This window comes from Cyphomyrmex costatus, unplaced genomic scaffold, assembly GCF_001594065.2.
Source record: "Cyphomyrmex costatus isolate MS0001 unplaced genomic scaffold, Ccosl1.0 scaffold567, whole genome shotgun sequence".
NCBI lineage: Eukaryota > Metazoa > Arthropoda > Insecta > Hymenoptera > Formicidae > Cyphomyrmex > Cyphomyrmex costatus.
In genome coordinates, this window is record NW_017279855.1 from 331,730 (window position 1) to 403,818 (window position 72,089).

At 32.9% G+C, this 72,089-nt stretch overlaps 3 protein-coding genes across 3 annotated transcripts; all 3 read left to right on the forward strand.

Moving 5' to 3' along the window:
- Positions 1–15,623: 15,623 nt before the first annotated feature.
- cyc (basic helix-loop-helix ARNT-like protein cyc) lies at positions 15,624–49,666 on the forward strand. The gene is made up of 15 exons (XM_018546612.1): positions 15,624–15,681; positions 25,988–26,561; positions 30,920–31,378; positions 33,963–34,034; positions 36,913–37,150; positions 43,042–43,134; positions 43,946–44,063; positions 45,238–45,420; positions 47,151–47,397; positions 47,819–47,957; positions 48,186–48,304; positions 48,377–48,453; positions 48,544–48,704; positions 48,991–49,144; positions 49,463–49,666. Exons 1-15 carry the CDS (start codon positions 15,624–15,626, stop codon positions 49,645–49,647), a joined length of 2,877 nt encoding a protein of 958 aa, XP_018402114.1. The 3' UTR covers positions 49,648–49,666.
- A 4,397-nt stretch (positions 49,667–54,063) lies between these two features.
- LOC108779243 (gastrulation defective protein 1 homolog) lies at positions 54,064–57,324 on the forward strand. The gene is made up of 3 exons (XM_018546616.1): positions 54,064–54,124; positions 54,382–54,836; positions 55,659–57,324. The coding sequence occupies exons 2-3, from the start codon at positions 54,402–54,404 to the stop codon at positions 57,219–57,221; spliced, it is 1,998 nt and encodes a 665-aa protein (XP_018402118.1). The 5' UTR covers positions 54,064–54,124; positions 54,382–54,401; the 3' UTR covers positions 57,222–57,324.
- Positions 57,325–59,704: 2,380 nt separating this feature from the next.
- On the forward strand, positions 59,705–65,741 carry LOC108779241 (rho GTPase-activating protein gacU). The gene is made up of 3 exons (XM_018546613.1): positions 59,705–59,816; positions 60,993–61,181; positions 61,612–65,741. The coding sequence occupies exons 1-3, from the start codon at positions 59,705–59,707 to the stop codon at positions 65,739–65,741; spliced, it is 4,431 nt and encodes a 1,476-aa protein (XP_018402115.1).
- The last annotated feature ends 6,348 nt before the right edge of the window (positions 65,742–72,089 follow it).

Sequence of the window (72,089 nt, forward strand, 5' to 3'; positions counted from 1 at the left end):
ACAGCCATTTTACATTCAATCGCATTTTAGTCACCGTATCTAGATTTTAACCATAACATACTGGTGGCGCCATCTTTTGTCAAACGGCGGAAACTTATTTATACTCCTAATATTATAAGTAACTCTACTCTCTTTTTGTCCGCGACATCATTTTTTATCAGCATGTTAATTATTTTGATATACGAGTATATGCTTAATTGCTTATAATGAAATTTTATTTTCTTATAAAAAATGTAATTGGCGACTGTGTGTGTTAAATTCATAATGTCAAAAATATTATATCCATTTTGAGCTAGTTTTAATCATGTGTCTACAGGTCGCCACTGTTTCTACTCAATATGTCGTTAATTTAACTAAAACAATAAAGTTGAAATTTAAAATGTATTAAATTTGATTTAAACTTAGGTTTTACTGTTTACTAAGTGCATACGTTAATATGGATGTTGTTTATTTTGAAATTAACATTTAATAACACTTAAATCGTTAAATGGATTGATTTACGCTTTGACACACACAGAGAGAAAAAAAAAATTTGCTACGAACACTAATCGTATGTCATAACGGCAAATATAGGGATCGCAAATTATTTGCAGTAAATATTTAATCTTTTTTGTATATACTCACTACAAAAATTATAATATGTGCAACGAATACAAAATATTTGTCAAATATGCAAATTTTGTTTGCTACAAATAAATAGCAAACACAAATTTGACAATCTCTTAAACTTTGCAATCCCTTTGCGTTTATAGCAAAATCATTTTTCTCAGTGCATGGTTGAAAGTAGTTGAAAGTAACAAATATTTAACTCAAGAGAGTGGGTTGCCATTTCTTCTTTAAAATATCTATCAATGTAGCTAACTTAAAGACGTATAGTAAACTTTCTGAGACATGCAAAAATGTTAAAATTAATATTTTTTGTACAAAAATGTTAATTTTAATTATGTATTTGCGTGTATATATATTTTTAAGTTAAAATTAACATTTTACTTTTAACAGTCTATAGGAAAAACGATTGTGTTGAAGTATTACAAAATTTAACTAAATCTGAAAATTATCTTGTTGGATCACATTAAAATAATTGTAGTAATGAGCAGTTCTGCAAAAAGTTTTGATAATTTAGTACTGTTAAAAGTTTGAGAACATTGCACATAATAATATTTTGATGTTCCAACAAAATTATTTTCAGATCTCTGTGTCTATAGCTAAGTTTTTAGGAACTTCAGTAAAATTCTTTTACCATTCTTTTTATACAGTATTCGGGGATGTCTCTGGGATGTACATCATAAGCTCGAGAAGCGCAATCCGGCCTCATCAAATCGTTTAATTCCGATGTGTTCGGTCGACATCGCGGAATATAGTAAGTGAGAAATTGTGCTGTGCGTATCAGACGGTCGTTGCATAATGGTTAAAAACGATGAGATATAGAGAGCCGAGAGCGGCGATACGATTATATAAGAAGACAAACCAGTTGTCGAGAGCTCGCGAAAATGTAATTTTCACGCGCAGAAAATTTTATAGTTATTACGTGGGCGTTCTTTTTTTTATTTCTAACAAGTTATTATCTTGTGGATCTGTTGCATTCGAGCGATATATACCTGTACCTCGGAGAAACCCTGGTTTCCCTGGTGATATTGTTTCTACCTTTTTCTTTAAAGGGCTGGTCGATACTCTCTCTTTGGCGCGGTGCATCTCAATCTCTCGTTTGTTTACTAACTTGACTCGGTCTCTTAAAAAGATAATTAGCGTTATATACATTTTCCGCATCTGTTACATCGACCGGTTGCGTAACGGAAATTCAAAGAACGGTTGGAGAATGATTCTTTACATTATAGCGATGATATGGGTGCTTGACCGCCGGTAAATTTCCGTACTTTTTTATGCACTCGTCATTCATCTTCCGTGATCCTTGTGGATTGGCTAATGAAGAGGCTAAATGACAAACTTTAAAGCAAATTTCTCGTAATTAACCTATCTCTATTATGTAACTTTAATCAAAACCTCACGTGATTTGCCTATACTAAAAGAACGATTTTATTGAAGTGCTAGCTGAATAAAATTGAAAATAATTTTGTTGGATAATCGAAATAATTATATAGAACCTTCAAATCGATTAAAATGTTAAAATTTTTTGCAACATTGTCATCAACGCTTAAACGTTTTATTAAAAGATTATTAAACATTGTAAATTTTAATTATTATTAATTAAATACTTTTGCTCCAATAAATTATTTTTATGTATTAAAAATTTTTTTGAATAAATTTTGATTTACCAAATTATGAAAGAAAAATTTACATATGCAAAAAGCTTACGTAAATTAAGCAAAACATAGTACAAGATACGGAGAGGTAGAAGGATCCATTCATATTACATATATCTGAAACTTTATCTTCAAAGAAAAATAAAACGGACATCTTATGGATATTTGACGAATGTTAAAAGAATGCCTAATATTTGCCAGGAATATATAAATGCGGAAAAATTATAATAATATCGTTAAAAATGGTTTAAAAAAAGCCGAAACGATACGATTCTCTGATAACTGTGGGTAAATATACATTTTTAAAAGAAAATTTTTCCGCGCTAATTATCGCACCATTTTATTCTTATTCGTTTTTTAATTTACTTTCTTGTTTCAGTATTTAGATTTTTTTTTTACAATTCTTTTACAAATGTATTTTAAATATCTTGCACTATTCTGGAACTACAGTTTCTCTATCTTTCCAAAAAGATAAAATTTACTTTATTGTCAGATTTATCGACGACCGCGTGTGAAGGTTCACGCTGCAATGGCGAAGCATACTTTTACACATATATTGGTGTACAAACCACAATATGCACTTTCACCGTGAAAGACCGATAGCCCCGACGTATATCCGCGTGCACAGAGATCCGGATGATTTTTTTCCGGGCGATCGGCGCATTAACTCGAGAAGCAGATTACTTATTCAAGGTTGGCCGAGGAAGCCATCGCCCACGCTGACAAAGCCTCGCAAGTGTAATCGATGATTCAGTTTTTCCCGGTCGTCTTGCCGCTCGCTCTCGCGATTTCGCGCTCTTTCAGCCGATAGCGTTACGTAAAGATCTGCGAGTCGCGACCCGAGTGGACGGTGATCACTTCAATCGTGACCGATTGACAGAGAAATCGTATTATCAAAGGCGCGGTTATTATATGTCGCGAGTACACACGCGAAGTGTGATAAACCTAATCCGTCGACTTGTATAAAATGTGATCGTGATCTTGCAGCGCTTCGTACAACCGTAGATTCGCGAAATAAGGAAACGCATTTAAGGCACATTGTTGCATGGAAAGAACGATTTTACTGAAGTATCTAAAACATTTAATAGGGATCTGAAAATAATTTTGTTGGATCATCAAAATAATTATGTACATTGGAAAAAAGTCTACTTTTATCGAGAGGTATATTGGAAAAATTCTGGTTGAAAATGGATAATTCCGAATTTTCTGGTTGAATCTATTATATTATGATTGAGATAACTAGAATTCTGATTGATATGATTAGATTCGTTCATTTTCAACCTAAGAAACTCGTGCATAATGAACAATACTGCAAAAGGTTTGAACCTTTTAGCAATTTGAATTTTTTTACAAACAAAATTTCATTTTCTGACACCTTTTTTTGCTCTAATTTTAATTTTGTTTAAATAAAGATTTTAACATTTAAGTTAAAAACCTATTTATTAATATAATAGAGATGATGAAAAATAAATTTGAAATTTTTTTAGAAACCTAGAGCGAAAAGTACAAAATAAAAAAGATCCAGATTACAAACGGAGAGTTAAATGTTCTACTTATAATTATTTTGATAATCTAAAGAATTACATAATAAAAAAAACCGCATATACTAATGAAACGATCAGCATCGCAGTATAAAATATAATTAAGTAGGATATTTCATTTTCCGTCTGCAATCTGGAATTTTTGTCTAACCTAAGCTTTTTACTGTTCTAAAAAAAAAAAAATAAAGTCTGCTTCTTGACATTTTTTACTACATTACTAAAACGTTTTTAACTTAAATGCTAAAACCATTATTTACTAAAAATTAAAATTTGCACAAAAATAAAAGTAAAAGTTTTATTTGAGAATAAAATATTAATTTGGCTTGTCAGAAGACTTAGATTGCAGAGAATCAATTTCAACTTACTAGAAACTGCATGAGTATTCCACAATATGTGATAGTTTCTGATAAGTTGAAATTCTAATTCTCTTTCTCCTGTTCTCAATTCCCTTTATTCCGCGCAGCTCCTTACAAAACTATTTTCAAATCTGTATTTTTAATTACTATTTCAGCAAAATCGTTCTTTCCGCGTCGTCGGCTTTTGCGTATCAATCGATCGAACGCGGAAGATTTCGGCGGGAATCGACCGACATCGCGCGATTGCCGAGCCGGAATGCGATCGCTCTTAAATCCGCGAGCGATCGGGGTTACTTTACTCGAGCGCACATACGAGTCGCGGGAGGGGCTGCCTCGGTGGGAAAATGACCGCCGCACCGTGCTCGAGAATTGCTTTGATATGAGGTAATGCGCGCCGCAAAACACGCAAGAAGCATTACGTAACGTTTAAACGTGTGTGTATACGTGGCAGCGACCGGCTCGTTGGTATATTTATTAACGAGCGATCGTAGCTACGGTTTCCGTCATGAAGAAACAGCCGGCCCGATCACTGATTTCCAAACGACCGCAACAGTGAATTCCGATCGGTGGCGAAGTTTACAGGGGCAATTAAGCTTGATTGCTATTGAACATGATTTAATATGATATGACAAGGATTCGCGACTGAAAGAAAATACCGGCATAAATCAGCGATTCCGCGTCAGCGGTACAAATCGAGGCGCGATGACGCTCAATTATTGTAAACGCTGGATCAGAGCACTGTCTTTTAAAACGTTCGCAGTGTGCTCCCTTTAAATTCTGATTCTAAATATTTTTAAAAACTATGCTTCTGCACTGAAAGAAAAATTTGACATTTTTGACTTACGTATATAATTACACGGTAAAATATAATTATAGTTTTAAAAGATCTATTTTTATAGTTATTACACTAAAATATAGATATCTATATTATGGTTAACACTAAAAAAAACTATAATTATAATTTCGGTATCTACTGTATATTTATTTGATACATCAAACTATAAATATAATTATAGTCAGTAAGGACTATAAAAGTTGGAACTCTTATAATCATAAGTATTTTACCATGCAATTATAATCGAATATCAAATATTTAGAAAGAACGGTTTTGCTGAAATATCTTAAAAATTTTGCTAAATAAAGATCTAAAAATAACTTTGGGTCATTATAAAATAATTACGTACGACAAATTAGTTTTTAGAACGTCAAAATTTTTTGCAGTATTGCTCTTCATGCTTGAAGTGTCTACATAACTGTTTCGCTAGTCTGATAAAATTAATTTCAGATCTGTATATTTAGCTAAATTTTTGAATATTTTATTAGCTAACTGCTAAATTGTCCTTTCCTTTTTCCTGGGTAAGAATCTATTTTGAAAAAATTCATATAGACTTATTAATTTTATATATATATATAATATATATATAGGATGTCCAAACTGATATATTTTAAACAATATTTTAAACACAGATTCTTTGAAACATTTTTTACAAAATTGCATTATTTGGAAACGGTCATTGTGCATCCTTAAACTTTATGCTTCCAACAGTAATAAAATTTAGCATCTCCCTGATCATCACTGATCATCCTGCCATTCCAGAGCGCACAAAATTCTAACTTTATCGTTCGTAATTTTTAAACTTATTTGAAAATTATCATAGCCTCAGTATTTTTATATTAGGCTTTTTGTATTAATATGTAAAGAATATGTCTTTAAAATATTGTAGTATCGTCAATTTTGGAACATCCTGCATAGTATATGCAATATTTTTATTATATTATTTAATAACGTTTATTTAATTACATATTTATTTTACTTCAAATTTGAGTTTAACGTTGATCGTCAAATTACCGATGATCAATTACCTCCGTCATTCATATGCAACCTTAGAACCGGTATTCACAGTCCGTTCTTATCTTAAGATCATTTTAAGTAATGTTCTAAAGTATATTAATATGGCTATCTGATTCATAACATCCTGTACTTAAGACGGTCTTAAATACTAGAATCGAATATGAATACCGACCTAAGCGTTCATAGGGAATGAGTACTGGCTCGAATTGCGAATTGCACATAGCTCTGAAAAGGTCAAAGTATGTATTTCAAATGCAAATCACATTAGGCCCGTAAGGGTACCGGCTAGTAAATGCGGGACGCGATTCCTGCAGCCACAGGCAGCCAGCCGACCGGCCAGCCGGTGTAGTCCGTTGACGTTCTCTCGCGTGTGGTAATTATTTTCACGTAGTGACGAGGAACGCGCACGGAACGTAAAATGCAATTTTGGTTTCCGCATTTTCGTCGTGATGACGCGCGGACAACTGCACATGCAGTCGCTGACGTCAGCGTAACGCACGTTTGTTTCATTCGGATTTCCTTTCCAAGTTAATTACGTGAGAACGATCCGAAATCACTTATTCACTGCAATATACAATCTTGGCTATAAGTATACTCGTAAATCAGTCTCACAAATTAACGTAAACATTCTAATCGAACGAAAGATAAATTAGAAACAGTTTGCTAGAAAAATAATATACTTTTATAACAATTTTTTAGTATTTGTTAGGCACTCTTTGGCTTTTATTATCGTCTTTTTAACAAAAATGTAATAAATTGAGGATGCTTTAAGTATACTCTTAATGTCAGGCTATATTACATTCATATATTTAATAACAGTGTTCAGCAGTAAAAAAGCTTTGTAACTTTTGTAAGATTCTTTAATGTGATTGATATATTTCATAGACTTCAGTGAAGATGCAAATGAAGAGCAAAATCAATCATATTAAAATTCACCCTCATAACCTCATATAGGTATCACATTATTGTTATCACTTATATAGCATTGAGGGTAAAAATATAAATTCTTGTCGCAAAATATTAGGAAGTATTCTTCTAAACAGAAATTAACTGCCTCCAAAATGTTCACTATTTTTGCATAAGTCACACTTCCTACAAAAAAATTTCAAGTGATAACAATAATGTTTCTAAAGTATGCAGTGCATTAAATATTCAAGATCTTGAAAATACAAACAAACCACTTTTTTAGTTATACATACTGTACACACACACACACACACACACACACACACACACACACACACACACACACACACACACACACACACACACACACACACACACATATATATATATTATTTCGCAATACGTAAATTAATTTTTTAATTTTACTGTATATTATAATATCTTCTTATTTGTATAGTTTTAAAGGATTGGAAAAAAACCGAATTTTTCCAATTTTTTCACGAATTTTTTTCGGTTTCTTTTCCCAAAGGTGGAAAAATTAATTGAAAAACTTCACGCGTGTTCGTAAAATATCTGTGCCACAGGGTATAGCCGACAGTGGGGTAATTTGGATAAGTTAACAGAAATTATTTTGAAATGATATTAAAAGTTGAGGTCGCATAATGTATTCTGTTAAACATGTAAAACACGCAAAACATAGGTTGTGTTCAGCAGAAAAAGCAGCTTTACAATTGTTGTAAAATTCTTAAATGATTGGTTTATACATTTAGGTCTAATAAGGGAAAAAATTATAATTGGGATGCTATTCTATTCAAGACAATGAAACATAAGACCTATTTTTTATTCCTGCACAAGGCTGCCAGAGGCTTCATCACCATAATAACTATTTGCACAGTACGATGCGCAGTCATCTATTTAAACATTGTTATGCATTAGATGAAGATTAGATTAAGTTTACTATAAAGATAGAAAGAAAACTAAAAATTTTATAATAAAAATATGATTACATAATTTTCTGAATCACATTAATTTGATGAAGAACACTAAAAATAAAATAGTGTATCATTTAGATAGCAATTTTTCCAAAAACATTTTTCTAGCACACACAATTTGAAAAAAGTGATATTTTTTTAACTATACTTATTTACTTGAATTTCGTCTTTTCTTTTTTCATTTCAATTAAAGTAGACGTTTCAATAGTAATTGGACTATTTACACAAAACTCTACGTATATAGATAAACTAATGAATACCGATGAGAACATGCCGTAACGGTTAAGCTGGATCTCGGATGCTTCTATATAACTGCGTGTGAATTTATATACTATGTTTGTAAATTTTTTATTGCGTTCCAAATTTTTCAGACTTGAAACGCAACACTGCTAAACTATCGCAGTAATATCACGAGTTAAATTGACTAACAATTTAACAATGTTTGATGCTCTTTGCGCATCTTTCGATCGATCTTAATAATGTTGAAACAAATATAATAATGGACTCTCAATATTTCCAAACACTAAGAATTTAACAAAGGACAAGTGAGAGTAAATAATAATAATAACTGCGCGGTTAGAGATGCGCTATCAAAAATTAATTTAATATTAAAGACAGAATTATTTTTTAACGAGTTTCCGGATGTTTTGACTGACTTCCAGTCGTCTTCAGCGATTCAATACAATAACATTTCATAAAATAAGATAAAATAAAATGACGGATACATAGCAAACGCATGGTTTACGAACGTTTTGTTATTCTTGAAGCTTCCTCAGCCGACCGTAATCATGTTACGCCACTCTTCTCAACACATGTTGGAGGAGTGCAACCTTTGTCATAGTCCAAAATAACAATAATCAGACAACAGAATTCATTCAGTCATCTGTTGTGATGATACGTCACGTTGTCATGTTATCAAAAATGTTTTAAATTTACTTGATTATTACTTCATTTTGTTGGGGTGCTTCCTTGTTCGATTGCACCTGATTATTGTCATTTTGAACTATGATAAAGGTTGCACTCCTCCAATATGTATTGAGAAGAGTGCCCACAGAAAGAATTTCTAATACTGAGGAAAAAAATGTTCTCGACATACTTTATCTTAACTCAACCCTAAACTACATACATATATAATACATTATAAAATTAAGATTATTTTAAAATGAAATCGATAATTTGATTCTACACCCTCGAATAAAATAAGATCGACATCTAATCTTGAAACAAGTATAACACGTATAAATTTAGAAATTTATATATTCTTACATTTAGAATAAGTTTATCCAGTTATGTACGCGACGCTACAACATCAAAGCAGCGAAACTCTCGTGGTATAAGCTCTCGCAAGAGAGACACGCGGAACGAGAAGATCCCTGTAGTTCAAATCTCGGCTGGGTTCAGTTTTACGTTGCCGAAAAATATAAATAAAATTTCAGAAATAGAATAAGAACGTTTAAATGAAGAATATTGTGTCGAACTTAAATTTTTCTATTAAGAAAATTAACGTGAACTAATATCAAGAACTTTATTCTACATTTTAGAATTTTTCATTTAGGATTAAAATATTCTACTTTAGAATATTTTAATCCAAAATTTAAAAATAAATATGATTGGCTCTATGTCGATCTTATTTTATTGTAAATCTTGGAGTATTAGCATTGAATATAGAAATCTTTTCTGTAAGTGTGGCGTCACATGATTGCGGTTGGTGAAGCGTCAAGAATAATAAAACGTTCGTAAACTTGCGTTTGCTACGTATCCATCGTTGTTTTATTTTATTTTATTTTATGTTATGAATTTTTATTGTATTGAATTGCTGAAGATGACTGGAAGTCAGTCGAAAAGTCCGGAAAAACTTGTTAAAAAGATAATTCTGTCTTTAATATTCAATTAATTTTTGATAGCGCACCTCTAACCGAGCAGTTATAATTATTATTTACTCTTACTCTCTCTCTCTCTCTCTCTCTCTCTCTCTCTCACCCTTTGTTAAATTCTTAGTTAATAATGTTGAATGACATATTAAAATCTATAAATCGATATATTAACCTTTTGGTTGGCATCGTGGGATACTAGACGCCCCAGTGTATGTCAACTCTAAATTAAGGACTCTTATTATGAAAAAATGGGACTTGTAGTGTTTGTTAAAATTAAATTTCACTAAAATAACCTTTGGCACTTGTTAAAGTAACATTTCAAGAATATCCTGAATTTTTATAAAGTCAAAAAGGTCTATTCGTGGCAAGCGATTTTATGGATGGTTGGGGTACCAGACCCATTGTGCCAGCTATGCGATTCTAGAGAAGTGTGTCAACTAAGAGTTAAAATCTGTAAATCATTAAATTTTTATTATGAAAAATATTATTTCAGCTGGGAGTCTAGTAGTAGGCCAGTAGTTTAGTATAGTGTTACGTTCCAAGTCTGAAAAATTTGGCGCGCAATTAAAAATCTACAAACATAGTATACAAATTCACACACAATTATATAGAAGCACCCAAGATCCAGCTTGACAGTTACGGCATGTTCTCTTCGGTATCCGTTGGTTTAAATTCTCACGGTTCAATAAGGTTTGATATTCTATATGTATACCGGGTGGGGCAATAACTTTGTCCACTTTGAATATCTCCGCTATTTTTAGAGATATGAAAATATTGTTATTACAAAAATTGTAGGGCATCAAGAGAACTATAACATATGCTAGTCATAATTTTTTTAGGTGGAGGCACTTCGGAGATTTCAAGGTGGACAAAGTTATTACCCCACCCGGTATATGTATATTTGATATTATATGTATATACTCGTATTTGTTTATATTATATAATTAATATCACAAATGCTTTTTTAAATATGAAATTATAATTTAATTGTAATCTTTAAATATAATTAAATAAGAAAACATTTAAGATTAATAATAATAAATTTTGTGTTTCTGGCTACACACTCACAGAAAAGATTTCTATATTCAATGCTATGACTCCAAGATCTAGAATAAAATAAGATCGACGTATAGAGCCAATCATATTTATTTTTCAGAGTAGAATATTTTAATCTTAAATAAAAAATTCTAAAGTTTCGAATAAAGTATTCTTAATGTTAGCTCATTAATTTTCTTAATAGAAAAAATTAAATTCGACACAATATTCGTCATTTAAATATTCTTATTCTATCCCTGCGGAAGGAATTTTATTTATATTTTTCGACAACGAAAAACTGAGCGGGACTCGAACTAGGGATTTTCTACAGGGACGTTCCACGTGTCTCTCTGTCTCTTACCTCTGTCTCTTTGCTAATGTTGTAGCATCACGTATATAACTGGATAGACTTATTCTTATATTATAATATATAAATTTCTATACTTGTTTCAAGATAAGATGTCGATCTTATTTTATTCGAGAGTGTAGAATACAAATTGTTGATTTTATTTTAAAATAATCTTAGTTTTATAATGTATAGGGTTGAGCTAAGATAAAGTACGTCAAGAACTTTTTTCTCCTCAGTATTAGAAATCCTTTCTGTGAAGGCAGATACATAGTACAGTTATACATGTCCAGTTATTTAATTGTACAAGAAATTTTGAATACTTGCGATAAGAGCGATGATACTTTTGCAATTGGATAAATTTAACTGTAAACGCATCAAATGCGCGACAATGTTAGAAGTCATATTATAATTTATTTATTTCTCAAATATAGCGTCAGAGGTCGCGGCTGTTTGAGTTTGTGTATTAATATGGTTTAAGCGGGGAGCACAGACTTTTGCATAACGCATAAACCATATACATAAAGAATTTGATTGGTTCATTGACTCATGCATAAGAAAATGGACCAATGAAATTCCTTATGCACATGCTTTATGTGTTATGCAAAAGTCTGTGCTCCCCGCTTTAGAGTTTAACTTTATTTGAAGTTATCAGTATTATGCAAATAGTACTAATTTTATAATTAAATTCCAAATTTAAATTATGTGACATTAGGTCTTTGTCTCTCTCTCTCTCTCTCTTTCTCTTTGGGGATTGTTACTTTTTTTTAAAAAATTCGACAGTTTCAGGCTACATTTAAACTCATTATCAGTGACTTTAAAAGAATCTGTTAAAACTGTGAGTTTTACAATAGCCTGATTAGGTTTTTGAAATTTTAATTTTTAAATTTTGAGACCAAAACTGAATTCAGCGATCTACTAAACCCTTAGAAAATAAATTCTTCTTGAAGTTTTTTTGTTGAAAAGCTTCCGTGAAGAATTAAAGAATTTTACAATTTAAAAAAAACATTACAGCAGTTGCAAAGTTGCTTTTTCTGCTGAACGCAATCAATGTTAACAGATATCTTTCACGGAATGCGTCATCTTACACACGGATCTCGCGAGCTTTCCTTTCTTTCCGTTCTCCAAATCGCGTTCTCCTATCTTTGCAAACGAGACGCGAAACGCGTCGGACCGGTTAACGACAGTAGCGTTAATCTAGAAAGCGCGCGATTTAAATTTACATAACGGAATCATTGCGAATGTTACGTTACGGCCTTGATTGCGTGTATGTGTGTGTGCGTGCGTGCGTGTTTTGCGTCACAGGTCAAGCGCATAGTGAACATCGAAGGCAACGAGTCTGGGTATCGGTGCACCGCACTTCGGGGCCGGATTACGTAACTGCGCATTGATAAGAGAATAAGCAAGTCGCCTTGACATTGCCGACTTACAAGCGCGATCCGACTGTTTTGTCCCCCCTCCCCCCCGCCCCGCTCCTTTCAATGCTGGCAAATGCGTTTAATTCAACAGACAGTTTATTAAACGAATATTACCCACAACATTAATACCGACATTATCATTTTTAACGTTGCATTTTTAGTCAGTTTTTGTGCAATAATTTTTCGCTTTAAACTTTTGAATTGATGTTAAAAAAAAGAAGAATAAACTTTATTTATTTTAGCATATACAATATAAACGAAGAAAGGATTTGATTAATAAATTTACTACTTTACATATATATATATATATATATATTCTTTTGTCTGTATTATTAATCTGTAAACTTTGAATTTATTTTAAGTATTCTTCCCTAAATTTTAAATATTTTTCCCTAAATTTTGAATTTATTTTAAGTAATTTTCCCTAAATATATTCTGAAAAATATGAGTGTAAATGTAACACCATTAAATACATGAAATTATTTCACTTAACATTTGATAACTATTACTACAGTCTCTCTCTCTCTCTCTCTCTCTCTCTCTCTCTCTCTCTCTCTCTCTCACTCTCTCTCTCTCTCTCTCTCTCTCTCTTCAATGTTAAATATAATTCTCATCGCATTGGTGTTGCGATATAAATACTAACATATGGATTTAACATCATAGATTTTGCGAATTCCTTAGGTATTTATATCAACATAAACATGATGAGAATTATATTTAACATTCATAGTGTTAAATCTATATCAATATTTTTTTTAATGTAGAAACATATCGAAATCTTCTTCCATAATTTCTCTCTCCTTTTTAAACTCAGAGAAGCATAAATTTCATTCGATTGACTCCTGAACACAGGTGTACGATCTCCGCATGATTTCTCTATGAAAAAGATACTAATGATGTGTTGTCCAATTTTAAATGTCTTTTTTCTTCGCTGCTGTCATATTTATCAAGGCTATCTCATGCTGTAATGTGATGATATAATATAACAATTATATTAGATTACTATGCAATATTTTTTCATACATGGTTTTGTACAGTTACAGATTATGCAAAATAATAATTGCTCACGATGAAAATAATATTTTTCAAAAGAAAATGTTCTTGTTTAATTTCTCTATGATGGCCTTTTCCGGCGTTAATAATATTTTAAAACCCCATCGTCCCCGGGACAGGCACACAGGTGGGCGACGGGGCTTTTTGTGATTCGTCGATGCGACGACGATAGGGGATGTCGTCGGCAAGGCATAATCTGTCAAGCACAGGCGCTGATGATGTTTATATAATCACGTGGTTAAATTGTTGTACACTGCGTTGTCCGTGCGATTACATAACTGGAATTCAATCGCATTCTCATGAGAAACGGGCAAATCGCTATAATATGTTCATCGCGCATTGCGCTTGAGTTTTCGAAGCTTTTTCGTTTTCTCGTGGAAATTCGAGAAAAGTTCCATATTAATCAAAGTCGCCGTTTTACAAGAATTCCATAATTAACTTGTCGAATAAATATATGGTATGTGTTTATTCTCTCTCTTTTACAGATACCGGTACTATGAGGCCGAACGAATGGATGCGTGAGACATCCCGAAGCAGATTCGAAGGTATCGTCTTGATATTTGCAATCCTCATTTTATATTAATAATATTTGAATAAATTAATATTTTATAAAAAAAATATATGAAAAATAAAAAGTCCTATAAAAAAAGATATATTATAATAAATATAAAAACAAAAAATGTGTTTAATTTTTTATTGACTCGATCGGTTAAAAGTCAGTCGTCAGGTATTTGTGTATTATTTTCCATTCCGTACATAAAAAGTTTGAGAAATCCTCTTATGATTATAAGTAGAACGTCGATTTTTGTGCTCAAGGGCGCAGGTGCTCGTTACGATGCGACAATGTCGGATATAATATTCTAACAAGCGCTTAGTGCACCTGATATAACTCTTATACCTCGTTATTGCGCCGGCATTGTGCAGCGGGTTGATATTATTCCAAGAAGCGCAATATTTATTTCTTATGGCGTAATTTCCATATCGCGACTGGCAAATAATGCTGAATTCATGAATAAATGCTGTCCACTTAATTATGCATACATCTATACGTCGATTGATTTGATTCGATTTTTCCGATAGTCCCCTGCAAATTATGCACGTGTTGCAGCGAACAACCGGATCTTACACCGGTACTTTTCTTTTTACACAAAAAGAACGGTTTCGTTGGAGTATCTAAAAATATCTCGAGTATATAAAAATTTAGCTAAATCCGAAAATAATTTTGTTGCATTACATAAAAAAGAATTTCTAGTTGAAAATGGACGATTAGAAGATTCTGATCATATCAATCAAAAAATTCTGATTTGTTCATTTTTAACAAGAATTCTATAATTAATGCAATTATAGACTCTTTTTCCAGAATATCAAAATAATTATGTAGGATTGGTTACTAGAATATCAAAATCTTCTGCAGCATTTTGCTGGAGTTTTCTACATAATTGTTTAGATAATCCAACAAAATCATTTTCAGATCTAGCTTTTAGATATTTCAGCGAAATCGTTCTTTCGGTGTATCTTATGAAATATTGCCAGCCTCTTTCTGTTGCGTTATTACTAAATATTAATTTACTTCTTAATTCGTTATCCTGTCCGTTTGAGCGTAAAGTTTATTCGCCCTGCTTATTTCGCGTCTTGATACACAAACGTCACAGAAGACAGGCGTCCAATTATAAAAATTTGCGCGACGGGCGAATCAATTAAGATTTAATAATTCGATGCTCTCTGACGATGGTTTGCTTACAGGCACTGGTACGTTTCAGCCAAATGAATGGACGCGTGGAAGGGCTCGATACGAATCTAAAGGTAAGTTACTATACATTGTCATTCCGTTGATTGTTTTTAACGACTCAATTTTCAAACAAATCCAAATAAAATACAGGTCATTATGATATCAAAATGACGTTAAAATTGAAAATGATTACTTTCAATCAGTTACAATTTACTTTCATTTTTGGTATTATTGACTTATTATTCTGCTTGAAAACCGACATGCTTTTGCTGATCGACAGCGCGATGAAGGATGATTGTCAAGGGAAAGATAATAAGAGTAAGATGACGGCGCTGCCGGCTGGATGTTACAGCGGCAAGATGACACAATAATTATAGTTGTTTCTGCGAAAGTATTATGTTACGGGAGGAGGGTCAGTGTCAGTTTACCAATCAATGTTAAAAAACGAATTCCAGAATTGCTGGTCAGTTCGGAATTCGAGGATATAACCGACATTCTCCGCGGCAATAATCAACGAGTAAATTGATACTCGATATACTCGAGAGGAGTGCGAAGACATGCCTGAGTCCGCGATCCCAGTTCTGTCTGACGCGTAAATGTTAATAACGTTACATCGATCAATTACGCCTATCCCCACGATTTCTTAATCGTAGCTTGATTAATGGTTGCGAAGTACATAATAAGATGATTCAGTTGCGATGGACATTATTGTAATTGTATTAATTTTATTCGAGATGTCAAGAGTTTAATGAATAAGTAATGAAGCAATTATATATCTAATAATAAACACGATTAGAAATTGTGCATTGAATGAAGGATTTTGCCGAAATATTTTAAACATTTAACTAGATATGCACTGCTGTTAAATTTATTATGTCAAATTATATACAATTTGTGTTATTTTTATGTTATAAATCATTTTCATGAATTGCCATTGCTCAACATATAATATTAATTTAACTTAAACAATGGAATTTAACTTAAAATAATTTAATTCAAGAAATTGTGTTAAATTTGATTAAAATTTAGTTTTTTATTTATATATATACTAATCGCTGTTTTCAAATGAATAGTGTTTATATTAATGTAGACGCTGTTTATTTTGATTTAATCAAATTGATTTAAACCACATGAAAGTTAAAAATAACAAATGTTATTGGATCAAGAGAGATTGGATTGCTGTTTCTCTTTTAATACTCAAGTTAATTGTCAAAATGTCAAAACTGTTCGCAGCATTGCTCATGTTTGCTACATTAATTCTGATTCTTAATAATCTAATACAATTAAGTATCAGCGCACCCCTGACGAAGTGAACGGTACGGTTCACGAAACGTTGGCATTAACAATGAAGAAAGACACGGCGATAACTCGCAAACCTTCTGGTATAATCTAATACAATATTTCCAAATCTGTATGCCATTTCTAGATATTTCAGCACAATCGTTCTTTCTGCGTGAGATTCGTCCCTTTTCCCTAAGAAAAATGAAAACATACTAGAAATATCGTAGTTATAATGTTTAAAAAACACAACTCAAAGTTTTATGTACAGCATGCACAACTCTGATACGAATATTGTACCTTCAGACGTATTTACGATCTATATCGGTGTTTCACCGAACGACGCATATGTCGAAAGTGCGTCATGCATATAGGTGAAAGAAGAATATCGCTTGTTTTATTTTCAGATTTTGTCAACAGAGCACCGTTAACGTGCGGCAAGCGTTTACAAAGGTCAAAGATCGTTATTGAAAACGCGAATAATTGGATAAACGCGCACAAGGGGAAGGAGTGCTATGAAATCACTGTAAATTAATCGACAGGGAGCCGGATCCCCAGTTATCGAAAAATCACGCTAATGAGTGGACGAGAGAGATTTAGCAGAGGGGAGCGGTAGGGAAGGATCGAAAGCGAGCTGTGGTCACTTCAAACGTCAATGCGGATCGTAAACCGGGCCTGTATCACACAAAAGCGTATTGACGATAATAATTAACGCTCCGTTACAAACGGCCTCGGATGTACAGATGCGCGCGCGGTCGAGGTAGGCTTAGCTCGTGTAATTAGCGCTAATTAATACAGTGCAATCGGCTCGGTCGCGGAATCTCGGCGACACGGATTTAAGGGGCGAAAAACGCGATTAAGTAGAACATTGGGGTCCGCAAACGTGCGTGTCTGCGTTTTTCATCGATCGCCAATTTGAGCCGGTGGTCTTTTCTACTTTCAAACGCAGCGTGGCTATCAAATCAGTTCGGTGATCATTCGATAGTTATCATAGTCTGAAGGTTTACGAATGAATAATCGCGTGTAGCTTTACAACTTGTTAGTTGCATTCAGCAGGAAAAGCAGCTTTGCAAATAAGGTTATTTAAATAATAATAAGAGGAAATAGAGCTACGAGCCTAAAATTTCGTTAAATTATAAAATCGTTGGTAAATAAATTATGTCATTACGTTAAAAATATAAAGTTTAATAAACACATAAAAATATATAAAGCTCGATATAAAGTTAAACATACGTAATCAAAGGTTATTTAATATGATTTTTATATTTAAATCTTGCAGTAAAAAATTAAGAACTAATTATATGGTATACAGAAAGAATGATTTTATTGAAGTTGATAAAAATTTAGTTACTTGATGATTCATCAAAATTATTTTCAAGTAGCTGCCTAGCTAAATTTTTTTAGATACTTTAGTAAAATCACATTCTTTCCTATTATATTTTCTGACATTAAATGCTCTTGATCGTGTGTGATGTAAATCGTTTTTTAGATTTGAAGAAAAAACATCGGATTAAATAATGACGATTGATAGAACTGCGATCATCGACGATGGCATAGTAGACAATTAATAGCTCACGGAATGAAATTGATATTAAAAATTTCTTACAGCCACCTTACAGTGACAGCTATTATTACTGCGATACTAAGCAAATTGCGCGCAAAGGTAAACCGGTTAGCCAAAGGCTAACAGTTCGAGTGTCTATATAAAGTAAGGAATTAACATGAAAATGCGTTATAAGGAATAATTGCGCGGGAAGAAATTCACTAGCCGTTCGTTTCGTGCCTTTTCCAGAATGTGTGATATTAAAATGTTAGCGCCATGTGATTACGTTATATATTAATAAAGTTATGTAAGGTGTATGAGGATAGAGCATTAATTAGTTGACTTTAAATGCGCGCATATATTGTTACGTATTAAATGATGAAACGTGCGTTAATTAATTCTACGATGACGCGAAGCGAACGATTCATCGATTAAAGTTAAATAACTCATACATTTTTAAATGTTTTCTATGCATAAAATTTACAATATATTACACTTGCATTTATTTTATTTGAAAGAGATTTTTCTTCGAGTCTTGTCTTCTTCTTGCTGAGACACTACAAAATCATAGAAATACAAGACAAACCTAAAACTGTTTAAAATGTTTTTTTTTAATGGAAAGCATATGCATTTATAAATTACGTGAAAGTCACGTGCAGCGGCTAATTGCTATCATCATATCCATGATTTCTCAATACAGGCATAAGATAGCAGGATTACACGATATAGTTTTCAGACTTGCATGCGCAAATTTGCAACGAGGTTGTAATGACATGTTTTTTCTATGACCGATTATTATTTTTTATTATTTAATTACTTTAACAAGTTTGATAATTCAATTTTTTATAAGTTGTGATTTATAATTTACGTTGACAATAATGGCATATCGTTGCTTTTAATAGAGCCTCGCAAGGCTTAATCGATCTTTTTCTTCTTGACGTCACGTTTTCATGAATCCGAGAATCTTGTTTACGTATTGTATAAATAATCGTATAAATCTTAAGTTTGTTAGCGACGATTTATTATAAGTTAGCTTCAGAAAACAAAAGCTGTGCGCAAAATTCAATCTGAGAGTGAAATATAAAACTTTAATTTCACGAATGGTGAGCAACCTTCGTTTTCATATATATATTTTATTATCGTATGAATTTACTTTGTTACATTGAAAAAAGTGCTTGTACTTGTATTTTTTTCTATAATTGCATGGTAAAATAATTATAGTTAACAGCTCTGTCTTTATAGTTATTACTACTATATTAGTAATCATTGTATTTATATAGTTCTATAGATATATATACAAAACACTATATAATCATTTTCAATGTCAACTGTATAATACTTGTTGCAATAAAATAAAATAGTAATATTAATCTATTATATAGAATCAATTGAATGCATTTTTTCTTAGTGTATAAATATAATTATTATTAACTAATTATAACAGTGATACAGTTATAAAAATAAAGCTTTTAATCATAATTATTTTACTATGAAATTAGTCACAAAAATATCAAATTATACTTTTTCCACACACAAACAATATATAAACATTCAATTAGATACTTTTTTATTTTACGATTTATTCAGCAATGAAGAAAGGAATCGTGATTAAAAGCATTCTCGCAACGCATCCTCCTTATCGCGATGGGGAGGGAAGGGGTGGTTCGGGTACACGACTTGACGTCGCGGAGGCGATTCCGCGGCGCAGGGCGGTTTTAGTCACTCCCACCTGTGACGGACCACGTGGTATCCACCGTAGCACCCCAGTGCACTCAACAGCATCGCTACCGACGACGAGTATACGTCCTCTCTACCACCGTCGTCGGCGGTGGTGCCTCCTCCACTACCACCACCGCCACTACCACCGCCACCGTCGCCAGCACCACCGTCATCATCACCCACCCGCGTTCTCAGTGTCAAGCGGACGACGCGTCTGTCGACGAGTGCGTTGTCTACCGCGCGAATTCGAGAGAGGAGAACGCGCCTTCTCCTGCGATCACAGCCTCGCTACCGATCGACATCGCGCGCCTCTTGAGAGATCACCGTATCCTCGTGATCTCTCCATGTCGACTAACGGGGGAAGCTAGGACCACGACAGTTTCTCCTTTTTTTCTTCCTTCGTCAGTTAGCAGTCCGCTTGGCATCACGTGTCGGCCACCGTCTCGCGGGAGCTCGCGACACGCGACTCGTGTAGACGGTGGTACTGAACGGCCGGCACGACCTCGTCGTCGCCGTCGAGGAGGCCCGACCCTCGAAGCACGAGGGCATTGCCCGCCAAGAGGGAAGGCGACAGGCCTTCTGGTCTCTTCGCGAGGATGTCGCCGCCTCCTCGTCGTCGGCGACGACGTGGATGTACGCGCTTCTCGGTAAGAGGCTTCTCGCGGTGACGCGCGAACGCTCGTGATGTGCGAGATATCGTCGTGATCCCCTTTTCATGGAGATGTCGGAAAAAATGATGTTCATCTGCGTGTGCTTTATTGTAGTATGTACGGAAAGAAGGGTCTGATAACTACCAAATGTTGAGTGAAATAATTCCAATTAATTGTTCGGTTAACATATTATTTACTAAATATTTAGACAAATAATATAATAAACAGTCAAGCAATGTGAAAAGGTGGCTCAATGATAAACAAACATAAATAGAAATGAGCCTACAGCCACAACGCAAGATGTCATTTGCAAAAGTCATATATTTTAATAAAAGAGAAAAGTAAACGTTTCGGTCAAGTTTTGACCATCCTCAGTACATAAAAATCAATTATATAAAGAATGTACAATATAAAACAATGATAATCGCTGGATGTTAACAATAAAAACGTCAAGATTTACAGTGTAGATATACGTCAGAAAATACGAACAGTAAAAACGCAAAAATTTGAAGTGCATGTGTTTAAGTCCAAAAATAATATTGTTTTTCACGCGTATTCTTATTGTACAATTATAGATTAGTTGTGTTCTTTCAAATTGTTTGGAAATTGGAAATTCTTATGTTTGCTCAACGTACGGTAATTTATATTCCGTACTTTAGATGAGATCAATTACAGAATTCCAATTAACAAATCGAGTACTGCCGGTATTAGGAATCGATGTAGAAAAATATTAATAATAAGAATACGTTAAATTTTTGAAAGATGAAATAAAATAATTACCCCGAAAAATGGACTTCGATGACTCGGGATAAGAGACTTGTAGTGTCTTTCAATTTTTGAACATGGCCGGAGACACTACCGCGTTTCCTGATATAATACATAGTTATACAATATAATCGAACGTTTGATTGGAATTATTTCACTCAATATTTGATAGCTATTACCAGATTCTTTTTTCAATATACAGGTATTTAGGATTATTCGTGAGATTCGTCTCCATGATTTTTGCAAAAGCAGAAATCAATCTAATATAGAATATCGTCGCGCGATTTATAATTATTCTATACATTTGTCTCATTAAATTACACATGAGATTTATGTCTATTTCTATTAATGTAGACTGACTTTAATATTGGTTTATTTCTTTTTAATTTTTAGGATTATATATAGAAAGACAAAAAATAAGTTAAGCTAAGATTAAAGTTAATCTACATTGATATAAATGGACATTAATCGAACACAACATCTTCTTCATCAACATCTTTTTAGACAGTACTTGTATTGCTCTTCGTATTTTTAAATCACTCTCAATAGGTAATTCAATAAGCTATAATTTGTCTACAAAAGTAATAAATTACAAACTGTGATCAATAGTGATTTTTAAACAGAGTCGGTTGAAGTGTTCTCTCATTGATTTCTTTTAATTAAAAAAGTGTTTTCTTATTGGTTTCATTCAATTAAAGAACTTGTATCAGTGCATATCTATTGTGCTGTTGTCATCCATCACATATGTTTTCCATCAATGCATTATTTTAATAACGATATTACTGGGATATTCTCGTCACCTCAGGTACTGTTTTTTTTTTCCATTGTCACATTGAAGTAAAATTCGTATTCGTACTAGTTTTATCGTGTCTATTCCTTTATTCGGATTATAAAGGATATCTTCCAATAAAGCTCTATCTTCTCAGTTTCTGATCTTCACTTAATAATCAGTACAATGAATTCCTTACCTATTCAAATAACTCATTGATTTAACGATATTATTTTACTGACGGTGAGATATTAAACTTTCCAAAAATCGCAACAGGTGCCATCATCATGTCCATCATGTATCGATCATTATGCTAGTGAGACATCATTATTGCTATTCCATTGATAAAGGCTTGGAGCATCGTTATCGAAGGTCGCGCGCGCGCGACATTGTTGCAGCTCCTGGTAATGTCATTGTCACTATTATCTCAATCGTCAGCGTCACGCGATTACATTCTGAGTAATTTTTTACGCGTCATCGAATGCACCGAGGTCTCCTCCAAAGAGTATTCGTTGTTTACACGGCGATAAAATGTACATAGATCTTTATCGTACACAAAAAGAATAATTTTACGGAAGTATATCTAAAACTTTAGTTATCCAACCAAATCACAAAGTCATCATGACATCAAAATGACTACAAAATAATTGTTAAAAGTCAGTAACGATTCATTTTAACGCCATTTTGACTTATTGTGACTTGTTGTTCTATATACTTGAATAGATATAGAATTGAAAATAATTTTGTTGGATTATATCAAAATAATTATATAAGAAACTCAAGGATAACGCTGAAAAAAGTTCTAACAATCAACAAACTTGACTGTCTTACCAAATTATTTCGGTATAATCCAATAAAATTATTTTCAAATTTGTATCTAGTTAAATTTTTGGATACTTTAACGAAATTCTTTCCGTCTACTTTTATGTAATACTATCACTTAGATCCGTTTTCACAATATATTTCACAATATATGATTAAAGATTAAAGGTTAACAGGAAATTCATGAATGAATTTCATTGATAAATCTCTTTTTAACCTTTAGATTAAACGAAATTCCATTAACTACCGTAAGTGCAATGTACATTTTGCTCGTTGACAGAATAAAAAATTTCAACTTATACTGACACTTTCATAAAACGGAAAAATTATTTTAATTATAGAAAAGGTATATTCATAAGAGTTCACTTGTCTGCGAAAATTATTATTAAATCGTAATAGGAATTGCTAGATGCAATACATTGCATGTTTATCGAAGCTTGATGAAGAAGTCACATGTATGTTTATCCATAATTATATTTAAAATAAATATGCGCGGTTATTATGATTTTATTACCATAATTTTGCCGGTATTCATAAAAGCAACATGGGAAAGTTGCGTGAAAGGATTCGTATTTAGTAATACCGCGCGGAATACCGCGGAGATACTGTCTGAACAGAGATATGAACGTTTGAAATATTACCCCATAGAAAAGCATCTTTTTCTACGGATAGCTCATGCATTCGGCCCTCCGGAATTTGGTTCTGAAATTCAAACCTCCAAGACGAGGCCTTCTCCGGAGAACGTTCTTTCTGTTTACAAGTGCTGTCGTCGCTGTCTATATCGCGAACGTGCGTTAATACATCGTAAAGCAAAATGTCATAAAAATGCGGAATTGCCTGGCAGGCAGCGGCACGAGGTAGCAATTAATGCGCGTTGAAGGCGGATGATTCGCTATGGGTTTGTGTTTGATTGATTGCTGATTTCGTCGTCCGCCCGTATATTCTTGCCGATCTAGAGCCAATCTTGCGCAAACATCCTTTGTGAGCCTTCTACAATGTTAGATGAGCGATCAGTATAGACTGACACACAGTACGTGCAAAATTTCTTCAACGGAGAAGATATACACGGAAAGAACGATTTTGCTGGAGTATTAAAAAATTTACCCAGATACAGCGCTGAAAAAAGTATATTGGACCATCAAAAGAGTTATGTAAGCAATTTAAACGTGATGGACAATGTGAGCGAAAAGAACAGTTTTACCAGAATATATCTAAAAATTTAGTTAGGTACAGATTGAAAAATTAATTTGTTGGGCTATTAAAATAATTATGTAGAACGCTCAAATATGATGAGGAATGTTGTAAAATATCTTGACATTTTAGCAACTTCTTGAACATCTTACGTAATTATTTTGATACAAAATTATTTTCAGATCTGTATTTAGCTAAATTTTTTATTTTAGGCCCCTCTCTTTGGGCCTAATAAAAAATTAATCTTTTTACTAATATTTTGTTTAAGAACCTCTTTTGTATTGGATGATTTCGTCTGTTAATGTAAGATCTTTTTCTCTGAAATTTTTTTATTTTTAAAGCTTTTTAATCGTCATATTGACCCAAACTTATAGTAAAATTGAAGGACTAGCAGGATTAGCTATTTCAACAAAACCATTTTTTCCATATATGTAGCAGTGCCGGAGGAGAATCAAACTCTTACATTTTGTTTGCCGATTTAATTTAGGCTTTTGATATGATGTGAAAAATTCGCGATAAGGATCGCTAACTGCTCTTCCTCATTCTAGGAGAGGGTATATGCCTTTCTCCCACTTTCTTCTCGGTATATTGCGTAATTATTAGTATACTGTATGTGTATCAGCAGTAGTTAGCGCGCATTCCTGAGTCGCGCGATGTTCGATGATACGTGTTCAATCACACTCACAATCACGTCGTAATATTGGCATGCTGTCATCACTCAAGGTCGGAGATTGCGTTATGCACGTGCGACAAATTTGTTCCGTCTACTTATCTATTGTGCGACGTTACGACACGGCACGTTGCACTTTGCGAGTTCACGGAATTGAATTATGAAATTGATCATCATTACGTGATATTAGTAAGAGAAAGAAAATCACAATCCGATTGATCGGTATTTATACATATATTTATCTCAACGCCTTTTGCGATTACGATTGTTCGTATGCGATGCCCTCCGTCTTTGACGAGGGAACTGCATACGAAAGAACGATTTTGCCGAAGTATCTAAAAATTTAACTATAGAAATACATCTGAAAATAATTTTGTTGAAGTATTTAAATAATTATGTAGAATGCTCAAGCTGATTGCTATTATAGAATATCAAATTTTTTTGTAGCATTGCTCATCTTGCCTAAGTTTTTCCTACATAATTATTTGGATGGTTTAAAATTATTTTGAGATCAGTATGTACTGAAATTTTTAAATAATATGTTAGCAAAATCGTTTTTTCCCGATGTTCTTTCCCAGTCATAGCCGATAAAACGAGAGACTGCCGGTTTGAAAAATCGTACTTCACGTGGGTTCACACAAGTAGATAATTATGTCTTGGCTTCCGGATAATTGCCCGTCAATAGTGCCTTATTTTACATTACGCAAAGTCATCACAAATTATCACACACCCAGCTGTCAACATATTCGTACACGCAAAACGTCCCGCAATTCTACAAGACTTACGACATAATTAAGTTATTATGATACCAAAATGGCGTTAAATTGACAACAAAATGATTACTAAAAATCACTTTTCGATCAATTACGATTTATTTTTGCGTTATTTTGATGACGTAATTTAATATTTGACGTTACTTATAAAGACGTCACTTTGATGGCATTTGATGTTATCGTAACTTGTTGTTCTGTTTGGAGCGCGCCGAAGATTTGTTTTGCAAGAATATTGCGCCGAGAAATCGTTTATTAATAAATTCTCTCTTGCTGAAAATTTATTTCGATCACGAAGCTCATTTCTCAATTCGAAACTGGTTCCGAAACTTATAGCTTTATCGTCGCGTGACAATAATAAGGGAAGCTTTCGCACATCACGAGCGTTCTCGCGTGCGTCCTAATGATGGGAATCCTCCAGTGGTGAATCGCTCTGTCGTTCTCCAGACGAGGGTGGTCTACTGCCGGACACCAGCAGCAACGGCGTCATCGAGAATGATGGCGCGGTGGTTGCCGCAGGCGATGGCGCCTGCGTGAATGATCGCATGCTGCACTATCATCAACATCAGCATCAGCAGCATCCCCATCAACAGCAGCAGCAGCCACAACGTCATCATCATCAACTGCAGCAACAACAGCAGCATCCGTCGGCGGAGTCCGAACTGGACGATCTTCTGCGATTCCGCGGTACCGGGACCACGACCGGACAAAGACAGGAGGAGATGGTGGCGCAGGAAATGGCACAGGGCTACACCCAGCTCCTGCATTCGGCGGCGGCGGTGCCGGTCCAGGAGACGCAGGAATACATCTCGCTGGAGGAGCTACAGCCGCGCATTCACCATCAAGAGCATCACCGCACAGTGCACGACACCTGCACGCAACTGGCCACATCCGCCTCGCAACTGTATCATCAGCATCATCAGCATCAACAGCAGCAGCAAAGCGGTGGACAGCAGCAACAGCAACAACAACAACAGCAACAACATCAACGAGATTATTATAATCTCTCGTCCGTGCAGGAGTAAGTTTCGTTGTCCCACTAGTTGTGCTCGTCGTCACAAAATGATAAGATAAGTAGAGGATTTTAATTAATTAATATCGATGTACTCTCTGCAAACATTTTAAAGATAAAATGAAGAGATAAAATGAGAACTAAATAAAAAAAAGCGAGTAAAAGATGAATTAAAAATGCAAAAATTATTTAAATTAATTGAATTAAAAATTAAGTTTTCCAGTAAAAGGGAAACACTTTTAACTTATTATAACAGAACATTGTTGACTAATCAAATAATATTACAAGAAAAATACTTCCAAATGATTTTTTATATACTTTTTAACTTGTTTAGATTTTTCAAAATTTAATATTTTGTAAATATGCTATCATTAATTTTGAGAGATTGTTTTACTTCTTATAATACTTATCTGAAAATAGGTCGATATAAACAAATACATATGTAGTTCTTAGATTTTTGTACTGCACAACGTATTTCAATGAAGATCGAATCAGTTTCTCACTGCGTGACAAATTTCTTGTATGGTAAGTCATTTTCAGCCGTAAATATAATATTAATACTGCATAAAAAAACAAGTAATAGGAAAAATAATAGACAAAATTATAAATTAAAACGTAGAAATAAACATTGAATAAATATTGTAAGTAAGAAGAACAACTAGACATTATATTAGGCACATTACAAATTCACATTAATAATATTAAGTCTGGTAGATAAAAAAAGAAGATATTCTCCTCAAGATGAATCATTCCAAAAGAAGTGATATTCAGACTTTTGTTTCTACGGTTTAATTTATGATTTCGTTTATTACTTTTTTTATTATTTATTTTTATGTAGTGATTAGTATTATATGGTATTTACGGATAAGGATGACTTATTAATTGAGAAACGTTGCTTCATGCGAATGTCACTGCGATATTGGATTAATAAATGTGCGCACACGCGTTTGGATAATCGAATTATATTATTATTTAACCTTAAAAACGAAACTACGTCGCTACGTTGTTTTACATGATACAACGTTATTTATATCGCATTGTGTGCAACAACAATCGATAAGTCTCTCGACATAATCTGCTGGAATCGGCTTTGGAATTATGACCGGTGTTGTCAACATAAACTGGTTATCCATGTATTTGAATGATATCTGGACCCCCGTTACTCGGGCAAATTAATTAGTAAAAAGAGAAAAACGCTTACATTCACGTAATTCTTAATAGACTAAATGGCGTGTCGCGTAATCGAATTCTTTTCGATGAAATTTGTTTTTTATATACAAATCTACAACGTATATGTAAGACAAGAGGCAAAACGGAGGTCAGTGTCATTCATCGCTAGATCAGCATTCACGCTCTGACGAATCTAAATAGCGTACGTCCATAACAATCCATTAACGGCAATGCGAATGAAACATACCGATGTCGTTTACACGAGATGTTTATTTCTACCAATGTGGATTAACTTTAATCTTGCTTTAATCTTTCTAATGAAAAGAACAGTTTTGCTGGAGTACCTAAAAATTCAGTCAAATACGAATCTGAAAGTATTTTTATTCAGCTATAAAAATAATGTAGAAACATGATGAGCAGTGTTGCAATAAATTTTCTAACAATCATCTTGAATGCTTTATAATTACTTTGATGATTCAACAAAATTATTTTCAGATCTGTATTTGGTTAAATTGTTTAGATACTTCAGCAAAACCGTCCCTTTCTTGCGGTTTAATTTGCTTTTTTATCTTGTACTAATTTTTAGAACTATACAATACAAGAACATAAAAAATTAATTAAATCGTGAGTAATGTATATTAATAGAAAGGGATCATAATAAGTAATCGATTGATAATCTCTTCTTTTTCTTTTCATATTGCTCTCGATATTCATTTCGATATTTCGATGTTTATATAGTTAGTATAACTAACGGGAATCAATAGAGGGCTTCGCGCTTTCTATTCTATCTCCCTTTTTTTCACCATTTTCCGTTCTCGCATTCCGCTCAATATTTTATACGAGTCGTGAGATGCATTGCGTAATGCATCTCTTTTATCATTGTCTCGCGGTACCGCAACGAATACGATTTTCATGCACTATGTTGACTACTCGCTCAGACGCACTCTCGCTCTCTCTTTCGCGTCCACGCCTTTAAAATTAATTTTTTAACGGATTCAAACGTTATGTGCAACTCGTGATTTATCTCAGCTAACTAATAACTATATCACAGGTAATCTGAAATTTGCCTCAAAAATTTATCTAATGAAAAGTAGATCGAGATGAAATAGGTAAAAAGAGATTTGTTTTGTTGCACTTGACTGCGCTTATAGAATTTTCTTTCTCTCTTTTGCCAAACACATACATGGAAAACATGGTTTTGTTAAAGTATTTACAAATTTAATTAGACACAGATCTGAAAATAATTTTATTAGACAATAAAAATAATTAGACGCTCAAACTTTACTAAAATGTCAAAACTTTTTGCAGCATTACTCATGTCTGAAATTCCTATGTAATTTATTTTGATGGTTCAACGACATTATTTTCATATCAATAGCTAAATTTTTTTAGATATTTTAACAAAATCAGTTTATTCGTCTACTTATTTTATTTTAAGCTTAAACAATATACTACTCTGAATTCTTTGAAGTGGAATCTCACTTTAAAATGTAAAAATTGAACTAATTTAGAAAAAAAATAGCTCAATGTTTAATTTTGGAGATTTCACTCTTCATAGTGACAATTTACTCTAAAAATTTTAGAGAGGAATTTAATTATAAAAACCACATTTAAAAACTTCGTCTCGTAAATAAGTCGCACGGTTGCGCTTTATATTTTAGACTTTAGAGAACTGAATTGAAGCACGCCGAGAGAATTAACTCGAATTCGTGGTTGCAGTCACTTGAGTATTAGATATGTCAGTTACAAGCGAGCTTCCACCTGTCGCATCATACGCGACATGACATCGCCGCCAGCGTCGTTGTATCTATATCTACGAATAAATAGAATTATACTAATCGTCCGCATTACATCATACTACACGGAACTGTCTGCCATTGTGGATGACGAAATAGTCAGCAGACCTTGACCTCCGTTTTGAAAACAAAAAACAAATACGTAATCACACATCTATCACAATTTGTTAATAATGTGTGTTAACCTGATATCAATTCGTTTTTATTTATTTATTTTAATTATATTTAAAAATTAAAACTCTAAAGAATCCTGGAAAAATTTTAAAGGTAATAAATATCAAAATACTTTTTTATTTTTATTTTTATTATTTTAATGTTATAGAAACGAAGGATAATCCTCAACTCTTTCTAGGATATTAATTGAAAATAACTTAAATTATGCTTGTTTGTTCAAAACATTATGCGATTAACTGCTCATACATTGGAGTCGCTGTATTCTTATATGCGCAAATGCGATTGACAACGCTGATAACGTGATCGAGATTTAATTGATTAGCAAAAAACTTTATATGCGTCCAAACAGGTAAGACAAATCGAGAGATTGGATCGATATCGCTCGATAGGAACTTATAGATCATAAGGTCGGTGACGATAGTTCAATACTCCCGGACGTGATGTTGGTGTAACTATACATTATTGCACGCCCCGCATATGATTAGCGTACTTATATACAAAAATGTTATACACTCTCATGCGATTACAACTTTCCCTATTCCTTCGAGTCTTGAAAATATATAAATCTTGATAACTAAATGGCTTGTTATTGCGAAGATAACGATTAGAAACTTTTAATGGTGATATAAAAGTAATTAAGTTTCTCCCTGAATAATTTCTTTGACAATAATTGCGCATAATTCTCCGTAATTTTTAAACACACGTAGAATGTTATCGTATTACATGATTTAATGCAGCTACTTTGTTTCATCAATTTATACAATTGACAGTCATACTACATTTACTCAGAAAAAAACAGTGGTAGCAACTATACAATTATAACTATACAATTATACAAGTTTTATATGTAGAATTAATGTAATATAATGGAATAAATTATTTTATGTGCACAATTATCAACTAAAAAGTTGCAATACTTTTTTTCCCGATGGGTTTCGGAATGCAGCTTGTTCACCAAACAATTGGTTTTTGCTTATGGATCTAATCATTTATGATAGGTTCAACCGTTCTACAAGCAAGACTGAGTTCCGAATCTATATAAAAAAAAATGTGTTGTAACCTTTTTGTTGATAAATGTACATAAATTCTACATATAAAATTTGATAGTCACTTCTATAGTTGCTATCACTATGTTTTTTTATTGCAATCTATGATTCTTTTGCAATTATGATTCTTAATTTGCAATTAGAATGCCGTCTGACTTTGGTGCTTAAAATTTGCTTACAGAAGTTCGTGCCCCACGGTTTATTTTGGCGAGATAGGCACGGGTACCGGGGTGGGAGAGCTAACCACCGCCTCGGCGGGGGGTGGTGGCGAAGGTCTCGCCCCGACTCCAACCCCCGCCAGCAGCAGCAGCGGCAGCACCGCCAGTACCACCACCACCCCCAGCAGCCCAAGCACGACTACTACAACTACCACCACCACCACCTCTAACAGCAACACCGCCACCATCCCGCAGATTGCAACGGGGGCTGAACCGCCCCAGCACATGGAGACACCCCCGACGATGGTCCCCGACCAGCAGGCACCCGCCTCCGGCCATCACTATCACCACCATCACCATCATCATCATCATCATCATCGACATCATCGTAGTGCATCATCCACCACGCCTAGCCATGGACCGGCGACCGACACTTCGGACGAGTTCGCACCGGTTTCCAGGAAACGGAAGCTTTCTTGCCAGTAAGTTTAATCCGTAATTTACCTAAGAACCTTGAGAATTCTTGCCTCTGAGGGATTAACGGTTGATTTCATCAGTTCCTCTTCAATCAGGTAATGCTAACTGAACTTGCGATGACTCGTTAAATACCGTTTCACCAAGGTTCGCCATTACCAACAATATGTGATATATTATTGATGTAAATTGACAATAAATTTAGGGCATTTAAATTAAAAAGTACTATATTCCATTCTTATCTTACCTAAGTATATGTATACATATATATATGCTTCTTTTCTATTGTCGTCACCCATTTGCTAAACCCTGACCTACTTCCTCCTTACTGTTTTTTAGATTTTCTTTCCTCAGAAATCCGAATTCTCTTTTTTTCTACTTCCGTCTATTTCTAATTTTTATTTATAAGAATTTATCCGTGAAGTATAGGTGTAAATAAGAATTGAAAGTTGAAGGAAAAGGATTCGAATTTACTTAGTAAAATTTTTTATTTTAAATAAAAATTTAAATAAAAAGTAATAATCCTTAAATAGAAAGGAATTCATATTTAAGTTAAATAAGTTATAGAAGTCTCCCAGAAGGTATCATCAATTTAACGTCACGACAGTAGAAACCAGAAATCAATTGCGAATGTTTTAGCGCATCTTAAGTGAACGAATGAGGAGAAGCGCTAGAAATGAGACTCTTATCGGAAATTTTTGCGCGGAATCTCACGCCACGTGGAACAACGTTCTTTTGTCTGTCGCGTAGTTGCTCGCAGGCGAACACACGGCACCTAAGAATTGGCTTGTGGCAACAACCGCCCCGCTTGCCACGGAGCACAAAGCTCCGTGTGGCACGTAGGTGGAAGTCGTATCGCGGAATATTACACATTAGCATGAAGCGCGAAACGAAGCCCGCCAAATGTGCTCCGCCAAGAGCTGGAGTCTCGCGAGCTGCGGCAAGCAACCCGCGATAACTAGCGACTCACTTTCCCGGTCCTGTTGCCGTTCCCTTCATCCGTGTTCTCGATACTCATCAATGCCGATGTTTCGAGATGTTTCGCGCCCGGTAGTTCGAAGTAATTACCCAATCAAGGTGTTGGATACGCGGTCAAAGGGTTTACTTAATCGTCGTCGGAACGGAAGATTTGCCTGCCTCTCTCTGGAGATTGCCTTCGACAATTACCTTCATTGCTTGTTCCGCAAGGGATGTTCGCGGGAGATAGCACACAGCTGATGCTAGATATTTTTAAATAAGAAATTGGATACCACATATGTTTGCATTGTTAAATTTATGATGTCAAATTTAACCTAATTTAAATCGCCTGCATCTATTGCTTCTCAATTATATCGTTATTTTATACTAAAACGATGAATTAAACAGATTAAAACAGTTTAAGTTAGGTTTGACATTGTATAATGATGACAAGTTATTTTTTTAAATCATAACAATGAGTAACGGTAACGAATTAGTTTTCAAGTAACTTTCTTAAGTCTTGTTGCGAATTTGTCATTATAAATTTGCGTCTCGTTTGCATCATCCGCGTGTCAGGGTCCGCTGAATTGATTTTTTTCCTCGTCTGGGGTTGAACCGGACGTAACACACGTGATTCGTAACGTTAACAATTCTGCAATATAAATCTAGGAATATACAATCGTTATACAATGATAATATTATAGTATGTGAGAACCTGATTGTTGATGGCCTTTAAGTAAAATTGAAATGCATGCGCGCATTTTTATTGTGATAAATATTTACTCGTGTCTCGTTTCCGAGGTGAGTCTTTCACGACGAAGGAATCGTATCGGCAAATATTTCCTCGCGAAGGAAACCCACGTGCGACTTTTCGAGCTCGAGACACAAAGGACGAGGGAGAGGAAGCTCTACGCGGGCGAAACTTGGTGAAATTTGCCGTCAAAGGGGTAACACCCTCTGCGAAGGTCGTAATATGCTGAAGAAATTGTTTTCCTGTGATGTTTCGACCGAATTTAGTCGCCACGAAGGGACTTCGCCAATTACGTACTTAGATTACCACATTGCGCGTTTAATCGGCAAAATTGTATCTTACAAGAGAGAACGGTGTCATTAAAGATTCTATAGATAGTTAATCGATCATTTCTTGCGTGGGGTATCTGTGACATTTTAATATTATATTTCAATTTTTATTATTCTCTCTCTTTGATGATTCTCAATTAAATAATGATTGATGATATTCCATACATCTTTTAAATAAAGATAAATGTGAAAAAATGTTTCTAATTGTGAAACAGTCCAATAAACGAGTTGATGTTATTTGTCGTTATTTTAACGTTAACATGACAAATAACGTCAGCATGTTTGCTGGAAATTTGTGCTAAATATAATATCTATACATATAGTATTCATATATTTAATGAATTTACACAAGGCTGGAGATTCCTAGACACTCGCGAGAGAGAGAATAAAAGATTAATATAAAAAAATTATATTATTTAAAAAATGATTTCTTATAATATTAATTTATTTAGTTATTTATGTATCATATATTGTTTTTTTATTTTTATACTTACAAGTATCTCTAAACTTGCTAAACATCTCTTTGAAGAAACGCTTCACTGTTGTCTGTTTCAGTGTTGGAAGCGATCTTTTGGACGACCTGGGAGACGACGCCAAATCAGTTCGCACAAACGACGACAGTAAAAAGTAAGTACATTGTAAAGTATAGGAAAAAATTTATTGCTCGGGAAAATCGGTATTATCGCACGTGATGCAATCGATTCAAACTTGTAACGTCGATTACGGTGATTATGTAGTATTATGTCAGATATTGCCAAGGTGAGTGTCACCTTGACCTACCTTCATTCTTTACTCCGGCTTCATCAGCGACGACACTAAATCCGATCATGTATTATCAGCCACTGTCCGATGTGAATTGTTCCGCAAAAGCAGTTCGATCGCAAAGCATCACGCTTGTATCATCCGTCTATTAACAATTAAATAATTTCTAAACCAAAGAATTTACAAATATCTAAAAGAAAAGCACTCTAAAGGATACTCTAAATCTTTGAATACTTTATCTAAATTGTCTCTCATCTTTTAGAAATAAAATGTTCATATAACTCGGAATATTTTATTTTGTACAATAAATATTGCATTGTATTATATCGCTCATCTGTTATAACAATGATGTAACTAAAAAATTGTTATTTGTTTAGTTGTTTGTAAAAAAGAATATAAAGCTAAAAGGAAAAAGTATTCTTTAAAAGAACATACTATTCTTCTACAATCAGTTATTATCAAAATTATATTTTAAAATTAATATTATAGAAAATGCTAATAATTCAAAATTCAATATTTAAATATATTTCTTAGAAAACTTTGATCTTTTGAGTTGTATCGTTGTATTGTAACAAATGAGTAACATATGATACATGTATATATTTGTAACACATATAGATTGGTATCCGCTGGAAACTCAACACGAAAAGAACTGTTTTGTTGAAATATCTAAAAATTTAACTAAATACAGATTCGAAAATAATTTTGTTAAATCTGCAAAATAATTATGCAGAACGATTGCTATAGAATGTGCTGCAAAACTTTTTGCAGTATTGCTAAAATGCTTGAAATGCTTAGAATGGAAAAAATCTTGTTATATTAATTGGAATTCAAGTAGATGTAACTATCTTGTTGTATTAATTCAAGTAAATTCAACTAAAGAGTTACAAATCACAGTCACTTATAGTTAAATCTATTAAATATTCCAATCGAGATTACCAGACATTCAGTTACGATAATTCAGAATTCTGATTCATACGATCAGAATTCGTTTTGTTTGTACTTTTTGTTCGCGCGTACTACAACTTTTTTTTTTCAGGGTATGTAGTTATTTTAATGATTCAATAAAATTAATTTCAGATCTATATCTAGCAAAATTGTTGGATACTTTATAAAACCGTTTCTTTCCGTGAAGGTATTTGTTTAATGTGCATTCTACAGACTCACTGAGGCTAGATATAAAAGTCTAACGGATATTACGATAACTATTACGATATGTCCACTTGAATCGGGACATAATTATGCGATATAATAGTCCGAGTCCGGCATAAAGTCGAGACCAGTTTTCTTCGCCGCACCGCAACGATTTCCGCTGTGCAATTTATTTCCCGCCAGGCGTGATATGAATGCAAATTCTTGAGAGACAAATCAGCATGCACTCTGAAAAGAGCGTCGTTTTATGAGTCGAATCGCCTCTTTTCCCTTATGTGTAATTGACACACTGCTTTGTTGATCACCGATCTCGTTGCAACATAATTCACGCGACTGCACCAGCATGCTGAGCTGTCTGAAGAAGTCAGTTTTAACTCTTTGGAGCATTAAAATCTGCAACATAGTTACTGACGCTGGGTCTGAGATCCATTTACCTAATTTGTATTGATTAAAAGATATTAATTGTTTTCAGGAGTCAAAATGACGTGACTTATGTAAAAAAGAATAAATGCAATGTTTAATTTAATAACATTAATTCAAATTTGCAGAGGTGACATATACAATTGGAAATATATGATTGAAAGAACATAATTGAAGAATATACAAAATTGAGTGAATTTAGTAAATCCACCATCAGTTCTAGAGAGTTAAAGACCAACGAACGTGGCCCCGGTCCACGTGGATGAAACCTTCGCAAAAAATCTGCTGTAGTCAGCAGAGTACCTTACAACAGCGCTACATATACTACATCGTTCCGTAACTCTGCACATTCCAATTTCTGTTTCCGTTTCTTGTTTACATGAAACGGACGATGGAATGGGATTCCACTCATGTGATTGACATAACAAGCATCCACGTGGATACTTAATCTCTTATTAAAAAAAAACAGAAAAATGTATGAAAAAAAATACGAGAGAAAATAATTTGAGATATGTCCGGATACTTGATCTAACTGTCTTTCAGAAAAATGTCGAATTTTTAACTGTCTATATACATATATATATAATTCGTGTTTATGTCACTGAGAAATGCACTATAATGAAATGTGCTGAATTCGCTATTTTATGTAATTACGAAAATTGTTACGTTGGACCATGTAATTAATCGATTATGTTAAGATCATTTAATTTCAACACTCGTCGTTGATTAGCTTATAAATAGCGCCATAAAATATAGGTACAATATCAGCTAATACATATTTCTTATATACAACCATATCTATAAAGATATGTACTAAATTATAAATATATTATAATTTTATGAAGTCTCGGGAACTTTAATTTTACTATTTATCCTTATTTGGATGCTTGTTGTGATACGAGACACATATGTATAATGCACTGTACTAAGAAAAATTTCGGGTTGAAAGTAAATGAACCAGAAAATTCTGATTATACATCAATCAGAATTCTGGTTATTTCAACTAGAAATACTGGAATAGATTTAATTATAAGTGTCTAATTTGCACTTTTCTAATCAATTCTATCAGGATTTCAATGCAACAATACTTTTTGTTTTTATGTAATGTAAAATTCTCATATTCTTATCTTCGTTATTAAAACCTGACGAATCGATATTTCTGTGTTCTTAGACAGAACCATAGTGAAATTGAGAAGCGCAGGAGGGACAAGATGAACACATACATCACTGAGCTATCGGCGATGGTACCGATGTGTCATGCGATGTCGCGGAAGCTGGATAAGTTGACCGTGTTGCGAATGGCAGTGCAGCACCTCAAGACTATCCTCGGCGCGGTTACCTCATACACGGAAGGTCACTATAAACCCGCGTTTCTCAGCGATCAGGAACTCAAGACGCTCATACTTCAAGTAAGTCTAACTCAAACGGTAGTTGCGTAATATCTATACATACTGTCAGATATTAAAAGAGCAATGGTACCTAATCCCTTGAGTTAAATAACACATTTTGTTATTTAAACTTCCATATATGTCAAAACGTTAATCAATCCATTTCTGGGGTTAGTTTCAAAATAACCAATGTCTATACATATATTATATTAAAGTACTTATTAAACAGGGCTGGGCATGTATTTAAAATACTTTTATTTAAAACACAGTTTTTGCAATAAAAGTAGATTTTATATTTTAGCTATGTACATGAAAGTATTACGTATTTTGTATTTAAAATTGAAAGATTGAAAGCTGTATATACTTCGTAATTTAAATAATAACAATCTTCAATATCTTAGTATTTAAAATACAAAATACAAAATACTTTCAATCTTTCATTATTAATACTGAAATACAAAATATAAAATACTTTTATATACTTCCATAAAATATAAAATGCAAAATATTTTCATGTATGCCGTTGAAATACAAAATACACGATACTATTGTCTTATGATTATCGTTTTAAAATAAAAGTATTTTAAATACATGCCCAGCCCTGTTATTAAATACTAAATTTGAGTATATATGAAACTTAATACATTTACTTGAATGAAATAATATAACTTCACTATTTTGAATTACATTAATGATATATTCAGTAGAAGCAGTGGCAACCTATAGAAATTGTTAAAAATAACTCAAATTTGATATAATTTGACATTATGAATTTAATAGTGTATAATATATACAAACAATTGCGAGAGAGTATATTCTAAATTTAATTTCTCAATTACGGATAATAACGAGGTGTTACCTTTCTCTTATTTTGCACTACGAATAATTATGAAAGGCTGACAAGTACTTTTACTTTATATATATTATCCTATATCTTATAAAAGGAATTTTGTTTTTATTTCTCTTTTGTAATAAATTAATAAATCATGTTTGTTCGTTTTGTTGCATCGTTATTTGCGTCTCGCTTAGTTTCAGAAGGGAAACTTCTGAATAAACGCGATGGTTACCCGCAAAGCGTGCTAACCACGATTGTGAGATCGGATAATTCGCTGAAACCACAATGCTTGTGGTATCGTTAACTTGAAATTTATTTATGATACGTATTTTTGCCGCGGCTCGTAAGAGACCGAGCTGGTATCTTTTGTAATCTTTTTGCACGAGATCGAGCCGAGCGAAACCAGCGGATAACTCCCTTTCTCCCGCATGCTACAGACTTTTATCCGGCTTGGTCTCGTGCCGGCTGTGGCGCGGCGCGGCGAAAGGAAAGGTCCGAAGCATGTAGATTTATAGTATCACGCTAATAGTACCTTAGGCCGAGGCGCTCTCAAATCACCTACGCCTTTAATTCCGGACCAATTAGCGGGAATGAGGTTCCAAGTAGTGTACCGTTAAATATCAAAGGAGTAGAATGGTAACCCAATCCTTTAAGTTAATAATATTTTGTCATTTTTAATTTTCAGGTATATCAAAATGTAAATCAATCCATTTCTATAATTCTTTCTAAATTCTTTGGAGTGGTATATTATTTATAATGAAAATTAAACCAATCTAAAAAAAAGATTGATTTAACTTCTAGTCTTTAAGAGTGAGATTCACTCTTCAAAGAGTGAAATTTACTCTAAAAGTTTTAGAGAGTATAATTTGTCATTATGAGAATTTAATAGTGTAGATTGTAGAGAATATATAAAGATTTTCTTCTATAATTCGTAAACATGCTCGAGCTTGTATGCATTTATTTATGTTTATGAGGAATTTGGCTTCTTGATGAACGTATTATTATACTTGCCTTCTTTTAAACGCAAAGAATCTTTCTTTGCGTTTAAAAAATCTTATGATATGTTGTGTGTATTATATGTACATAACAAATCTACTACAAATTAAATCTAAGCAGTCATTAAAGCAGTTTCGCATTCTAAAGTAAAAAAATAATGACACAGTTTAATTGTTTCTGTATATATGGTATTATTTGAATGTGTCAAAGTAAAAATTAACAACGTATATTTACATTAGTGCTGAAATATCTAAAAATTTAGTTTGATACAGACCTGAAAGCATATATATAAATTTTTGTTGAGCTATCTATGACTAGTAACTAGTTTAAGCGTTCTACATAATTATTTTGACTATCAATACGGATCTGAAAATAATTTTGTTAAACCATCAAAATAATTATGTAGAGAACTTGAGCATGATAAGCAATGTTGCAAAAAGTTTTGACATTCTAGTAATCATTTTGATACTCGAAATAATTATGTAGACCGGACTCAAACTGGTTACTAACAAAATTATATTGTTAGACCGGTCTAACAAAATTATTTTCAGATCCATATCTATTTCATTTTCAGATACATCAGTAAAATTGTTCCATATACATAATGTCTGTTCTAATTCTACGTTATAGCGAGCATCATATACATGTTATTATTAGATTATTACTTCCCTGAATATCTCCTTTGCGTTCAGAAGAAAATCTTTTACTATAATAATACATATCTGTAATGCTCTAATTCTACGTTATGGCAAACGTTACACATGTTATTACTAAAAAAAAAATTTTTTTTTTTTTTAATTAAATTTTACCGCGTGCCAATGTAGTTACGGTTATTTAGGTTTATGAAAAGCAGCAGCGTATAATTATTCGATAGAAGTGTATTGGTTATGAAGTGTACACTTTTTGCCACGTCCGCAGAAAACAAGGAATACTTCAACGACCGCGATAACTCCTATTCACCCTAGATTTCGTTTTAACGCATGAGCTGGTGCCTGATTCAGATATTTGTCATTGTCATGTGTACATATACACGTTTATCTTCTATCGAGGGGAGTTCTTTTCTTTCTTACTTGTTCACGCGCGTTTGCCGTAGGAAAATATCTGAGAGTGAATGACCACGCCCGACACATACCGAGTCATATTGGCTCTAAACGCACTCTAATCGCGATGTAGAGTTCCCTATTGCGAATCGATACGTTTATTATCATCGAGATCCGGCTCAGGGTGCTATAGCTGGGAATAAGTTAAGTTACCTATCGATTATACGGGACAAAAATTGGTACAAACGTCGCGGCACGCACTTAATCCGCATAAAACTTACCGTATACATATATATATATGTATGTGTAGTATACATATGTATAACACACACACACACACACACACACACATACACATATATATATATATGTATAATGTGTAAGCACACGTTTATAGCGTCTGCTTTGACAGAAAATATAATATACAGAAAAAACGATTTTTTACTGAATATATTTAAAACTTTAGATGCTAATCTGAAAATAATTTTGTTTGAATTTTGAAAATAATTATGTACAATATATTAGATATCAAAAGAAGTTGATACTTGTTTTGATATCTAAAATCTCAATCCCTTAAGTTAAATATGGTATACTGAAAAAAAAGATTGACTGCTGCAGCAAATTAGATGATAAAATATAGCATAGCTTTTTTAATTAATTGCAGCAGCAGCAGCCAATTTTTGGTTGCATCAGCCAATTTTTGGTTGTGTTAGTCCATCCGCAATGTCGATATAGGATTTCAATAAGCTAACACAACCAAAAATTGTTGCAATCAATTAGAAATACTATGCCATATTCAGCCAATTTTTTTCTTCAGCATTTTGTTATTTGTAACTTTAATGTGTGTCAAATACATTGATACATACATTCCTATGATTATAGTTTCAAAATAGTGTCCATTAAGATGAACATTGTTTATTTGTTTTTACTTTTTATTTAGTTTATTTGACTAAAATTTAATTTGTTATGTACTAACTGAAAATGCATACACTTACAATTAGTAAATAATAAATTAAATTTTAGTCAAATTTTAATATATTTTCTTGAGTTAAATTATTTAATGTTTTAGTTGAATTATTATTTAGTTAAATTATGAGTTAAATTATTTATTTTTAGTTACAAAATAAATATAGAAATGATTAATATTAATTCAAATGTGAAATAATAATTAGATATCAGTTTAATAATATACGATATACTCAAACTGCTTGTTAGAGCATTAAAACTTTATGCAATATTGTTTCAGGTTTCTACGTAATTACTTTAACGACCTAATAAAATTATTTTCAAATCTCTATTTAGAGCTAAATTTTTTAATATAATACATCAGTAAAACTATTCTTTATGTAAGTATGTGTGTATATCTTTGCGTCACGGTAAAAGCCATTCGGGATATTTCGATATTTCTATCCAAACTTTACGACCAAAGGAAACGTAAGTGCCGCGAGTAACAAAGCACGAGGAACTCGAGCAAGCCTTTGTTGGGTCGCGCGAATCGCGTTGAATCACATTGACATGATTAATTAATGAACGTTACATGCGATCGACGATACGTCGAACCTCGCGAACGATTACGTAACACGGACGCTAGCGTCTAACTAGTGCAACGATAAATGATACGCTCGTGCTGATATTGAAGCGATTGTGTTCACGACTCAGCGAAATGTCGTGGGCGATTTCGTGTGACTGCAGAATACACGTGTCAAAAACGGGAATTTGATCCGGCTTACTCCATCGAAGTCTCCCATATGACCGGTAAATTATGCTCAAATATCATAGCTTGCAGAAAATTATTGCGTGTGTAATGTAATCTTTAATCTTTAATGCAAAATGCGTTTTTGTCGACATTACGTTCGCTCGAGCGAGACCGCTGCGTTTTTTCACCCGCGGAAATAGTTTCTTTAGTTAGTATATAGACAGTTTTTTATTGCATAAATAATTGTCTAGGGTGATTTTTATATTTTAATTATTAATTATAGTATATTGTATATTATTGATTGTTTTATAATTTTTTGGTATTTGACAGAATTCACACTGAAAAAATGATATTACATTAACAGCATTATTTTAATTCGAAATAATTGTATCAATTAAATAACACTATTAATTATTTTTACTAACAATAGGTTTTTATTAACTTTACTGAAGACCAATTGTTCCATCTTTTGGTAAAATTTACTTGTTAGGTAAGTACCAAGATTACCCAATCATGTACGCGAATTGCCAGATTTATCTAACAGGTAAACTTTACCGAAAGATGGGACAATCGGCCCTAAGTTAGAATCAGAATAGCATACCATATATAAAAAAAGGACAGTATATATACTCTTTTTTTCACTCTTATTTTGTAAAAATTGTTCGAGACTCTGTTATAGGGGTATGTTAAGTTAGTACCCCAACTATAGTACTCAGGAGTTCTGATTAGAGTTCCCACTTCCTTTTGACGAGACGAAGAGTTCCCTATAGTTAATAACAAGAGTTCCGCTCAATAAACATTTTTTTTACATTTTTTAAAAATCGGGTGCTAACTTTTTATCGAATTTCGAGGTGGAATAGTTCTGAGCGGCTTAATAGCTTCAATTTGCGATTGCCTAGAGTTCCTGATATTTTTTTAATATTCGAAAATTTTTTTTGCATATCAGGAACTCTAGGCAATCGCAAATTGAAGCTATTAAGCCGCTCAGAACTATTCCACCTCGAAATTCGATAAAAAGTTAGCACCCGATTTTTAAAAAATGTAAAAAAAATGTTTATTGAGCGGAACTCTTGTTATTAACTATATAGGGAACTCTTCGTCTCGTCAAAAGGAAGTGGGAACTCTAATCAGAATTCCTGAGTACTATAGTTGGGGTGCTAACTTAACATACCCCTGTTATAGGATCTCTACTCTTATCTCTTTCTTTTTCTCCATTCTTTTTCCTTCTCTTCTTCCTTATTCCTTTATTCTTAAAAAATTAAGATTCGAAGAAGTGTGACCTCTTCGACTGTAATTAACGGTTTGTTCTCCACAGCGTAATGGAAAGCAGCTTGCTTTGTTCCAGGCTGCAGAGGGCTTCGTCTTTGTGGTGGGCTGCGATCGCGGGAGAATTCTCTACGTGTCCGAGTCCGTCTCTCAGACTCTTAATTATTCTCAGGTATCGAATTACGTTTCGCTATATCGAATTATTCTATCAAATTCCCGTCGCAAATCTATCTTCTTAGCTACTAGCTAGTGCACAACATCGCGCGTAAAAATCTCCATTCAGTGATTAATTAATCGTAATGTCCGTGCTACCATTAGCCTCTGTCTGAGTAACGTCTGTTGCGTATTTATCTCATTGACTATAAATTATATCTTGAAGTGGGTATTTATAAGCAGTCGTATATGTTTGATTGGCAGTGATCACTATTATATTACCGTGTTTATATTAAGATTGGTAATCCGTGAATTTTTATCAATTTTTCGTCAGTTTAGCATTTCTGCCACGATTTAGATATAATAATAAATATAATTAGATGCACTTATACTTATTAACATAATGCTTTTATTAACAACAAGCTCGTGTAAGATAGCTATTAATGAGATAAGCAATATTTTAAAGATTTTTCTTACAGAGCAAATTCGATTGAATACCTACATATTTAGTGCTCACTGGTGCATATTATTAACCGTTGTACCTTATATATAATATTTATATTCTTTTTTTTTGTCAAATTACACTTTAATAAAGTTATTAATATTGTCTCAAAGAAGAGCACTTCGTTCAGAGAGAGAAATCGGTACAAATATTTTTTTTTAATATTTAAAAAATTACTTAAAAGATCCGCTAAAAATTCGCTAAAACTCGAATAAATATATGAATATTATTTATATACATTATATTTATGGCCGACTAATATTGTTTTGAATTTTTACTGACAACTTTTGTGAGTTACGAACTTAAAGAATCTTTTGCCATCACACAGGGTGACTTGTTGGGTCAAAGCTGGTTCGACATCCTGCACCCTAAGGATGTTGCGAAGGTAAAGGAGCAACTCTCGTCCTCCGATCTCAGTCCGAGGGAACGATTGATCGATGCAAAAAGTAAATATCAACTGTTGCTGTATTAGGACCGTTATTCCACATTACTGTTGCATTTTTAGAGTGCGTTCTGTTTCCACGTATAATGCATGATGTATCATTTTATTCCTCTTTAATATGAATAACAAGGATAAAATGATAATATATCATGCGTGAAACCGAACGCACTCTAGATTTCGGCTTGGCGCGCGCCGATCCAGCCGTGTGCGGGGCATTAATTTCTCCGGCCGTGAAAAGGCTTTCCGGCTTCAAAGCTATTAATTATAGCACCTTTCGACGTTGCCTCACGCTCGATCATTGCGAACGCAAATTAGTTGCCGCGCGCATCTCTTCTACCACCTTTACCCGATAAATGTCAGTCGCTCGGCAGCATTTGCTCGCGTAAGCTTTGTCGATAAACATCTTAGAATTAGCGTGCCTACCAGATAAGAATATTGTGAAAGATCCACGTCGAATGAGGAAAGGAGACGAAGAGTTGCCGAACAAGTCTAATGCCAGGATTCCTCGGATGTTGCATCGTGACGCGATCTGCATGTAAAACGTTTTGATCGTCAAAGTACATATTTAAGACGCCAGTAAATGCGACATTAATACCATATAATGAATGTTTTTCGCGATAGAGATATGTGAGAGATATGAGAAATAAAGATATAAAAGAGAAATATCAGATATAATATATAGAAGTAAAAAAGAGGAAAAAGAAGGAGATAGAATGCAGCGAAAAAATACACGAAAAAAAATTTTGTTGAAATATCTAAAAGTTTAATAGATACAAATCTGAAAATGATTTTGTTTTGACCGCATTAGAATAATTATATATAGAACGCTCAAACTCATGGTTGCTAAAATGTTAACTCCGCAATAGAAAGTATAATAATTAAAGCCTTAAGTTTTAAGGAATTAACCAATCATAATTAATTATTATTTTCCTCGACTGTGATCGATCAATTTCTTAATGTTTAAGACTTATATACGTACCTATTGTGTTTGCGAAGTGAAACTTTTGACTGCATTGTCATCAACTTTTAAGCGTTTTTCATTTTTGATGATCTAACAAAATTATTTTCAGATCTGTATGTAGCTAAGTGTTTAAATACTTCAGCAAAATCGTTCTTTCCGGTATGAACAGAATTATTGATTATCAGATAAATCGTTGCTAATTTTTGTAATTTTTTAGCCATGTTACCAGTAAAAACTGACGTGCCCCAGGGTGTGTCACGACTTTGCCCTGGAGCGAGGAGATCCTTCTTCTGTCGGATGAAGCGTAAAGTTGACGGGGTTCGTTGCGGTGAGATGCAGGTGAAGGAGGAAGCCGACGCCACCGCTGGTTGCCACAGACGAAAGAAGCAACAAAACGTAGGTGAGTGCGGCTAATTACCTAAAAATCGTAATTCTTTTGGCAATTACGAAAAAATCATAAAGTTAAATCGATCATCCTGAAAGGAGCACGTATAAATAAATTTATTGAGGCATCACGAGTACAAAGTGTTTTTTTTTTAACTAGAAGATCTATCATTGCTGATTAATAAATACACAAAAAAAAAAAGGTTTTTAATAAAGCATCTAAAATTTTATTATAGATATTAAATACCAGATTTGAAAGTAAATTTGTTGTACATCAAATTAATTTTGTAGAAACTCAAAGTGAGTGCAAGAATGTTAAAATTTTTTGTAACATTATTGTTTTTTAGTTTGCAATATAATTATTTTGTTAACATTAACAAATTATTTAATATTAACATAACAAATTATTTTTTCATGTTACAAGTATCTACAAAAATATATTTATGTATTGGTGTTATTATATTATGCATTAATTTTATAAGATTCGCTTTTTAGCCGAAAATAGAGTTATATCTCTTAATAATTATTTTGTGACAAACAAAATTTTAGATTATTCAATAAAATCATTTTTTGTATATTTTATTTTTTTACAAAAATGATAACACAAATGTATCGTTCGAATATTGTGATCATCGCGTATTTTTTCAGATGAACACAATACTTTTTTCTTAAAAAAAGACGTAATCCTAAGTCGTGTCCTTTGTCCAATGACGGATTCAATTTTCTTTCAAGAAGCAAAGCTTCTTGCAGTGCGAAAAAATATGATCGTGACAATTCAGGGTGTTTGTATCGGAGATGCAAACGCGTCTTTTGGAGAGTCACACGCACGATCGGAGACACGGCACAAAAATTTGTCGCATGGTTCGTCAAAGGTGAAAAGCAGAAACCGTACAGTATCGCGCGCAGCAAAACGCCGGTGAAAGGATCGCTGATATATCCTCATCAAATATTTCACCGGCAGTTGTAAAGTCCCGATACTTTTCCCTCACATTCTTTGAAATTTCGTCTCATTCGTCCCATCGTCTCTTCATTTTCTATACGTGTAAAATATCACAATAATACATATAAATATAAAATACTTATAATGTAAAACTAATTGTATACAGTATTTTTTGTAATTGTATACAATGTATCAAATAAATATTAATATACTATACACTATTGTTTATAAATTTGAAAATGCTTGCAATTTTCTTGCATTTCGAAAAGTTATGTAAGTATTTTAGTGAAATAAATTGTAGAGAAATTTTCAAAAGTATATTTTAAAAAGGAAATGTAAAACTGTCAATTAATTTTTTTTATTTTTCAATATTTTGTTTCTAAATTACATGAAATTTAAAAAATTGTATTTTTTAAAATACTTTTATTTTAAAATTGATAAAATCAAACAAAATTTAACAAATTATTTTAAAATAATCTTTTAATCGATACGATGATTTTTTTTATATAAAAACTTTTTATAAAATATTTATTTATTATTGTCGAGCCTTCTCTTTCTGTTATAATATTTTATAAAATATTTTATAACTTTAAAATAAAAAATTTTTACAGAAAAAAGAGGACAAATATTTATTATGTTTTTGATTTGCATAAATCTTTCCATAAAATTTTGAAGATTTTTACTTTTCGTGAGAGATACAAGAGAATCACAAGTGTTTTTGAATTTATATGAGGTAGTGTAATTTATATAATTTATAAAATTTCAATCTCAATCGGCGAGTCTGCACAGAGACGCGTCTTTTTTAGATTGGAAGTATTGCGTGATTCAGTGCACCGGCTATCTGAAGTCCTGGGCGCCCGCAAAAATTGGCCTCGAGGAACAGGAAGGCGAAGCCGACGGCGAAGCTTGTAATTTGTCCTGCTTGGTAGCAGTCGGCCGGGTTCAAACGGCGATATCGACGGCCACGTTGCCATCGAGGAAGCCCCATTTGAAGCCCATACAATTTGTTTCGCGACACGCAATGGATGGCAAATTTTTATTCGTGGACCAAAGGTCGGTATATCAAGATTATTATTTGGCCGTTAAAAATGATTAGCGTTGTCTAAAGGCAGATAGAAGACGTTAGCGAAACATTTGGAGTGATTGTAATATATATATATGATCTAAATATAATACATAAATTGAAAAGAAATTTGTTATTCTTGGCTCTCTTTTTTAAAATGTACAGTAACGAACATGTTTCATACATTTTTAATTATTTACATGTATTATTATTTATTTCTAGTTATATTATAATTTATAAAAACAAAAAGCGTTGCTAAACCTGTAATTAAAAGCGATCAATTTATTGATAGTCCGTTATCCAGTCTTATATTTAAAAATAAAAAATTGTACATTATAAAAAAAAATGTTATCGATAAATGATATGGACGTTTTGTATATATTAGAAAAATTCTCTTTTTCCTCCATATAGAGCTACTCCAGTATTGGGCTTTCTACCTCAGGAACTACTGGGCACCAGTATGTATGAATATTATCACCACGACGACATTCCTCACCTAGCAGAATCTCACAAAGCCGTATTGCAAACTTCCGAACGAGTTACCACGCAGGTGATTAAGCGTTGTTCAACGTTATCATTTTGCGATTGTTTTTCGCGAAGATAATCGGATTAAAATAAATTGTAAGGTATTAAAATTGTTAATACCCGCACGATATGCCAAGTCCCTCATTGTCGAGAACGTAAAGTGTCTTGATTGCCGACTAACGCAAGGAAAGATTTATGTCTTATACAATAACGATTTCACGTTTTGATATCACGTGTGTTATCACTTTCACAGATCTACAGGTTCAGGAGTAAGGACGCGAACTTCGTGCGACTACAATCCGAGTGGAAGTCCTTCAGGAATCCATGGACCAAAGACATCGAGTATCTAATCGCTAAGAATTCTGCTATCTTGTAAGTAACGATCGACATTCCACGCGTCGCTCACGATGTTAGTGTATAAAGCTCTCTGTCTTTTTTTTTCAGTTACGACGCACGTTCAGGTGGAAATAACAGATCTGAGGACTCGAGCGTGCAGGGCAACTATGATTATTTCACACAAAGTAAGTGTGATTTGAAGCACGCGTTTATGCGACAATCGCGATTTGTCGAAGCGACTGATTAAAGAGTCGTGCTTAATTTCTCATAAACAGGTAACGGTGGATTAGAAAGACTGATCTCGAGCCACGTGGAAGTAAGTAAGATCGGTCGGCAAATAGCGGAAGAAGTACTGGATCTACAAAGACGCGGAGAAGACTCCTCCTCGGGTAGTAGTCCTGGCCCAGCGACAGAGACCGGTTTATTAAACACCGAGGTAAATATATTTGAATTCGAAAATAGAAAAAAAGAAAAAACTAAGGAAGGAAACAAATAAACAAGCAAAGAATAAAAAAAATTCATATATTATTAATAAAACTATTTTATATTAATAAATTATCTTTTTTCTTTGCTAGTTTATATGGCTCTTTCCTTTGCTTTTTATCATTCAAATTGTTTAAAATATAACGAATTTAAAATTGATTATGATTATTAATTTGTCTGAATTTGGTTTGAACCAACTAAATAATAAAAGTATTTAATAATTTTTTTTTGTCTTGAAGTCGCAAATAGTCACGACGACGGCATCACCAGAAAGGATACCTGATGTTTCTCAACCGAGTGGCATCGGCAGTGACAACAGTAGCAGCAATCCCACGTCGACATTCAACCACGTAGCGAACAACATGCAGCTCAACAACATCGCGAATGACCAAGGTCATAGCTATTACTGTCTCTAAGGAGTCATTTCTTGGTGTGTAGTGCGCTCGTCAAAATTATTAGAGAGAAAGAAAGTAGAGAGCGAAGCTCTATCTTTCTCTCTCTCTCTTTCTCTCTCTTTCTCTCATGAGGAAAAGTTTTATTAGCGCGAGTGTGAGAACAATTTGATTTACATAAGATTTTCCTTTGTGCAAGAGAGATTATGGAAGGCAAATTAATATACAGAGTATAGCGTTGATTCTGTTTATCAATATAGTCCAACCGCGTGTCAATATTAGCGATATCACGCACAACGTAACATCCACCTCCTTTCAGGAGCGTCACCAGATGACGACATGATGGACATGATTGGCAGCACCACGATTAATGAATCACCAAATCCGATCCCGTCCGATGGCAACGACGAGGCAGCGATGGCTGTCATCATGAGCCTACTGGAAGCGGATGCAGGTCTGGGCGGCCCCGTGGATTTTTCCGGATTGCCATGGCCGTTGCCATAATGCATGCGCACTTTAGTCTGCAATTTTAGAATGCGGAAGAATGTCTCTCTTGGTCGAAAACAAAACGCGCCTGGAGCGAATGAATGAGACTTGGTGCTGAAATGGTGCTTTTAAGATAGGATTTCGTTAAGTTAAGCGAACTGTATAACTTCCAAACAAAACTTCTATATTGCAATTAATTAACCATCGTTCTTCATCGATATCGTGGATTCGTAGTCCTATGTATAAATATGTTTATATACTATAATTCCTGCCAACAAATATCAACTAACTGTAACATAATATCAATGTCATGATTTCATACTCAACAATATAAATGTAATGTTATACATGTTATACATACCAGTTACATTGTTGACTGTAAAATTATAACATTATTATGTCACTACTAGTTGATGTTTTTGAGAAGCTGGGCTTTCTTTCTCTTGTTGATTTTTCAAAAAGCCACTTTCGTGCGGCAAAGTAATTTACGTCTATATCAGCGAAAAATAAGTGAAGGTTGATGAACGCCCTCAGAGATTACAGTGGTGTGACAATAGTGCAGACATTAATGTGCGAATGTTTTCTTTTTTTTTTAAAGGGCATCAATCCTTCAACGTCAATACGGCCTCTCTTCAAGGATGAGGACTTTCAGAAAATGAATCTTAAAATACACCAGCCTCTTAAAGAGGTATACATAGGGCGAGAGCTGAGATCCAACGATCTTGCAACGAGTGTAACTACTCGTCGCCTCAATAACCGTGCGAATAACTACGTTCTAATGTCAAATTGACGTTATACGTGTAAATACGTAGGCATACGATGCATTGCACGCATGATATGCCGTTTAAGTGTACCTAATTAAATTGTAGGAATATTTGTATGCAAGGAAAGTAAATTTAACACAGTGAACGTACGGGACAAGTAAAGTTTACTCGTTATGTGTACAAATATAAATTTTCGAATACATTATCTACTAGAATATATTGATAACTAAATTACACGATCTGATGCTGCAATTTAGCAATTCTATATATTTTATTTTGCCATAACGTCTCGAATTTATGTGAAAATATCATAATAATATTTCTTAAGAGACACACGACGAGTAGAATGTGGTAAAGTAAGAACTAATGTAAATAACATGACATACTGCTGTAATTTATTGTTCGATATTAAAAAAGAGATAGCAAATATTCACAAGATATCTTGGTATCTTACATTCGGTATAAATAAATAATGATAAATCTCCTATGTGCTCGCGTATGAATTTGAGTTAATGGTTGTGAGAACTTCTTTCCTATATCAGTGGCGTATCTAGCCTTGAGGGACGGAGAGGGCAAAAGTGGAAAGGGCACCAATTATTGTGGAAAATATTCAATAAATAGGGATTAAATTCATAAATTCTATTTATTTTTATTCTATCAAATCTAATAACACTATTCTATTCACTTTTTTCTATTTACACTATTTATATATTCGATTAAGTATATAAATAAAAAATGAGCAAATACACAGAAGAGAACATTTTGTTCTAATTAACCCCTTCACTGGCATTGACATTATATGGCGTAAAAACTTGCCATCCTTCATACAATATATATGTAACAGTTATGATTTTATTTTGTTAATTAAAAATTGTTGAATATTCAAATATGAGATCCCGAGTTGCCGACTTTTGTAAGAAGAATATTGTGATTTTTTTACTACGTCAATATATAGTATTAATAATATTCCTAACTAACACAACACTTGGTTTTGTAATATTTACGTAACAGAAACGTGATTTTTAGGTCAAAATATTCGCACGTTTAGAGAACAAACGAGTAACACGCGTGTTACGGATATGTTAATCTAACAATAACGTATCTGTTGTGTAAATGTTCCTTTATTGTGGGGGCGGCTATCTTGTATGTGAGTGAGGCGAAGGGGGCAACCACCCTCTCATGCCCTTCCTGTAGTTACGCCACTGTCCTATATAATCTCAAAGTACATGATATTTTGAAATAGAGGAATTCTGTTAATATTTCTCAAGGACTATAATTAATATTCCTATTAACAAATCTCTGTGAAGAGGAATGTAATTCGAAATAAAGCAGACTGAAACATGGTAACAAATTCGTATTTTAGGGACTAAATTCACAAATTAATTCTGTGTAAATTTTTTGAAACAACATAATTTTCTGTACATTTCTACATTCATTGCCATTAGTATGAGTTCAGGCAAGAAATTTTTTTGTATACAAAAACGTGAAAGAAATTGATTACTTACGTCAATGTATACTAATGAAAAATCATCAAGTATATATATCCTGTATCCGCATTCTGATATGATTTATCGATATCTCCTAAATACAAAAATCATTGTTAGGTGTTTAATAGAGAAAATTCCTCAACTGCAAATTATAATAGGTACCGCGATTTATAAATAACTGTTTTTTTAGATAGACGCTATCATCTATAAAGTATTTAAGAAAATATTAATTTGATACACAATATGCTTCTTATACATACGTAGCTCTTCTGCACATTTAATATTGAGAATAATACTCCCTGTATTTATATTAACTCTTTTCTACTTTTGTCTTATTTATTAATAGATTTTGAATCAGATTCTTTAGATTATGTCATATATTTCTTCTTCCTTTTCGTTTCTATTTCAATCCGCAAATGCTTCCAACACGTCTTCAACAAAATTTGAAAAGTACATATTTTCGAAATTAAATTTTCGAATCGTTTCTGTTAAAAGTTCGAAAAAAAACCCAGATTTCTTCCCAAACATTTTTGCCCACCAGATTTCCCCCGTAAGGTAAAAAATCCCTAGAACTAGGGGGAAACCCCCCCCCTCCAATCTGACAACATTGGGCGCGTTCAGCGGACTCAACAGTTGAGTGAGCGTTCGCTGTTATTGGTGTATTCTTTTGGATCATCCAATCAGAATTTTAGATCTGGAAGAATACACCACGGACTAGAGTTCCTGGTGGAGAAGGTAGGGAGCAGTTCACTTGCACACTGGCCTGGTTTACATCGCTTGATTCGCGTACTAACTAGTTACTTTTTATTAAATTATCTTAATTTCAGCAATGTATTTAAAGAATGATGTATAAAATTGATACAATACGCATCAAAATGTTTAACTAAATACGTTTATTGTGTATACATTTACATATATCGTTGAAATTAAGATAATTTAATAGAAAGTAACCAGTTAGTACGCGTATCAAGTGCACGATGTAAACCAGGCCACTTGTGTAGCTATTGCCCACTGCCTATCACAGCAATTTCTACGTCGGAAATTAAAAAAAAATTTTTTTTCTAGCATTGTGATTGGCTTGTGCGCAACTGACTCGTGTGCAATTGATATACACCCGAGAAGGTAAAGGCCATCACACGTACAAAAATTTTCGTAAGGTCTTAAGCAAATCGACCAATTACAATCAAGATTACCATCTCAGGGTGCAAACTCATGCAGCGGAATAGCGTAACGCGGAACGAGAGTAGAACCAATCACGAGATTCTTTAGAAACACGGAATGCTCGTTATTGGTTCTGCTCTCGTTCCGCGTTCTGCTATTCCGCTGCATAGGTTTGCACCCTCACATTTTAATACGCTAAACTGTGATTGGCCGATTTGCTTAAAACCTTACGATTACTACTAAAAGTTTTGTACATGTGGTGGCCTTTACTCACGTCGCAAATTTCCATCAGAGATTTTGTTCTGGGCTGGAGTCACATTGAGCGGAAATTACAGCGGAACGGAACAGTGAACCAATCAGAACTCTACAATCATTCCGCTACTTTACTTTCTGCGATTGTGATTGGTCTCGCTGTTCCGTTCCGCTATGGATTTCCGCTCAATGTGACTCCAGCCATAGGCGACCAATGTGGAATGGACTTAATAGGCCTTCTACAATAAGCCATTACCTAAGTTTTAAGTATTAAGTCATAAGAAATTGACCATTCACAGTCGATTATTCTTCTCACATTCGATTGTGATTGGTAAATTTCTTATGATTTTACACTTAAAACTTAAGTAATGGCTTATAGCGTTTTTCAGTGGGAAAACTGGTGCAGCACTAGCGCCATGCTACCCAATCAGCATACCATATTTAAAAAATATTTTTCTCTCCAGGAGAAGGGAAAAGGAAAAAAGATGGACTGGTGCAAAAGTTCAGCAATAAAGAACAGACCTCTAATATTGACAAAAATCGTACAATTGTTTCAAATCGTTTTATCGATTGTTAATGTTAATAATAACACAGATGTAATACTCAAAACAGTATTTTTACATATAGATCCTGAATAGACATTTTTGAATAACGCGCAACAGTCCTGAATATGGCGGACTGTGTTCATTAGAAGTATCTTTACAATTCGACTATCGCGCTAGTTGGCGATGGGCGGATAAAATGTCTCAGGTTTCTAGTCTCTGTCGTTACTCGATCCATAATCGTAAGCTATAACAAATCGTGTATTGTATACTGTGGTATATTGAAAATGTAAGATTATTATTATTGAGACGAAATCCTTTATTTTATTACAAGTCATATTAAATGATTTTTGGTGTGCTTCTGGTATAGCAACCAAAAGTAACCGCGACTAAGGTTATCTTCGTTTTCAGCGATCAGAAGACAAAGATAACCTCAACCACGGTTGCTTTTGGTTGCTATACCAGAGGCACGCCAAAAGTCGCCTATTGTATTGTACGTTATATAAAGAAGTAGAAATTATATGTGGATTTAATTTTTAATTCCAGTCGCCGTCACATCGAGCATTATGAATTCGAAGAAGACTATAACCTTTGGCAAGATATGTGCCAATTTAAATAAACAGACGCCCGAGGCACCAGTTAAAACCTCTAGCTCCGGATTCGGGACTTTTGGTAAGAAACGTGAGGAGAACAATGTAAAGAAAATGGATGAGATCAGACCAGAGGACGAGGAGGAAACCCAGAGTATACAGAAGTTGATGGGTATCACGGGCTTCGGTAAAAAAGCCAAGTCTTTCGATGTGCAGGAGATGATGGAGAATATCACCAAGACTATCAACAGCAATAAGGTAACTACGATCGACCAAGAAAAATTCGACGAAGTTGCTGAATCTAAAGAGGACGAGGTAAACGATAATGACGATTTTATTGGTCCACCAATACCATTTCTGTCGCCTGTTACTTTGGAGGCAACCAAAGATTCAAAGAAGATGTATACCATGGTAAGAATTTGCATATAAATATTTTAGAATTTTTCAGATTTTTTGTATAATTTTATAACTTTAGAAAAATTTTAGATTTTTTTATTATGAGTTGGAACTTGTTACAAGGGACCAATTCAATTCTCTTTGAAAGATATTATTAAACATGAAAATCTAAGAAACATATATAATAAATATAAAAATAATTTAATGGGCAACAAGCCGAAATAAGAATATTACAATTAAGAAGAAAATAAATAAGATGTTAACAAATAATTAAAATCGGGATAAGAGACTTGTAGCGTCTCACAGTTTTTGAACATGGCCGGAGACGCTACCGCGTCTCCTGATATTCTCTGTTAAATTTCCATTAATATTTTAATTATTTGTTAACATTGAGAATGACCCGATCTGTGTCGAAACATTTGTTTGTCGTTAATTAAAATACATCTTATTTGTTTTTTTTTTAATTGTATATTTTTATTTTGGCTCGTTGCCCATTAAATTATTTTAATATTTATTATTGTCGAGTCTTCTTCTAATGTTATTAATATGTATAATATTTTAACAAAATACTTCAAAGAGAATTGAATCAGTTCCAGATAGTTGTGATATACTTTTATTGTTAGATGTGCTAAGAAACTCTATTTTTTTTTAGAATTCTTTATATATGTAAATTTTAAAACATTTTATGATTTCTAAGATTTTTTATTGTATAATTTCTGAAGAAAACTTATAAAATTTGAAAAAATTTAAGTTATTTAAAAAAAATCTTTATAAATTTAAAATATGACGAATACTTAAAAATATTGTGAAATAATATGAGAAATTTTTTCGTCTTAGGGTAAGAAGAACGAAAATGACGACGATGATGACGATGATGACGATGACGACAATGACGACAATAAAGAATCATCGGACTCTGAAGAGGAGGAAGAAATAACCTTAAAGGATAAGATTCCTTGTTCTCATGAAGTTTCAATGACTCATGGTACTAAAGCGGTAATTGCCATTGCTGCGGATCCATCTGGAGCTCGATTAGCGTCTGGATCTGTCGACTACGATGTCTGTTTCTGGGATTTTGCCGGTATGGACACATCTATGAAGAGTTTCAGGACCTTACAGCCCTGCGAGAATCATCCTATCAAGTGCTTGCAGTATTCCATGACTGGGGATGTGATATTGGTAATCTCAGGAGCGGCACAGGCAAAGGTTTTGGATCGGGATGGCTTTGAGAAATGCGAGACTGTCAAGGGTGATCAGTATATCACAGACATGGCGCGTACAAAAGGCCATACCGCCAGTCTAAATAGCGGCTGTTGGCATCCATTCATCAAGGAGGAATATCTGACCTGCTCTCAGGACAGCACCTGCCGAATATGGAATTTATATAGACCGCGTGCGCACAAGAACTTAATAAAATGTAGAGCGCAAAACGGCGTGAAGACCATTCCCACCACGTGTGCTTATAGCCGAGAAGGCGCGGCTGTCGCGTGTGGCTGTATAGATGGCTCAATCCAGATGTGGGATCACAGGAAAAGTTTTGTAAATCCGTCTCTCGTGTTACGAGGCGCGCACGCACAATCCAGCGGGGTGTCGAGCTTGAGTTTCGCGTACCTTGGACAAATGCTGGCAAGCAGAGCTTGCGACGACACTCTCAAACTGTGGGATTTAAGGGCGTTCAAAGTACCAGTATTCGAAGCTAAGGAATTATATTCACGTTACGACACTACGGATTGCATGTTCAGTCCGGATGACTCGATGATCGTCACGGGAGAATCTCTGAACAAAGGAAAGACAACCGGCAGAGTGCTGTTTTATGATAGTAAGACGTTCGATCTAGTCAGAGAAATACCTGTGACGAATTCACACGTAATAAAAACTCTATGGCATCCGAAATTGAATCAGGTATTCGTCGGTTGTGGGAATGGCATAGTCAAGGCATATTACGATTCCAAGAAGAGTTTAAGAGGCGCCAAGCTGTGCGTTGTCAAGACACACATGAAACAGAAGCACATTGAGATAATGTCTACTCAGCAGATCATAACGCCCCATGCGCTTCCTCTGTTCCGTCAGGATAGACCCAAGTCAGTTCGCAAGCAGATGGAAAAGGACAGACTCGATCCAGTGAAATCAAGGCGTCCAGACTTACCTATCACTTCCGGGCAGGGTGGCAGAGTGGCATCTTCCGGAGGAACTCTCAGTTCTTATGTCATACGCAATCTCGGATTGAGCAAACGAATCGAGGACGATCAGGATCCCAGGGAAGCTATTCTGAAGTATGCAAAGATAGCCGAGGAGGAACCATACTGGATCGCACCCGCATACAAGAGGACACAGCCGACAACGATTTTTCAAAGTGACGATCAAGACAGCGGGCCGAGCAATAAGAAACAAAAAACCTAGACTTTTCTAATATTAAAAGAACCTACATAAACATTTATCTTGTATATCAACAATATCAGCACTGTGTAATTATATGTACAGTACATGTAGCGAATTAATGGAAGGAGAACGTAATTTTGTTATAAATATTATATTATGTGATTATATTGTACATAATGCATCGTATTTGTTATAGTTATTTAATAGATTTTACTTTATTTGTCGCGTGTGAACTTTTAATTTGTATTATCAAATTACTCGCTTTTTGTATCTGATAAATATTTATTGTATATATATGTTTTCTTATAAATGTAAAGAAAATACATTTCATTTATAAAAAAAATGTCTTTTTCTTTTATAAATAAAAAACATTTAATTTATAAAAAAAATAAAAAAATGTAAATATATATTTTGAATAAGGCTTCGTTTACAATCAAATTTTGGAAAATATTGACTACATATTTATTGAAGCTTTCCAACAAAAAAAAATATATATATACATATATACCACCTGTATATATATAGCGATAAGTTTTCCTTATATTTACAATTTATTTCTTATTTTTGTATATATCTTTTATCTTTTTGTATATATTTACTTCTTTATTTTATATATTCTTATTTTGTATTTCTCACTTATCATCATACATATATGTATCACATTTTTTAACCACACCGGGTATTTAATATTTGTATATCCGACAGTCCGCAGTCTGTAAAGTGGGACGGAAAAATGTGCTGCATTACAATTTTAATAGAAGAAGAATAAAATAAAATTAGCGAAAAATAATTGTAACTTTTATAGTAATATTTAAAAATGTATAGTGTAATATTATTTTTATATAGTAATATTAAAAATGTTTAGTTTAACTTAATCTAAACATATATCGTACACATTTTGTTCTAATATGAGCTGTGTAAAAAGCTTTACTCTGTACATTTCTGTGTACATTTATGTTGAACAATTGGAAAATGCCCCTTTTTGCAAAACTTCTGTTATATATTTTAATTATAGCGTTATAATTTTCTTTCTATCAAAATATTTGATTTATAGCTAAAAGTATAGACTAAGTAAAAATATATAGCTGTATTGTGATAAAGAGAATATGTGTATTTCTTAATTTTCCTTTTAATTTCTAATTTATATTTTGATTTAGAAAGTCCTATACGATCCTATATAATATCTTCTAGTTTTAGATAAAGTATAAACAAATTCCTGAAATATTTTAGCTGTCAACTGCTGTAGCGATCCTGAAGTGATCTTTGACAGCTGAGAAATATATACAGTACCATTATTTCAGGAATTATTTTGCACTTCTATCTTCGATGTGATACATCGAACATATGTATATCTCAGTTTGCTGCATATTTTACAGGTTTTAGAATTACAAAATTGTGTTTAAAAAGAACTAAAAAATGAAACTGTACATAGCATCAGTGTTATACATGTTATATATGTATTATATATTACTTTTATTAACGTTTAAACAAAAAATACTGCAAAAGTACATTTTCAGATTGATTTTTAAAAAGTAACGGAAAAGTAACGAAAAGTTACTTTTCGAGTAACGGTAACGATCAGTACTTTTAAAAAGCGATAATTATAATAACTCGTTACTTTTTTTAATCGGTAACGAGTAACTGTACGTAACTTATTGTTACTTTTAAAAAGTAACTTACCATTCTCTCTCTCTCTCTCTTTCTCTCTCTCTCTCTCTCTCTCTCTCTCTCTGCTATTATGTACATATATATAATTAAAAAATTTTGCAACATATCTATTATTATTATTATCAGTTTTGTCTCCTGTTTACAATTTCTTTTCTAGATCATAAAGTTTTAATTGCGGTATTTTTTTAAACATGTTTTAAACAAGGCGTTTTAAGCGTTTTGTTTAAAACATAACCCGCTGGTATTTGTATTTATGCATCGTTGCACAACTTTTTCGCGCGCATACGGAATATGAACTTGTTAGAAAATATTCTAGTTCACAGTTTTCTCCGACAGGCGTGCTTAAATCAATTCTATTCAGCGCTTTTTCGACGCAATAGTTGCTGTTTGCTGTCCATTTACTCCGATTCTCAAATAAAATTCTCACTTGTAACGTTATAACTCAGTTGAATGTGCGTTAATTCCTTTTGCATTCTGAGAAGTGAGATTCAACTGTGTTTTTACCTACAAACTATACAAGATCGAGACTTGTGCTTTATTGAGTCTCGTAGACTCACTTTAAAAGTGAGGTTATAAACCTGTGTAAACGCGCGGGTGCCCGGTGTCCGTTCGGGTTACTCCATTTTTATCATCTTCATTGTTTACAAGATTACAAGTCGTCACATTTGATACTGGCCCGTAGCCGTATCGTTGGCGTTCACCGACGAGTGCCATTAAATTAGTAAGAAGAAGAAGCAGTGAGTTTTGTCTTCTTTTTTCTCCGTGAGTTGTATATACAATCACGTAAAGATAACTTAGTAGTTTTTCTTTTATAGCATATACGTTTATTTACGAACATGTCCAAGAAAACAACTATTAATCGTTTATCCAGACGACATTCCAAGCGTAAATCCATCGACTCCATCGGTTCTGGACATCTCGATCCTAATACGTCCATCATGGATGAAGGTAGGAATATCTTTCCTTTAACATCTCACTTATTTTTTGCTACAGCATAACTAAAAAATTGTAATTTTTGCGTTGCTTGCAAAAGATCAATAGAAACATAAAGAAAATAAATATATTACAACAATATATTAAAAGAATACACATTTTAAACGAATGCACTTTTATTCCATTATAATTATTATAATTATTACAATTATATCATTTTTAAAACTTCTAAGAGTAACTACAAAAATTTTACTCTCATCGCATTGTCTGATAATGGACTATTTTATAAATTTTACTTTGATTTAATATTATAAGAAATTAATTACGCACTATAACTAGACGATTTACTGTTTTATGGACTCTGGTCTTGCATTGAAATTATTGTCAACCATGCGAGTGAGAACTTATACTTATTTTATATATATTAATTTTTATATTTTTAATTTTATTGTTCTGTACATTACCGTTATGTTTTAACAACTTGCGATTATTATTTTTGTAACATTGATAATGACCTGATAGAGGTTGAAACGTCTGTTTTCTAATTAAACTATGTAATTTTAACTAAATGACAATCTTTATTTACTATTTTACATTTTAATGAATTGGTTCATAGCCCTTTTTCTTTGCATTATTTTTAAATTTATTGAGCCTCATCATAAACTTACTATAATTAGTATGTTATTATATATTAGATATATATTATTAATATAAATTATTACAATAAATTATATTTTAAAATTAATATTATAATATTTTAATAATTTAAAATATTGAAAACCAAATGAAAAGACAATGTCACAGAGTGATCTAAGCTGAATCACGGTGCTTCTGAATAATTGTGTGTGAATTTATATATACTACGAATGTAATTCTTCGATTGCGCACCAAAATTTTTCAGACTTGAAATCGTCTCCCGGTTGAATAACCTATTAAAAACTGTAAATAATTATTTTTTTTACTGTGAAAAATATTACCTAGGCCGGAAGTCAAACCCGGATTTCTGGCATTCCGTGCTACAACATAATTCAAGAAAATATTTTAAATATTGAAACTGATTTTCTGAAAACTTTATTTCTTAAATTATGTTGTTGTAGCATATAAGCGACTTTGTCTTAAGATATTATCTTTGTTATAGGTAAATTAAAAGTTGGAGATGGTTTTATGACTTTAACATTTTTTTTTCTGTAGAACAAACATTTTGGTGGAATGATTTAGAGGAGAATACATTTTCACCGCATTCCATGATTCGTACTGAAAATGAAACGGCTATGCAACTGAGTAGTAATTCAAGGGTCGATTCTACTCAAAATTCTACAACATGGTGGAAAAATTTGGAATCTCCTAATAAAGCAACTGCTTCAACAAGGCGTAGCGCAGGTATAAATAGAAAGAGGCAGTATATTTAATTTATTCTCTTTATTATAACTGAACTTCTTGCATGTTTTCTAATTGAAGAGAAAAAGAAAAAAGAAGAATTGTGCAAGAAGTTCAGCTAAAAAGAATAAATCTTTTAATTCTCTGTTTGCAATCTGGATTTTTTTTGACACAAATGAAATTTTACTTTCTAATTTCTCTTAAATAAAACAGGACAAAGTTTGGTTATCCCTTCTAAAATATCTTACTAAAAAACTGTTTGATAATAAAGTAGAGATGTGTTAAAAAATAATCTTTAATTTTTTCACAATTTTTAAAAGCCTAGAATACTAAAAAAAAACTTGGAGGAAGGAAAAATATGATTGCAGACAGAGTTTTACATCATAAATATTGTAGTACAACATTGTGTTATAAGTTATACTATTTTTTTTAGCGGTTGTTAAAAATAATATATTGCAATCTTCGACATCTGAGTCAGAGAAAGAGTTCATTTCAAGAAAGAAGAAGATTAATTTAAAAGCAAATAGTAGGAAGAGCATTAACAATGCTTTTGCAAATGCTTTGAATGATACCGAGGTAATTGTTCCATTAAAATTACGGATGAAGCAAGTCGACTATGAATTACATAGTGATTCAGACAGCAAATCTTCACAAGAAAAGTTGCAGGAAAATAAAGAGGATAGTAATTTGAACTCAATTGAGAAGATTTTCAAATCAAAACGAAGTATTTTTAGACCAAGAAGAGGTGGAGGTATAGAAGATCAAAACGCTTTTCAGGATATACTAACAAAAGATGTTTTGAATAGCAGCACGGTGGAAAAATCAATCGTATTTGAAAAGGAATCCTCGAAGCGTTCGATGGATCGAAATATTAATGTGAGTAAAGATCATATTGACGATCATAGGAAATCAATAGGAGCGCCTCAAACAAAGCCATTAGAAAATATTGAAACTGATTCCTTAACTTTAAATGTTGAGAAGGCAGTACCTGAGACTAATGCTGATAGTAGTCAAAGTAGTGTTATTCATCGCCAATATTTAAAACCTAAATCTCGCTTTATGCAGAAGGCGCGGAAAAGCATAGAAAAAAATGCCTTTGCAGATGCTCTAGCTGACAGTAACTCAAATTCGTTTACATCTAATCCAAATAAGGAAAATAATATTGATAAATCTTCAATGTCACGATCATTGCTCAGCCCTTTAAAAAGATCAGTCAATTTAAAGACAGCTAAGGCCAACATCGATATTATGCCTGAAAGTTCACCAGTTCGTAAAAGTCCAAGATTATCTTCGAGTATATCTAAAGAGCAGCAATCAAACTTATCGATGCAAGCTAAAAATAATACTGAAACCAATTTTAGCAGCTCATCTTTGGATAGTGATGAATCTCACGGACCGAAGAGGTCTATATTTTTTAAACCAAAATCAAAAATGCTAGAAAAGTTCCGTAAGCGTTCAACTAATCCGTTCGAAGAAATTGTTAAGCTAGGTAATATCAGTGATAGAAGAAGTAATGTTTCAATTAAAAGTAATCGTGCTTCTTTTAAGCGAGAAACTACAACAACAATTAACCGAGAAAGTGAATCTTTAGCAATAGAGGAAGACTCACAATCAGTAAAGAATAAAACTATGAGTGGGGAAAATTCTTTTGAAACAGCTTTCGATATATTATCAAACGTCGAAAAAAGTAGATTTGAAGAATCTAATATATTATCGGAAGACGAGAATGAACTATTAGAAAACAACGTTCTTAAGAATGCATCAAAGTCAATTTCTCGAAAGAATATAACAGCTAAATTGTCAGAAGAAAAGATTCCTAACCGCAAGTCCATTAGCGAAAAAACTTTGAAGGGACATGAACATGCAGATGCAATATCGCCCGTTGATAAGTTAAATACTAATGAGATGACAGTAATACAAGATGTAAGTGATAATAGTAATATCTACATAGATGTAGAACATGATTCTAGTACGTCGATATCAAACTCTAATGAGGGAACTCGTTTGATTCTACTTGAAACATCAAAGCTTGCAAATATAGAAGTACATGAAGATATTAATAATTCATACAATAATATAAATAAAGAACATGATTCAGATATGCTCAAACAATTATCCAAATCAAGCCCCAGTAAAAAAGATCGTTTGACGAATAACAGTTTAAGAAATAGGTCTGAAACAGCTATGAATATAGAAGTACATGAAGTTAATGGTAATTTACATGATGCAAGTACAGAAAATAATTCAAGTATGCTCGAACAATCTAAGTTAATTCCTAGTAAGGCAGTACGTTTAACGCGTAACAGTTTAAGAACTCTGTCTGAAATATCAAAGCCTGCAAATATAGAAGTACATAAAGCTATTAATAATTCGCGCAACGATACAAATAAAGACCGTGATTCGAATATGCTTAAAAGCACGCGCGCGCGATTGTCCAAATTAAGCCGTAATGAGGAACCTCGTTTGACGCGTAACAGTTTAAGAAATCGGTCTGAAACACCTGTGAATATAGCAGTACATAAAATTAATGATAATTTACACGAAACAAGTAGAGAACATGATTCAAGTACACTCGGGCAATCGTTTACGTTAACTTCTAGTAAGGCACGACGTTTAACGCGTAACAGTTCAAGAACTTTACTTGAAACATCAAAGCCTACAAATGTAGAAGTACATGAAGATAATAATTCGTACAATAATATAAATAAAGAACATGATTTAGATATGCTCAAACAATTATCCAAATCAAGCCCTAGTAAAAAAGATCGTTTGACGCATAACAGTTTAAGAAATAGGTCTGAAACAGCTATGAATGTAGAAGTACATGAAGTTAATGATAATTTACATGATGCAAGTACAGAAAATAATTCAAGTATGCTCGAACAATCTAAGTTAACTCCTAGTAAGGCAGTACGTTTAACGCGTAACAGTTTAAGAACTCTGTCTAAAATACCAAAGCCTGCAAATATAGAAGTACATGAAGCTATTAATAATTCGCGCAACAATACAAATAAAGATCGTGATTCGAATATGCTTAAAAGCACGCGCGCGCGATTGTCCAAATTAAGCCGTAATGAGGCACCTCTTTTGACGCGTAACAGTTTAAGAAATCGGTCTGAAACACCTGTGAATATAGGAGTACATAAAATTAATGATAATTTACATGAAACTAGTAGAGAACATGATTCAAGTACGCTCGGGCAATCGTTAACTCCTAGTAAGGCAGGACGTTTAACGCGTAACAGTTCAAGAACTCTACTTGAAACATCAAAGCCTGCAAATGTAGAAGTACATGAAGATATTAATAATTCGTACAATAATATAAATAAAGAACATGATTCAGATATGCTCAAACAATTATCCAAATCAAGCCCTACTAAAAAAGATCGTTTGACGCATAACGGTTCAAGAAATCAATCTGAAACACTGAAGTCTATGAATAAAACTATAGAAGTCTATGAGCGGTCTATGAACTTGATTCCTAATAATGAAGAAGACAATAATGTCGAAACATTAAAAACAAGTAAAAGTGGTCCGTTGCACATAATAACGAGAGAAGAAATACATTCTAAAGATAATACAAATACAGGAACACAGAAAAGCACTAGTCTGTCAACTGAAATGGAAATGACTGATGGCGAAGATGCAGAATCTGCGAAACAAACAATTCAACAAAATTCTTTAACGAAGCCTGGAACCAGTAAAACAGTAAATTGGCAAAGTGTGCAGAGTTCAAGTAGGACCAACATTATGAACAACAGAGAAATTGCACATAGACAAAAAAGTTTGGATAAGTCTCAAAATGACAGTATACCGACTAAATCATCAAGTAAAGATATTTCTTCCAATAAGCAAAGTTCATCCAAATCAGTGAGAAAAATAGATGATTTTTTCAAAGTAAAAGAAACTGCGATGGAACAAAGCAAACGCGCGCAAAAGTTGCAAGTCTCTGGCAATGAGAAAATGAAGAACCTTAAAATGGAATTAGAGGAAATAAAGAGTCGCAGGATGGCCGCGATGAAAATGAACCCGACAGGTGAAAAAAAATCTGCAATAAAACCGAAAAGAGTGAAATTAATTATGCCTAAACGAGATACGAAGAAGAAGAAACTCGAGAATTCTGCGACAGTAGTAGATAAGGCATTTCTAGTAAATGGAAAGGTATATAAACCACCGAGACTTCCTCGTCCGAAACATTGGGTCACAAATCGTCTTTATAAATTTCTGTGGAAACGCATGGAGTCGAAATACAAATTAAGCACAAGAGTAAAGTCTGAGAAATTTATGCAGAAATTAGTTGAGACAGTAGCTACTGTTGAGCGTTGTAAGAATTACGAAGATTATGACACCGAACTGGAGGCTCTGATGAAGGAAATGGCTCGTTTGAAAATTATCAATAATCGTATGGACTTTTATCATTTCTGTCAGGATTTTTTACCATATGATTTTCGTATTAAGGCCATACCTATGCTATTGCCCGGCAATAAAATTAATATTCCTTACAACCCAGAAAATGTGTACATTCCTTTACTTGATACGAATGAGCAATCGCTGGAAATATAATTACAATACGATGTACAATATATTAGTTATTTTTGAGTTATGTGTATAGCGTTTACGATTTTACGTCAAATGTACATACATGTATTTAATCTGTATAAAAATTAATATTAATTGACACATATATCAGGTGTATAAATATGAAACCGGAATTTTTTTTACAGAAAATACACTTTGTGTTGGCTTTTTTGATATTCCGGTTGTTTTTCACGCAAAGCTTGATTCAAATTAATCATTTGTTGTCAGTAACGTTCAGTATTAACGGTTTCGCCAGGTTTTAGCAGATTTCGATGGTTTTCCACGTTCTTCGTTTCTCACGTCAAAATCGCCACTTTTAAATTTTTTAAACCAATAAAAGCACTGTGATTTACCAAGAGCATGCTCACCGTAAGTTTCGACAAGCATTCGATGCGATTCTGCAGCAGTTTTCTTCAAATGGTAACGGAAAATCAATTGCTGTCGGCGAATCGTAGTTTCTAGGCGCAAAATTCGACATGTTCAACGCTATTACAAACTATACAGGGGTGCGTTCAGAATCGTCGTCCGGATGCACCCAGATGTTGTTTTATCCTTGTTCACGAATGATAAACAAGGATAACACGACACCTGGGTGCACTCAGATGATGATTCTGAACGTAGCCCTGTTGTATGAAACTTGTATTGTTGTGAGTTGAAAATCTTTGTCAGATGTCAGAACAAGGAAACGGCGTCAATGACGCGGTCTGACGGCAACTACATTGACAGCTATAGCCGTCTATTGGTAAATTCCGGTTTCATATTTATGATATATGATAATAGTATATTTTTGATAAATACAAATAAATGGAAATGTTCAAGGTATTGATGTTATACAATCTAAAAAAGTTCATGTAAATTAGAATTATTTTAATATTGTTTAATAAAAAAATTTTTGCAACTTGTATTCTCTTGATCGATTTTTGATATCATTTATTTTGGCGAATTTATAAAAACTAAAACCATTTTATATCAGTTAATTATTAATTTAATTTGGCCATAATTAAATTTAATTTATTTATAATCTCTTACTCAGTTGCAATGTAAATGAAATTTAAAAGTTAATTTAAGATTGAAAAAAATGGCATGAATTTATATTATTCCATTCTTCTTTCCTTTCTACCGATTATCTTGATGAATAACATTTTATGGCATTTTTAGAATTTAATTTTGATTTTGTGTATTATATAATGTATATGTGTATGCATAATTTAGATACATAGTAATGCATGTACATGCATATAAATAGAAACAAGAGTTATAAGAATTGTTTGCTAAATGAATATGTTAATAATTTAACATACTTAAATTGTAATGACAATTTAACATCCATTAGTTAAACATTTTATGTATTTATAATAAATTATATAAAATTTTCAACTAATGGATATTAAATTATTATAATTATAATTATTCTTAAAATTGATGGATTTTAAATTATTGACATAATTATTGATTTATCAAACGATTCTTAATTTTTTTTATATTTGTACATATTATAATACTGTAATTAAACGATATCATCAAAATATATTGTAATACTTGAAAAATGATCCTAGATAAAACGTTAAAGACAAATTAAAACAAAATCTCGAAGATGTCATTAATCGAAAGACTAGATATCTTACAGACGTCATGCGAATATTTTCTGATAGTTTTATAAGATACCTTCGAAATTTCAAGACAATGTTTACATGAGAGATTTCATAACGTTATAATTTTATTTTCTTCTCTTTAGATATTTGCACTCTCATCTTTTTACTGATACTCCGTTTGGCATGTTCGAAACATAAATCATTCCCACGCCTTTGATACTTGATACTTTGATATTCGCACTTTAAGCGATCAGTATTGCGTGTTTATTTACTTATTCCGGTTTATGTACGCATCGTTTGTTTGTATAACCACGTTTATATATAGATCTATTGTGAAATTTCTCTGCGGTTATATCTCCCTAATCTTGTTCGCTGACAATCTTTTTGCCCGTAAACACCTTGTTTTTCCACGATATTCACAACAAAAATTATTTATGTTGCTTCATGACACGGATGGATAGGACAATATTAGACAAATTGTCAAAGATCAAATATCTATATGTTAAAAAAAAATTATAAAAGTTATTAAAGTTTTTTTCTTTTCTTAGGGGTAGTTTAATTTAATAAATTGAAATTTACAAATTTTTTTAAATAAATTAAATTAAACTAGAGCTAAAACAATTTTTTCGAAGAATTTAAATTATTATTGCAGCTTTTCAAAAATATTGTGACGAATTAGAATAAAAAATTCAAGTTCCACATTGTAGAAAGATATCTTCGATTTTTAACACATTTATTATAGAATTTATTATTTTTTAAAACAAATATAAATAAAAAATTGATTTTATTAAAATTATATATATATATTTAAAACATATATAAATCCATTTTTTACTTATTTGTTTAAATAATAAAAGTAGATACATATTAATCCTCAGTTAATCGACAGTTCTAGTGTTGAGTAAAGTAAGTGCTAGCAATCAGTCCTAGTATTCTAATTATGCAAATGTGACGCATTTGTTGCGTACCGAATGACCATGACGCGTCGACGTTTGCAAATATTTGCGATAGATCGAACGTCGCATTGACGTAACGGTGCTCATGCAATCCATGACGCATTCGATAACGAAACTCGACAGTAAAGCAAAAAAGTACTACAATTATACGTTCTGTTTCTAATTATAAATTAATTTCACATTTTATTTTAATATTCATTGTCAATTTTTTTTTAAAGGTACTATTTTTTAAGGTTAATTAATCGCGCGAGAGAGAAAGAGGGAGACATTTATTCACACATAATGTTAATCTTGTTTGATTTGTAGTACAATCTCTATAATAGAATCTATTTATACTGACCACCTTAATTAAATTAATTTTTAGTGGACTGGAATGTCTGAGCACGCATTTCCATTTTAATATTCATTTTTAAGTTTTTTTTTAAAGATGATAGAAGGGGAAAATTTTATTATTCAGTTGAAACAAAAGTTCGTAATGCTACTTTATTTGTCTACATATTAAAAAAAAATTTTTTTAATTTCATAATTATACCAGGTGTATATCTATGAAATGCGGATTTTTTTTAAGGAAAAACACATGTTAATTTGAAATGAATGGTTAAAGCTATTTATTTGAAGTATGCGCCATTCGACGCTACAACTTTTTCCCATCTTCTTTCTGGCAAAAGATGGATTCAGCGACGATAGAAACTTTCATCTTTCGAAGCAAACTATGAATCGATCCATTTTTTCACTTCTTCGAAATTAGCAAAGTGCTGCTCAACCAATCCGTGCGCCATCGATCGGAACAAGTGATAGTCCGAAGGAGCAATGTCCGGTGAATACGGCGAGTGAGGTAGCACATCCCAATTCAACTCTTTTAAAGTTTCCTTGACAACTTTTGTGGTGTGAGCGTATTGTCATGTAGCAAAATTACTTTTCCATGTCTTTGAGCCCATTCCGGTTTTGTGATCAATGCATGGTTCAAATTGATCATTTATTGTCGGTAACGAGCAGCATTAATCGTTTCATCAGATTTGAGAAATTCATAATAATAAGCAAGACCCTTTTGATCCCACCAAACACAGAGCATTATCTTCTTTCCGAAGCGATTTGGTCTTGCAGTCGATGTTGATGGTTGGCCTGGATCAACTCATGATTTTCTTCGTTTAGCATTCTCGAAATATATCCATTTTTCACCACCTGTGACGATTCGATATAGAAAACTCTTCCGTTGATGTCTTTTCAGGAGTTCGTGATCGTTGGTGATTTTTCGATTCTCCATCTGTCTTTCAGTCAAATCGTGTGGTATTCATTTTCCTTCTTTTTGAATCTTTCCCATCGCGTGCAATACACCTGGTATTATTCAAAATAAAGTTTCAGCTTTAAGAATTTGTATTTTAAATTGTAGTACACACTATACGATGATTTTTGATGAAATTAAAGTCAAATAAAACGCTCTTTTTATTTAATTTAACATGATTTAGTAACAAAAAATCATAGAAACATTTTATAGAATGATTTTGTAGGAAAAACTTTAAGCTTTCACAAGTTAGAAAATAAAACATTTTTATAAGTTTTTTTGGGTACGTAGTAAACTCACAAAATAAGAAGAAAATTTCTTTGTCAAGTTCGCGTAATATTCCGAGTAATATTATATATGTGTCAAAGTTATTAAACTCACACATACTAAAAAATACAGCTGAAAATCCTTTTTCATAATTAAAATTTTGCTCATTTTTAATGAAATTACTATTGCTTGAATTTTGAAATTCGTAACGCTACTTATTTTGTTCTAACTCAGTACTTCAATTTACATGTCAAAAAGGGACTTGGTTTACTTTAATTTAATTTCTCTTAATCCACATCATCTATCTATATCATCTATTAGTAGGTAACTAAAATCCGCAGCTAAATATTGTTATACCTTTCCCTAAAGTTTATTTTATACATTTTATATTTAAAAAGATAATATTTTTTAAGATTAATTAATTACGAAACACATATATAGTATAAGTATATATATACACACATGCACACAATGCAAACCTCGTTTGAAGTCTAATCTCTATAATGGAACGGCCGCCTCAATTAGGCAGGACTTATTTTCGCCGAGCCGCGATGTTTGAGCGCGCATTCGTAGCCACGCGACACCGCCACGCGCCGCTCGTTATACCCCGTCGCCAATGGCGATTGTTTCCCCTTAACCCCGCAAAAAAATGATTACTCTGAGTCTGCGTCGCCTGGAGCGGTTGGACGCGTTGCGATAATTGCAATGAGTGAATCACGAGTGAGAAGACGAGGGATTTACTCCGCAGAATTCCGCGATCATTTTGCGTCAGCATTTATGACGTGATGCAATTATTATATATGATGCATTCGATGAACCAAAAGGAGACGAAGTATATCTTCGCTTGGACTTTTAGAAAGAGTCCGAATCATTTCTTTTACAACTGTCAATTTTATCAAGACGCAGTCTAAAATTGAATCATAAAACGTCTTTAAGACTTGATCCAACGTATTATTTTATTTGAAAACGTCAGCAACAATTTTCCTTATAAAGAGAAAGTCTAATACTAAACCAATTTATATACTGAAAGAGTAATCTTTCAATAATTAAAATAAATATTCAGTTACTATCGTTCGATACTAAATTGACTAATATTAAATTGGTTAGTTTTAATTTTTCGTATTACATATAGATAAGCTTTTTTAGGCTAGACAAAGTTTTATTCTCAAATTTCTTGGCATAAATTTCAATTTTTATTAAATAATAATTTTAGCATTTTTGAATTACATAGCTATTTAGCGATGTAACAGTGATGTTGAAAAGTTCTGAATTTTTCTACATTTGAAAAAGTAAACTCTAAGTGGTATGTATTTTTGCATTACTATACTGATTCTTCTGCAAAAAATCATATTACTAAAGAAACAAACAAATTGCCAATATGAGCCAACAGACGTTCTTAGTGTGTTTTTTACTTTTTATACAATTTATTCGAGATGAACAATAAAACGTATATGTTTCGATCTATGGTTAAGGTCGAAACAGTTGTTGTACAGGTTCTATTAGAATTTAGTTATTAGGCATAACTTTTATTTAAATTTCATTAAACTGAGCAGTCTAATAGAACCTGTACAACAACTATACAAAAATCGTTTAATCTTGACAATAATTAAACTTATCAATTTGATGAACAAGATTTGACTTAATTTGGACATTACCACTTTAGTATTTATAGTTTTGCGCTACCATCATGAATGTATTTTATTTTTAATTGTTATTTTTATATTCATTTAATATGTACTGAAGAGGACCTTAACCGTAGATTGAAACGTATATGTTTTATTATTTATTTCGAATAAATTGTATAAAAAGTACACACTAAGAACTTGTGTTGGCTCATATTGGTAATTTGTTTGTTTCTTTTGATTTATTCAACTGAGCCTTTTGATTATTTTATTTTTTCTTTATATTTATATTACTAAATTTTTAACCGAAGTAATGTGTATATTATTACATTATAAATATTTAATTTACACATTAATATCTGTTGACTCACATAAGTATTTTACGTATGTTAGATTTAGTTTCAGAGCAACTAATATTACTATTTTATTTTTAATTTCAAATATGAATTATAAAATATTATTTTGTAAGGATATTATTTAAATATTTTCTTTTTGTTTTATTTTTAACTATCCTTTACGAAATTTTAAATACGTAATTTCGTCGTAATCCCGTAATAAAAAATCATATTAATTAAAATCTTTATTTTATAGAAACGTTGTTATAAAATATATAT

What these genes read in the sequence shown, in the direction of transcription:
- LOC108779243 (XM_018546616.1), top strand. Translation starts at nt 54,402, where the DNA reads ATGAATTCGAAGAAGACTATAACCTTTGGCAAGATATGTGCCAATTTA. An exon ending in CAAAGAAGATGTATACCATG is followed by an intron (nt 54,837 to 55,658) that starts GTAAGAATTTGC and finishes TTTTCGTCTTAG; the next exon opens with GGTAAGAAGAACGAAAATGA.
- cyc (XM_018546612.1), top strand. Translation starts at nt 15,624, where the DNA reads ATGCTTTTGCTGATCGACAGCGCGATGAAGGATGATTGTCAAGGGAAA. An exon ending in AAAGAAGCAACAAAACGTAG is followed by an intron (nt 45,421 to 47,150) that starts GTGAGTGCGGCT and finishes CGTCTTTTTTAG; the next exon opens with ATTGGAAGTATTGCGTGATT. An exon ending in CTATGATTATTTCACACAAA is followed by an intron (nt 48,454 to 48,543) that starts GTAAGTGTGATT and finishes TCTCATAAACAG; the next exon opens with GTAACGGTGGATTAGAAAGA.
- LOC108779241 (XM_018546613.1), top strand. Translation starts at nt 59,705, where the DNA reads ATGTCCAAGAAAACAACTATTAATCGTTTATCCAGACGACATTCCAAG. An exon ending in TACGTCCATCATGGATGAAG is followed by an intron (nt 59,817 to 60,992) that starts GTAGGAATATCT and finishes TTTTTTCTGTAG; the next exon opens with AACAAACATTTTGGTGGAAT. An exon ending in TTCAACAAGGCGTAGCGCAG is followed by an intron (nt 61,182 to 61,611) that starts GTATAAATAGAA and finishes TATTTTTTTTAG; the next exon opens with CGGTTGTTAAAAATAATATA.